Genomic DNA, 60,948 nt, shown 5'->3' on the forward strand with positions numbered 1-60,948 from the left:
TGTGGGATATCATAAATAGTATTGTTTGTAAAAGTACTGAAAGCTACCATTTCCAACGTCATTGCCACTAATAAAGTACATGTAGTTGCTTATATTTGTTTGTGTTGTTATTGTTTACCTTGAAAAGGGCCATTCAACTTGCAACTGAAATAGTTTACCATAGTTATTATTCCACCGTTTTTTCGGGTCATTAGAATAAGCTGAGTAAAACCGCCCCAAAAAGTATATGGGCTGGTTGGAGCGAGAGATTGGCGTAAAAGCTATGAAGTGTGGCCATTTAGGACTGTTTGTTTTTTACTCTATACTTTCGCTGCAACATAGGCTGGGCAACGTCAAAACTACAAAAAAAAAACAAAATTAACTCGTGAAAAAAAACAAAAACTGCTTCCCCAGCGCGGCGAGTGCCATTTATTTCACTTGAGCCTTTATGTGGTAAGTTGGGAAGCGGGGTGGAGTGTGGAGTTCAGGATTTTCCACAGATAAGCAAACATTTTTTTTATTTTAGTGACTTCATAAATGTGCGCCTTTCTAAGGTTATTTATGTGTAAGTAATGCAATGGGACTTTTCAAGCAGTTATTTCCCACTCAGTGATATTTTACTTTTTACCTCTTTCAAAATTTTGATATAGCACCTAATGACATTGACATTTTTATAGAAATGAGCAGGGAGTAGTTAATTTCGGATATTTGTGAGCAGAGGTTTTTTTCCGGGATGATGCCCGTGAAGAGAAAACTTTTATGAGTACTGTTAACTCGGCATAGCAGTATGCACGACTTGTAGCCTCCCAGCTACACCTACGTACTAAACACCTCTCCACTATCTACCATTCTCCACGCGGAACTGCCCAAAAAAGAATTACCTCACGGAGCTGGTTAGTTCATAGGCTGCTGGTTTTTCGACTACGAACCTCTGCGTCTTCAATCATCATTGTGGATATATTTTGTCTGCGCGCAGATTCGCTTCCAGTTATCACCCGATTTTAGCATAAAATCTATAATATTTTCCTCATAGAAAGAATATTTGGTTGCGTTGTCCTTTTCTTCCGTCGGGACGTGGGCGCAAACGAGCGAGATTTTAAGAAACCGTGCTTTTATGCGGATTATTGCGAGACGCTCGTCCACTGGAGTGAACGACAGTACTTGGCGAGGAAGTTTCTCTCCTACCACAAATTCAACACCGAATTTGCGCTCCTTTATAAGGCAGCTGTAGTAGTTGTCGCAAAGTCCTAAGTTTTTCTTGCCTTGCTCCGTCTATCGCACCTGTTGAATGGCAGTGATGTCAGCCATTACTCTCTCGAGGACATCAACTAGCCGGCAGAGGCACCTTCCTCATTAAGCGACCGGACATTCCAGGTGCATGTCATTTGTTTCCTCATTGTGGGGGATTTTTACGTGGCCGGTCCCAAATCCAGCGCACAACCAGTTTCCTGGGGTGCTTCGCCTTCTCACGTTGGCTCCTTCGCGAACGGAAGTTTGGAAGCAATCCTGAAGATACTTGGTCTAGTCCCGGAAGTTGTGAGCTGCTTGAACCATATATAGAAGAATCGTTCTGGCTACACCTAAGTGAATGGTGATTAGTAACTTTCCCCACTTCCGTAGACTTCTTTATGTGTAATCATCCCCCAGTTAGGTTAGATTATATATATAATTGGCGCGTACACCCTTTTTGGGTGTTTGTCCGAGCTCCTCCTCCTATTTGTGGTGTGCGTCTTGATGTTGTTCCACAAATGGTAGGACCCACAGTTTCAAGCCGACTCCGATCGGCAGATATTTTTATGAAGAGCTTTTTCATGGCAGAAATACACTCGGAGGTTTGCCATTGCCTGCCGAGGGGCGACCGCTATTACAAAAATGTTTTTCTTAATTTTGGTGAGAGATTCGTGTTTCACTGTGAATTCCGAATGGTAATCACGCACCATCCTATTCGGCTACGGCGGCCAGTTAGGTTAGATTAGGGAACCTAAAAAAAGAGCACCTTGAGCGAGACTCTGCGAAACAATTCTCAAGATATCTGGGCATTCGTGCAGGGAGTTCAGAGTGAATTCGATCTCGTCCTTACCTCTACAGTTTTTGTAGAAATCGGTACGCGACCAATACCTCAAAAGCCTCGTTAGTATTCCTATACCTAATGAGACAGGTTTACTCAGAATAAGAAAGACCAACGGTTTTGCCTTGCATCTCGTCTTGTGAATACATAGATATGCTAATGTATGTAAAGTTCCTATGGTCACTTAATTGGGAATCTACAGTATAAGAAGTGATTTCTCTGAGAAGTCGGATATTATTTTTTCTACCTTATACTCTAACAGTTTGAAATAAATTATATAAGTTAATTTACCCGGTCACGGTTGTTTTAAAAAAAACAATTTTTATCCGGTGAACGGTCTTTATTTGTTGAAACTTAATTTACAACTGACTTAAAAATTATTCTTAGTTCTAATACTAAAGCTAAGCCCGTGTGCCAGCAACGTGACCCATTCTTTGCTGAATAGGCGTTTCCCACGGAAACGCCAATCGCTGCTCTGGTATCTCTTCAAAAGCGTTGCGCGTGTGGAGTGTTGGGTTACTATCATATTTTGGTTGAGGTGTGTGAACTGTTGCGTTAGCTCCTCCCTCCTCAAGTGCGGACGTCCCTGTTCGCATCTCCGTAGATTCAGGAGTACCAAGGGCGTTTGGTTTATTACAATTCCTTTGAAAGTCCTTCGGCTTTCTTTTTCCGGAAATTTTAAGTGCGATTAGTATGACAGCTATTATTATGGATATTGTGAGTGCTGTATTGGAGGTTAAACCCACTTTATTGATTTTGTTGATCGTCTCCAGCTTCTTCAAATTTTGTATTTGGAGACCTTTCATCATCTGCAAGGATAATATTTCTTCGAATGGCGTCTTCGGGTTTCGTTTTTGTAGAACAGGTGGAAGAGGTTGTAAATTACTCATTTCATGTACGTAGAATTTTTTGTTTTGCACGTTGATAGTGGAGTTGTGGTGTTGGATTATAAATGTTCCATTCAGTTCTATTGATTTGCCATCTATTTCGATTAAACCATTATAATTGTTCAAAAATAGTATTCCGGGTTGTACTTCTTCTAGGTTGCTAATGTGGTCAGCGTTGATAAGCGTGCAATTTGGGCGTCTACTATTTATAAGATTACTAATACAGCTATTATTATTTATTTCTATAAAATCTTTTTCATTACAAATTGTTATTTTATTATATGCTCTACATTCCTTTTTTAGTCCGTATATTTTCGTTTTACATTTTATTATTTTTTCATAATCAATTTTATTAATTTTATTTTCCTTTTTTACTCCTTTGAGTATTATTTTTTCACAAGTTTCTTTATTAGTAGTAGGTAAGCTTAGAATATAAATTATAGAAGAGCCATTTGAGGCTATTCTAATATCGGTAAATTCTAGTTCTTCTTCAATATTAATGTAAGGTATTTCTTCTTTTCCAATAATTTTTTCAATTGTGCTTATTTCTAGATTCGACAATATAAATGAATTAACAATATTTGATTTTGCCCAATGTAAGGCGTATTCAATATTAATAAGCTCTTCCTTAATTAATTGTAATTTATATTTAATTTTAAGACCTAGTTCTAATTTTACATTTTCATTATTTTTTAAGCTTTTAAGTATTTCATTTGTGTTATTACTTGCTTCATTTATTTTATCTAAAAATTTTTTGTTTATTATTACTTGTCTATCGTTATTTTCTAGTAGATTTCCAATATTTTTATTAATTATTTCTAAGTCATGGTGGTCTGGGTTACCAGCAATCCATTTCCATGCTGTGCCTATAAAATCTAATGAACGTTTAGTTTTAATTCGAGGGGTGAGTTTTGAAAGAAGTGTGCGAATTTGGATTATCTCGTGGTTAAGGAAAGGATGTAATGGATGGTTGATTTGGATATTTTGTGCGATAGTATTTTCAAGTTCTTTCGTTAAGTTGTCGTACTGTCTCGTGTCTATTATATGAATAATTTTAAATGTTCCTTCCTGTATTCTTGCTGTTCCGTCCTTCAAGGTTATAAGCTGTGCGTTCGTATAATCTAGGATTTGTGTTTCTGCGTAAGCCATGGCGGCAAGGGTACTGTAAAAAGGTTGTAATTATGGACCTATAGTTATTTATCTAATTTTTAAATTTGTATCGTTGGCCTATGGCATTTATAACGATTTTTCTTATTATCTAATGATCGAACGCCTATGGCATTTTACTCGATTTTTCCTATTATCTAATGATCGAACGCCTATGGCATTTTACTCGATTTTTCCTATTATCTAATGATCGAACGCCTATGGCATTTTACTCGATTTTTCCTATTATCTAATGATCGAACGCCTATGGCATTTTACTCGATTTTTCCTATTATCTAATGATCGAACGCCTATGGCATTTTACTCGATTTTCTTATTCACTAAAGATTACATTAATTATTTTCAAATTGAATCTAATCATATTAAAATTCCTTTGATTTTAATTGTATCAAAATTAATTCAATTTAATAGAACTAAATTTGGTTTCATTTCTTGAAATTAATTTAATTCGATGGATGGGAATTTAAATTAATATGAAGAAATTCAGTTCAAGCTTTAATTTTCTATAATTAAAATATATTTTTTTCTTTGTCCTTTTCTTTTTCTTTTTCTTTTTTTTTTCTGTTTTTTTTTTCTTTTGGTGATTTTTCTTCTTGTTATGAAGCCTGGTGAACCAAGTACGCTTTGGGTGGTAAGGCTAACTTCTAATATTACTTTTGTGAACAGTTCGGCCTGATTGGGTTTTGACTGTAGTCCTATTATTTTCTGCAACTATTTCCTTCTTGTATCTTGATGATAGTTTAGAGCCTAATCTTTTATTTATTTTGACAAATATCTCTTCACCTACGGAGTAATCTTTCGTTTTTTTTCTGTTTTTATTGTGATAGCCAAGGTCCTTTATTTGCTTCTTTGTAAGTAATTCTATATTTTGTTGTCTATGTCTTTCTAACTCTTGGGGGTCTGTGGTAACTCTGGTACCGAAAAATGTTTCTAAGGGTTTTTTCTTGGTGGTTGAATGAATTGTCGAGTTGTATTCTTTAACAGATTTAAAAAGTAGTTCCTCGAAAGTCAGACTATTGTTGTCGGATTTTAAGCATCTCATAATTTCAGAGAGAGTAGAGTGAAATCTCTCCACTTGTCCGTTTGTCGTGCTAGCGTAAGGCGGTGTAACATATACTTCGATGTTCATTTGATCCTTCAATAGGGATGAAATTGAGGCGGAGTTCAGTGATTTCTCATTGTCAATTACAACAAGTTTGGGAATTCCAAATGCAATCATTAGCTCACGTATTGGATCCTTTATGTGCTCTACTGCTCGGGATGGGATTATTTTTACTTGTGCGTATTTGGAATATTTGTCAACAGAAGTGAGAATGAACCTTTTTTCTGTGGAGTAAATGTCTATATGGACGATTTCTCCAGGGTTTTGTGGAATCGGGTTGGCTTGGATTTCTGGCTTTGGGGGGTGTCTATCGTATTTTTGCTGAAGGCAAGTTGAGCACTGTTTGACCTTTTTCTCTATTTTGGAGTTCATGCTAGGGAAATAGTATTTTTTTAGAATTTGAGTTTTATTCTCACGGCTATTTCTATGAGCTCGTTGGTGCTCAGTTAGTATTATTTCTTCTTGTTCGGTTTCGCTTGTGATATCCTGTAATAAAGTTTGTGTAAAACGGATTTTAATGTTTCTGAAATGTAGTGGGTACATTTCTTGAATTTTACCCATAATATTTTCTGTTGTGTAGAGTCCGTTAACAAGAGCTGGGTCCAAACGTTGTTTAAAAATGTCTATTAAGTCCTGGGTGGAATAGTGAGTTTTGGTTATAGTATGTCTGTGAAAACTGGGGAAAGGCAGTTCAAAAGTGTAGTTGTTTTCATGTCCGATTAATAAAAATAACTGATTCTTAAATGCGTTTATTGGGGCTTCTGTAGCAGGTATGAGGATATGAGCAGAGCTTTCGTCACTATGGTCGGTTGTCGTGAGGGTATTTACCTCAGATTTAGGTGGTCTTGAAAGAGCGTCTGCAACGACATTAGTTTTGCCAGGTTTATAGTAGATTTCATAGTTATACTCTTCTAAAATGCATTTCCATCTTTTCATTTTTGCGTTATGATTTTTATTGCTTAAAGCAAACGTAAGGGGTTGGTGGTCGGTGTAAATTATTACTTTGGCTGAACCGTAGAGATAATTCCGTAGCGTGTTCAATGCCCAAATTATCGCCAACATTTCCTTCTCATTGGCGGCGTAATTCTCTTCTGTCTTTGATAAGGATCTAGATATGAACGTAATAGGTTTACCGGATTGTTCTAAAACAGCACCTAACGCGTAGTTTGATGCGTCGGTTGTCAGATGGAATTCCTTTTTGAAATCTGGGTATGTGAGTATAACTTCCTCAGATATTAATGAAGTTTTAATTTGGTGGAAAGCTTGCTTGGCATTATTATTCAGCGTGATTAACTTTTTACTGGAGCTAGTTTTTGAAGCTCGTCCGTCTTCTCCTCTAAGGAGTGAAGTCAGTGGTCTTGCTAATTTAGCGTAGTCTCGTATAAATCGTCGGTAGTAACCTGATAATCCAAGAAATGATCTCAGATCTTTCAACGTCCTGGGGTAAGGGAAATCCTGGATGGCTTTTACTTTATTAGGATTTGTCTTAATACCACTACGTGATATTACTACTCCTAGAAACTCTACTTCGTCCTTAAAAAATTCACACTTATCCAACTGTACTTTCATTCGAGCGTTTTCGAGTGTTCGGAAAATGGTTTCTAAGTTCTCTAAGTGGCTACGTTCGTCCTTACCAAGTACTATTATGTCGTCTATATAGACATAACAGATTTTTCCAATGTGCTCCCTAAGTATGTCATCAAGGGCACGCTGGAAAATGGCTGGTGCATTTTTCAAGCCGAATGGGAGTCTTGTAAATTCATACTTCCCATTATTGACTGAAAAAGCTGTCTTTTCCATGTCGGATTCCTTCAAAGGAATTTGGTGGAAGCCGCTTTTGAGGTCGAGAACAGAGAAAAATTGGCTACTTCCTAGTTGCGAGATTATTTCATTTATTTCAGGTATAGGGTATTTGTCCGCTACTGTCACTGCGTTCAATTTTCGGTAATCGATAACAAGTCTATATTTTTTCTGTCCGGAGGCGTCTAGTTTTTTGGGTACTACCCAAATAGGTGAATTGTATGCAGATCTTGATCGTCTAATGATTCCATCTCTTAGTAAGGTTTCAATCTCTTGGGTTACAAAGTCTCTCATAGCTAAAGGATAGGGATAATATTTGGAATAAATTGGGCTGTCCGAAAGAGTTTTAATTTCCCCAACTACTGTGGTGGTATAGGTAAGCTTTGCATTGGGTTCCGAAAATAATTTGGAATATTTTCTTGTTAAATAATTTATGTCATTTTTCTGCTGCAATGTCATGTGTTCAGTCCTAATATCAATTTTATTAACGTCCGCTGAGAATTTTTGTTTAATTTTAATAACTGTATTGTTACCAATTTTTAGTGTATTATCGTGGATATTTATAATAGCAGACAAGTCTCTTAGACTATCGTTACCAAGAATTCCGTGGAAAGAATTTAATGTTGGGAGTAGGAAGAATTTTAAATTTGTATCATTTTTCCCGAAAAGATTTACCAAGGTGTGATGGGTGATTTCTATTTTTCCGGCTATGGAGTTTGCGAAGAAGGGTTGTTCATTAAGAAGAGGCTTTAAAACAAGATTTGGCTGAATATAATTCTTACTAGAACCAGTATCTAGTAATATCTTAATGATTTTTCCGTTCTTCGTCCGACACTCTATGTACGGTAACGAAGAACACGTCATTCTAAAAAATGTATATCCGTAAAGTCAGCTGAGGTTTCATGTTCCTGAGACAACTGCGGATTATATCCATGATTCAATGCCGTCTCATATTCGTCCATTGTAGGTATACATTCTTGTTCGTATCCTTCCTGTTGGACTTCCTGTTGTTGCCGTTCACTTTCAATATGAAAGTTCCTCTGAAACTTGTATGGTATTTGATGAGAAATGTTGGATGGCCTCTTTTCAGCTGGTTTACTTGGTCCTGGTCTATTCATGTAATTAATTGCCTTAGATTGCATGGAACGATCAATTTCCATGGGTTCCGGTCTCGGTAATGGTTTTGGAGCTATTGGGCGAGGGGGTGTGAATGTATTTCTGACCTGAGGGTAAGGTTGAGAAAGCCATGGTTGAGTTGGCGGTTGAAAGGATGTAGGATACTGTTGAGAAGTTCGTTGTGTATTCCAACCAAATTGAACAGGAGAAGTCCTTTGGTAGTACTGTGACATATTTCTGGGTGCTAGAGGTGGAGGGGTTTGTTGTGGGTAATATGGTCGAGGAACATGGTAGGAAGCTCGCGTATTTAGAGGCATATTCCTTTGTCCATTTAACTTTACAGGTGTTGGAGGTGCCTGTCTGTTTGACCTATTATGAGGGGAAAAGTTTACTTGGTTTTCGAGGATTTCACATAGATGAAGTGAATGTGGGAGGTCCTTTGGTTCCTTTACCGCTAGAAGCCTTGGCATATCGCCGTTGAGTCCATTTATGAAGGCATCTCGAGCTTTTTCTCTATACATGTTCGTTAAGACTCTTATAGCTTCTGGGCTCTCCTCCATACAAGATATTTTGTTCAATATCAAGGACAGGTGGGAATAAACTAGTTGATAAAAATCCCGAATCTGTAAACGTCCCTGAACCAAACTACAAAGTTGGTACTCGAGAGTTTTTAGATCTCGTTTATCAGCATAGTGCCAAGTTAAACAGGAGCGAATAGCCGTCCAATTTAATGGAATATTGTAAGATTCCAAAACTTCGTCTGCATGACCTACAATTTTGTTCCTTATTGTCATAAGTATCCCGAAATATCTCGGAGTCCCCTGATACTGACCATAGTATTCTTAAAGTCTCTCTATACTTTTTTTCCAGGAGCTAAACTCACTTGGATTTCCTGAAAATTCTCTTATTGTCCTAGCTATTTCTGGGACACGGTCCGAATCTGTGGTTCCTTGTGCAACTACGGGTTCGTCCCTCAAATTAAGGAATTCATAGTTAGGGTTCACTATATTGTTCACTAGCTTCTGTCCTTCACTTTCAAAAATATTTTTTACTACCCTACGGATTGTCTCTTCTAATCCTGTCATTGCACTGCTGCTGGCCGCGGTGCCAGTGTTCAGCACGGAAGGTCGGAGTATCGAAGATATGTTGTCGTCAGGCATTTTGGATTTCTTTTTTTTAAATAAAATTTCTCTTGATTTTTTTTTCTTTTTGTTTAGTTGCGTTAATTTTCTTACAAAATTTCTCTTTTTAGAATTTTTTCCTTATATAAAGTTTCTCTTGATTTTTTCTTCACTTTTGTTGCGTTAATTTTCTTACAAAATTTCTCTTTTTGGAATTTTTTTCTTATATAAAATTTCTCTTGATTTTTTCTTCACTTTTTGTTTAACTAATATACATTGATTTTCTTAAAAAATTTCTCTTTTTGGAATTTTTTTTTCCTTATATGAAATTTCTCTTGATTTTTCTTCACTTGTTGTTTAACTACATTGATTTTCTTAAAAAATTTCTCTTTTTGGAATTTTTTTTCTTATATGAAATTTCTCTTGATTTTTCTTCACTTGTTGTTTAACTACATTGATTTTCTTAAACTTACAAACTATATTAAACTTAAAGACTTACACAAATAAATAGATCTCCATCCTGTGAGGTGACGGGCAGGACTTATCCGTTTTGTTCTGAGGGTTCTTCCCGCGATGACTCCGGGTCCTGTATCCGCACACGCTTTGTGTCCACCGACTGAAGCGTTCCTCCAGGTTGTGGCTGCCCAGTCGCCTACTGCTATTTTTGGTGCTGAAGTGTTGAAGATTGTTCCGCCACTGCTTGAGGGGCCTTTAGAACTGTATTCTTTTTTTTTCACTCGCGTCGAAGGATATTCCGCCACTACTTAGGGGCCTTGGAAATTTTCCTTCGTTTTAGCACTTGCGACTGGGCCCCACGTTGGGCGCCAGTTAATTTACCCGGTCACGGTTGTTTTAAAAAAAACAATTTTTATCCGGTGAACGGTCTTTATTTGTTGAAACTTAATTTACAACTGACTTAAAAATTATTCTTAGTTCTAATACTAAAGCTAAGCCCGTGTGCCAGCAACGTGACCCATTCTTTGCTGAATAGGCGTTTCCCACGGAAACGCCAATCGCTGCTCTGGTATCTCTTCAAAAGCGTTGCGCGTGTGGAGTGTTGGGTTACCGTCATACTTTGGTTGAGGTGTGTGAACTGTTGCATTAGTTAAAACGTTGCGCATGTGGGGTGTTGGGTTACTATCATATTTTGGTTGAGGTGTGTGAACTGTTGCGTTAGCTTATATTAATTAAATGTTCATTTTCTGAGAAAACTTCCTATTAGGCCTAGTAAAACCTCGTAAAGCCTTTTATATTTTGGGCCTTTGCAACACTACGTGTGATGAGCAGTAATTTAGTATTTTTATCGAAAAGTTGATATTAAATAATGAAAATTTTCGTGGCAGGACATGCACGGACACATCAATTGATAACACAAAATCGTCATGTGACATATCGCGAGATTTAGACATTATTGGCCATTAGTGGGTGTTGGGTACCGCATGATTTGACAATTGCCCAAAAAAATACTCGAATCGATTGATGTAAAGAAATGCTGAAGAAATTCAGCTGCGTTGGTTCAAAGCACGTCAATGACATCGTATCGAAGGTAAATCTTGGATCTATGCATATGAGCCAGGTACACAACCATTTGTTTACCAGAAGTTTTCGGAGAATAAAAGAAAATCAACCGCCAAAGACGAATCATACTTCACCAAAACAATGCGAGATCTCACGTATCGGCTCACGCAAGAGAGTTTTTGAGCACTCAAAAGAACGAATTAATGGGTCATCCGAATTACCCCTAGTGATTTATTTTTGTTCCCGAACAACAAAAATAAAATGCGAGGTTAACCTTTTCCATCGCCTAAAGAAGCTGTTGAAACCTTTAAACAATTTGTTTTGGAAGTATCTACTTCTGATTCAATTTTTTTAAATTTCAGTTAGAAAATAATAATTTATTAGTGATTAAATAAACAATTACCTTATTTTGAAAATATGTATTAAATTATAAATTTTGAGATTTTAATAGGATAATCTCAAACGCAAAAAAAGGTGGAAATTTCAAAACACAGTATAAAATCCACTTTTACCTACGCTTTCGTTTTGAGCCAATATTCCTCAGCAATACATTTTTCCTCACCTTTAATAAACCAACAGCGCAACATTCAACACATTGTTAGGCGCCACAGGGAGCTACAATAGAAAAATAACTGTTGCTAAACTTGCTGTCCATGAGGGATGTGTATCACACACGAAGGTAAAGAAAGTGACAAAAATAAAAAGAGGCAAAACAAGGAGCATCAGCAAACACAAGTGCACGCATCGTCACGTGAAATGGTTCTAAAAGTGAAGAAGCGACTTGAGCGAAATTCCCCGACGAAGTTCCAATCAAATGGCGAAAGAACTGAAAATATTTGACCGTGGCATCCGCCGCATTTTGGAAAATGATCTCAAAGTTAAGCCTTACAAGATCCAAAAGGCGCATGATCTCACACTAAAGCAGCAACAAGTCAGACTTGAGAGAGCGAAGAAGTTGCTTCGAAGTTGCTTGGCCGAAATCGGTCAATTTCCGAACAATGTGTTGTCTGACGAGAAAATTTTTCAAATTGAGCAATTCGTAAACTCCCAAAATGATAGGGTTCATTTGAGTCATCGATTAGCCACCAGGAGGCAGCACCCGCCACAGGTAATGGTTTGGGCCGCTGTAACTGCAGATGAGCGCTCTCCAATCGTTTGCCATATGCCTGGTGTCAAGGTAAATGCGAAATATTATTGGGAAAGTATTCTGGTGATTGCCTTGAAGCCGTGGGCAGACAAACATTTCGGTGGCAGATCATGAACTTTTCAACAGGACTCAGCACCGTCTCACAAAGCCCGAGTGAACCAAATATGGCTAAAAAACAACGTTTCGAACTTCATAATGTCCACACAATGGCTTTCAAATTCACCAGACGCGAATCCGATGGATTATTCTCTTGTGGGTCATTTTGAGAGCAAGGTCCGAACTAAAAGATTCACCAACCTTGAGGCGCTGAAAAAAGTTATTGTTCGCGAGTGGGCCAAAATACCTGCAACTCACATTCGGGCAACTGAAAAAAATTCGGAGCACTCAAAATTCACTTTCTGCGCGTTAAAATACTCGTCAGTTTATAATATCGCAATTTTGATTTTTAATTTCTTCCATTTTTTAATTGAAAGGGTTTTCGTATTTTTATCTCACACGCTATTGAGAGAAGCCACCAGCTCCTTTAGAACTGAGAGAAACCGAAGCATTTCAATACAAACGAGGTTGTAGACAGTAAAATATTAAGCAAGTAAAATATTAACTCAGTCGAAAGCCTTTGCTGCTATCGCGGCGTTTGCCTCAGTTTACTTAATGTTTATTATCATATAAGCTTTTTAAAATAAAAGCAACATATTCTGAAGTTTATATATTTTTATTTCATATAACTCTCATAAGTATGCACATATGTACAAATATCGGAAACAGAACTCAAAAGTGATATTTACAAAAGTCTTAAATTTCCCATTTAATACATTCGAATGCATGACAAACATGAATACATGAATACACCGACTGAAAAATGAGGTTAAATTACTTACATTACCATCTTCCTATTGCGACATGGATTTGACCTTCTTTAACCTTCCAATTTAACAATTAATGTGGAGTCGTTTTTCGTTATCGAGAGATTATAATTAAGTACAAAATAATTTTGAGAAAACTAAATGAGTGATTTACAATACTATGCTGTAAGGGGGGTTAGAGGGTGTTTCTCTCTCTTGGGAATATATATAAAGAAGCAGGCATAAAGAAAAAAATGGTTATCAAATCCGCAACTACTCACGTCATGGTTTTTATAGTCATGCTACCCGATAAAAATCACACTTCATGCAAAAAATACATAGACCTATGGCCCTGGTTGAGTATAAGGTAAATTTCCAAGGCATTCAAGCATTAATAGCGTTCAATCTCGACAATTTCGTAGCGAATGTTAGCTTTCGAAGTTTCAATTGTTTCTGTTTTTTTATTGTACATAAATTTCATTGTTTAGATGAGCGCACAGCAAATAGTTGAAAGGGGCTAAGACAGGAAATTGTTCTTCCCGGAAACTACGTTTTCCTTTTAAGCCGTATTTGCAAAGGAAAATGGCCCAATGACACGTTTGGAGTACAACAGCCAGAACGAAACTGCGCAAGTATTTTTATGAATTGCTCTCGGCTACGATTTTTCGAATAAGTTTTTGTTCCGGGCTCTGTTGGGCGTTTATAATGATCGAAAATATTCACAATTTTGATCCATAATTTTTTTTAGAGACTTTTTGTTTAAGGTTCAGGAGCTACATAAATCGAACTCATTTTAGGAAATTGCAGATTTTATAATATATTTTATGCTTATCGAACTATGACAGCTGTTAAAGCAAAATATTAGTAAAAAGAAACTCGAACTCGAAAGACTTTCTACTATTCTATACTACCGCCAACATTAGCGATGCCAATCCCGGAGTTCCAGATTTCTTTCTTAGCCATACTTTGTCTTGACATCTATTATAGTTCGATCGCATCTCCCGGGATAACGCAATATCGATATTAGTTGACGAGAGTTTCGAAATAATTTATTATTTATTTCAAATTAAAGTGTAACAAAAAGAGTCTAGAATACAATTTTTATGAAACAAAGAAAAAAAAGTACAATCTTATTGAAAAGAAATTACGAAATTTTCTCTTTAATCAACATCGCCGTTCTCGAAATGATAATAATAATAAGAAACTTTGTGAACCGACTAAAAATTACGGCAATTCCCAGTGAATGAGATACTAAAACAAAAACATGCATTCGGCTGGACAACAGATGACAAGACAAAACAAGGCGAGACTGAAGTCGTTAGAACATACGACTCAAGGCGGATCTATTAAAGGTGGTGTTGGTAAATCAGCTGATTTGTTTTTTTCTTTCGCTGTGTTCAAGTGGCTGTCAGGACAGAATAAAATAAGGTGAATTAATTTTTTGTTAATTTCTTTTCGATTCAACACTTTATTTGTGATGCTTGTGCTCTGTCAACACCCTTTGTGTTCTCGTTTTTCTTGATGTTGTTGTCGACTTTAGACCAAAAACTACACAATTCCAAGCAACTGCTAAGAGAATTCGCCAAGTTGAAGCAACGGAACTGCCTCTGTACGGACGCGGTCTAACGAAACTTGCCTAATATCTGAAGAGAAATTTGGACGCATTGAAAGTAGTGAGTTATACCAGTTTTATGAAACTCACTAGTGGCAACTCACAGGGGTTGATGTTTTGTCATATGCTTTTAAAATTGTTATTTGTATTGCAATTAATTTAAATGGTTTTTTATTATTTATCATAAATATATAGTAATTTTCATGTGACCGTTCTTATAGCTAAATTTAGTTAAATATAATTCAATAGAAGTACTTATATTGAATTATAAACTAGTTCCTACTTCAAGAAATCTGTGCCTCTATGTATATATTTTTAATTAAAAACACTAGCATTATTGTTATAATATAAAGTTATAAATCAGGATCACGGAATTACATTAAAAATATCCCGAAATTTCGTAATCAACAATTAACGCTAATTTTGACATCCCTTGACTACACCTCATAGGAGGTATGTAATCCTTACAAGGTTTCGGACAAATCTTATTTCTAGCGAAATTAACTTACAATACATACAAGTAGCTAATTAAAATAAACAAATGGTTTTCCATATAACGCGCTTATGACCTCATCAAGAGGTAAATTTTCCCACTTTGCACGTGCCACTCGACGCTTGCAAATTTATTACATTGCATACGAGTACATATTTTGTTTGTGTGCTTAGCTTATGAGGGGCTTAGTTGCGCTCAAACCGTAGCAAACTAATTGCCAATCAAGCTATTCCAAGCAAAATAACTAACTACCAGCTAACTAACAAAACTTACCAGCCAACCGAACAATCGACTGGTCTTATACAAAGTGTGCTCCTAATCCCTTTCGCCGCACCAATTTCCACACTCATTCCTTATCCAACTCCTTTTTTCGAATGAGGCCTGTGCTCGTTGTTGGTTGGTCAGCAGCAGTGACCACCTAATTGTTCGCATGCTCAGAATGCGCAATTTAGTCGATTTCGTGACCACCTGAAGGAATCAACGTGAAACGTTGTATTGTCGTTCGAAACGCGGCGATATTAAACATTATAAGCATTTGAATTATATTTTTCAAATATTCCGTGAATCGACTTAAAAGAAATAATTCTAAACTGTGATTTAATATATTTTAAGAGCTAATTCTAAAAGCTATTGTATTATAATAAAATGGGTTGCGCCAGCAGTACACCTATGATTGCGACGGCTGGCAGTGATATGTTGAAAGCAGCGACACATGTTGCCTCAGATGCAGCAAAAGGTGCTGAGAATGCAGTGGAAGGTAGTTTTTGTTGAAGTGATGTTTTTTGTAATGAGTGCAAGAAAATTCTTAATTTATTTGAAGAAAAGCAGTTAATGCCTATGCAGTTGATAAAAGTAATATTCTACATTTTCTTGAAATAAAATTATTAAAATTAACGACCGAGAAAATTTAATGAAATAAAAATTCTAAAATACTTTCTAAAGTTTGAAAAACCCCTTTGTTGACGATTTTTCTATAATACATAGTTACGGTCAAATTCATGTGTCTGGAAGGAAAAAGTGTTGTTAAAATGCCAAACTTTGTTAACAATTCATTAAAAGATAGTGATATCGTGGATTTTAAAAATCCACTTGCAAAAAAAGAAATAAAAATAAAAAAATGTTTATTGATCCAATCATATTGAAATGGTACTTTTCCATTAAATTTCGCGGGTATTTGGTTTATGTTGAAAGCACGGTTGTTGTTATCTGCGTAACATTTTCCATCATCAGCACCATTGATATATTGCGAAGTGGGCGATCTTTTAAAACTGTCTGATTCTATTTCGCAAATGAAATTACATTGAATGACAAAATTCAATTTCAAAGCTTTTTTAAAGTAGTTCAAATTGTTTCAAGAATGCAGAGAAAGGTTGAAAAAGTGTTATTTGTAATTAGAAAAAATAAATAAATCGAAATTATCACCCGATGAACTAAATCACAAGACAATCAACAGTTTAATGCTCAAAAATTGCGGAATTGGGCAATTTTCAAACGAGATCCAGTGCTATCCACTTTCTGCTCAACTAACCTAAAATGAAATTATACATTTTTTTCTTTGTTCACTGCTCTTGGGAGCAAAAGGCCTCGACAAGACTCTTCCATCGTACATGGTTCTGTGCTGTTGTTTTTGCACCGTCACATGAGATCTCGCATCTGCCAGTTCGCCCAGCATCGACCTTCTCCAAGTTGTTTTTGGTCGACCGCAACCTCTATTCTCTTGCGGGTTTCAGTCCAGTGCTATCCTCGAGATGCTATCTGGTGGTTTTCTCAATGTATTCCTGCATTTGATTTGCCTAATGCGAAGGCATTTGTTGATGAAGAAATTATAAATATCTACCATATCGAAAAATATTTACAAAAAGTTTTATATAATGTTTTCTTAATGACGAAAAGTAAGTTAGACACATCGAAATATTTATAATGCTTACTGAAACGCTGCCCGAAGTATCTGAAGGCGTCATGACCCTCAGTGCTAGTTTCACAAATAGTTAGTGTATAAAGCCTTAGCGTATTTATATTAATAAACTGTATGGCTATTGTGTGAAGAAAGCTGCGATATGCCAGTCTGCAACAATTCAAACAATTTTGAAAAACCAATTGGGCCACAGAAATACCAATTGAGCTCAAAAAAAATATTGAATTAAAAAAACCATACGACGGTCATCGAACGTATAATAACTGGAAATGAGTATAGGATCTATGTTTACAACCTGGAAGCAACGAGTGAATATCGATTCAAATACCCAAAAAATCTAACCAAATTAGCTTCAATATTAAGTCAAGTTAATAATTTTCTCCCATTTCCTGGGAATTCTTTACACCTGACCGAACTTTTAATAAGAAACCTCAAATAGGTTTTATGCTCCGTTTGAGAGAAGCTGCAAAACGGGTTTTGCACAACGCATTCATTGTTTGTTAATTTTCGGCTGAAAGTTCGACCTATAAATACGCATAAGTATGTATATTACCACAACCAACATATTCACATTCTGGCTATCCAATAAATTAAAAATATAATTTCGGTTAGACTATTTCCAAACCTTGTCCGGCAGGCAAGAGAGTAGACAATACTCAAAGCTTCCTGAACTTCCTTGATGAGTCAGTTTTCGTCAGGATACTTTTGTTCAGGTGCAACGTGCATTTGATTACTAAGCGTTTTTTCCTTTAATCACATTTTGCCACCGTAAAATATGACTGAATTTTTCATTACAATACGTCGATTCTATGACAAATAAACAGTCGAAAACGATGAAAGCTCTAACGGCTATGTCAAAAAATGAATTACAGAACTGCTTCCAAAAGTGAAATAGGCGCGGGAAGCACATTACTCAATCAATTGGGGGCTACTTCGATGAATGTATTGTATAATAATGCCAACGAGGAAATTTGAAGTAAGGTCGGATGCTTTTAGGACAGACCCTCTTATTTTAGGGATTACTTTGAAGGGCTTAAAATGGATAAGACCTATACAAAGAACCTATCAGGATTAATAGGAGGATTTATAAGGATTTATAAACAAAGTACCTATCAATTTGATCATGGTACCAATCCTGCTTCTGTACTTGTATAAAGTCAATGCAGAAAGGAGTGATTCTATAGATGATGTACAATAATTGGATCAGGATCATTTGAAAAACTTTCCCAGTACAACCCTTGCAAGTACATATCGTCAATTCACAGGGAAATAGTTTTGATGCTCGACGGCTATTCTATCACCTCCTATTAATCACATTTCTTATTTTTAGTTCTGTAAATAGAAATTTATGCACACAAATGCACGCATTCTATTCCGAATTTGAATTCTGATGCGACTGGTGAAATTCTACTTACTAACAGGTATATTCTTATATATGTACTTATGTATATATTGTATATATATATAATTGGCGCTTACATTTCTTATGAGTGTTTGGCTGAGCAAAAGGTCCCTCCCACAAGACCCGTGAAGTTTTTACAACTGAAAGACACTCGCCATTGTATTCCGAGAAGAAACCCTTTTCTATTAATTGGTGTCGTGCCGGTCGCTTCGGACCTGTGGTCTTCCGAATGGTAGTCAGGCATGAACTCAATTGGCTACGGCAGCCGCTAGTAACAAGTAAGGATGTGCCAAACTCGATTCGGTCCGAGCTTTATATACTCGCGCATATTTTAGTAAAACTTAATTTGTGCTGGCTGTTGGCTTCTTGGAATCATATACCTATATAGTAAATCAACCTTATAAATCAGTCTAAAATAAAGGAAATGCATTAGAGCCCTAACAAAGTGTACACTCAAAATATTTCAATATCAACTTTTATTGAAAGTCATAAATATATACAAGTTACGTTGGATACTGAATAAATTGTAAAGAAACATTTTTGGGGAATTGAATATGATACGAAATAGGACAATCTGGAAAAAACGAAAAAATGTAAACAAATATTTTTCATGATAGCTTAAAAAAAACTGCAGAAAAATGAGGCACCTTATTATCATTGAGCACATCTGCTGCGTTTAGTAACTATCTAATTTGGGTGATGTTTTTTAATGTGAGCTTTTTTTTAATTGCACTATTTAGGCGGTAGATGTTCGTCTACTACATAAAGCATATTGTAAATCCATGAGCACGTCTGTGGTAACCTCTCAATTATGCTTGCCCCAAGTTCATCGATGTCATTGTTATCCGCCTCTAGCCCAAGTTTGGTTAGCCAAATATATGATTTATTTTGGTTAATGACGCCGTGGAAATTGCGGGGAGTCTTCAGTCACGCAATTGGTCAAGCCTTCGTGCTAAAGTTTCTTTGATAAAGATTCAAAAGTTCTCTAGGCTACAGAGTTTCTCCTATCTTTTCAAATATTTAGAGGCAAACAACGATGTGATCTTTCCAAAACTTTTTTAAAGTGAGACTGATTTTGGTAGTAAGGAGTGTCCTTGATCAACAGCGCCAACACTTTGCTTGTGTTTTTCAAAGATTTTATGCTATATTTATATTTGCTATTTCATTATTTTCTGCCTCAGTAAGAGAAGTTTTACGCGCAATTCGATACTTCCTTTTTTTCTTTTTTTCCGCTGGTTGCTATACGAAGCTTCGTTCATAAAGCGATTTTTTTTAATTTTGTTCATTAAGCGTTCATTAATCGAGGGTCCACTGCTTTTTTTTTTGGGTTTGGTTAAATTTTTACAAAATTTAAGTAATTTTTTTTTCTTACAATATAAATTTATCTCAATTTTTATTTTTTTTTATTATTTAAGATTAACATTGGATGTAGTTATTAATCTATCTCAGTACCAACCTATCTTAGACAAAGAGTAATATGTGTATCCATTTTTTTTATTATGAGCACTTTGGTATATGTACCATGTGTCCATATCTATCTTCATTCCTTTATGCTCTTACCTACAACCGTTATGTAAGCAATATTATAATACCCTTCTGCACAAGTGCGCTTGGGTATAAAAATGACCGTGGCGAAGATTAGTTATTATTGAGCATGTATGTATTACATATTAACATATGAAGCAGATACCCATTAAGGTGTGTCTCGAACGTCCAAAATTCTTATATTAGAGTTTCACAAAACATTTACTTTTACCTTATCTATTCTTATTCTTAATCGGCAAAATATCTGCCTTAGCGACTGCGACCTGCTGTAACAAAGTCCGTTAGTCCTATTATTTCGTGCTATCAATCGCATGTTGCAGATATCTGGTAAAGCTCCTTAGGGGGGTTTCCAACGCGGAGGAGGTCTTTGGCATTTTTCCATTAAGAAATACAATTTTATATCAGTAAAGCTACACGTGCTAAGACAGCAGCGATATTTTTATTAAGAAAAAACTTTTTTGTACGACTAATGAGGGTCCTCATAAATGATTTAGTCATTCAGCATAATTAGCATTACGGGGCGATTCCATGTCTAGAGATATAAGTGCTTTGGACATTGTAGAGGCTTTAGTACAATAGGAAGTTAATTGAAAAAGAAAAAAAAGATTTTTGTTGATAATTTCGGGAGTGAAATGTCTTAGGTAACTACAATTTTTTTTTGTGGTTTTATAAAAAATATGCTTTTTAAATAAAAATATTGGAGAACTATTTTCTTAAAATTTTTCTAAAATTTTTAAAATTTTTTGTTTTCAAAATTTTTAAGAGGAAAAAATACTTTTTAAATAAATATATTCATGGGATTATCCTTAAGGCACCTTTCTGGTCTAGAGATGTGAAAACTGAAGGCGTTGAAAATTGAAGGAAAACCATCGGTATCAGTTGAAAATTATTTTTATTCATTAGATCAATTATTTATTTACAAAAACAAAAAATTTTTTTTGAATGACAATAATAAAAAAAATTGCTTGCCCTGACGTAACACATGCCACTGGCGTAACTGATCGGGTTGCTCAGGTACGTCTGAAAAAAAAATTCGGTCGATTATTCATCAGTAGATATGGCGCTATGGTGGGTAGCAGATTTACAAAAAAAAAATGTTTTCTAAATATTGTATCTGTTTATTGGAAAAACTAAAAAAATGGATTTTTTTCACATTCTCGGCGAAATTGAGCAAAACATAGGGCAGATTCCTGGGCAGAATATCGTGCAAACATACAATAGAACTGGTTCAATTGTGTCAAAGCCGGGTTCTGGTTGACCCAGCAAGCTGACCGTACGTGAAAAATGAACCATATTGCAATCAGTGAAAAATAATCCTCGAATTACGGCTTCCCAAATATGTAAAAACATTTCAAATTCCTTTGGCAAGCATGTACACGACGATACTGTAAGGAGTTGGCAAACTTTATTTTTATTGAGTCAACAATGGATCAATTTTCTACTTTAAATATTTTAAAGACTAGCATGATGAAAAAATATCTGCCGTTCGGAGACGACTTAAAACTGAAGGTCCAGCCATTTGTGAAACAACATCAAGACGTACGCCATAAATAGGAGGAGCAGCTCGGCCAAATATACCAGAGTTGCATACCACAGATTGGAGGAGGAGCTCGGCCAAATACACCGGTGTGTGGCGTGCATCTCCGAAAGTCAGATAATTTTTATGAGGTGCTTTTTCATGGCAGAAATACATTCGGAGTTTGCTATGAGGGGCCATTGTGATTAGAAAAAAAAACCGTTTCTGTCATTTGGCGGCGGCCGCCAATGCAGTTTGTTATTATATTATTGAATCAGTTATATGTATGATCTTTTCGGTATTCTTTTCTACCCTTCGAACTGTTCGTAAATGATGAAGAGGCGGCATTAACTGAAAACCCGTGCTGTATATAGAAATATTGAAACATTCCTCTGTTCTAACATTCATTTTTGATTAATTCACGAAGGTTCGCAACTCGCGGTCACAAAAAGCGGTATTAGATATTCAGCCGTTTCTGATGGGAGGCCCTCCTCTTTCTCTGCTACCACCAGCTGGTACCGCATCGAAAACTTTCAAAGCCGGAGCGTTTGTATCCATTCGGACGACATGACCCAGCCAAAGTTGCCGCTCGATCTTTATTCGCTGCGCTATGTCTATGTCGTCGTAAAGCTCATACAGCTCATCGTTCCATCGTCTGCGATATTTGCCGTTGCCAACGTGCAAAGGTCCAAAAATCTTACGCAGAATCTTTCTCTCAAACACTCCAAGCGTCGCTTCATCGGATGTTGTCATCGTCCAAGCTTCTGCGCCATTCGTTAGGACGGGCATGATGAGAGCCTTGTAGAATGTTGGTTTTGTTAGTCGAGAGAGGACTTTACTGCTCAGTTGCCTACTTAGTCCAAAGTAGCACTTGTTGGCCAGAGAGATTCTACGGTGGATTTCAAGGCTAGCATTGTTATCGGTGTTAATGCTGGTTCCTAAATAAACGAAGTCTTTTACAACCTCGAAATTATAACTGTCTACAGTGGGGGCCGATACGCGAGTGCGCCGATTGTTTGTTTGAAGACAGGAGGTACTTCGTTTTGTTCTCGTTCACCACCAAACCCATTCGCTTTGCCTCTTTATCCAGTTTGGAGAAGGCAGAACTAACAGCGCGGTTGTTAAGGCCGATGATATCGATATCATCGGCATACGCCAACAATTGTACGCTCTATAAAATATAATTCAATTACCGAACGCAATAATGTCTTCAAATCAAAATCTGCAATAAATTATATCGAAAGTTAGTCGTTCGCTAATTGTCAATCACGTGCGGATTTTCCATTCTCCTGGTATATTTCTTTACATCACTATAATTCTCTGTACCATGGATTGGGATAAAAAAGTAACTCGTATTAATTCCACGTCCAGTTCGAGTGTTCTAAGACTCAATTTATGGCTCCAACCGAAACTAGTCTGTAAAAAACAAATTAAAGGGCCTAAAATATAGGATGCGCAAGACTTTTCTATCGGTGAAGTTTCGTTGAAATGATCGCGGGACTTATGGGATTATAACACAACGTAGAACAGATTGGACACAATAAAAATTGAAGACTCATTTATTGCATAGTAATGAATAAATCAAATAAAAATAATTTTAAATAAATTAACATTTAGTCTGGATAAAAAAACTTCAAAACTTCAAAATAAATAGCACCCTTATACTCGTATGAGCTTCAATGCGTACTAATACGAGTATGAATTTGTATAAATACACACAAGGGGGCGGCTAAATAGCCATGTGCAGGTCAATGGTAATTTCATGGAATAATAACACAAGTGCTAGACACATTAAATAAGTATTGTTATCGTATGAACTTGTATTAAAATATAAATTGATTAAAAAAATAATTTGACCAGCGTTAGTTGGCTAAAGTCGCATGCGATAGGTCGCGTACGACAACCATTCGTCTGGATAGTATGCTAATTCGGAATGTGGCGCTTGCGTGACTGGCTGTCGGAAAACTGCTCGTAAATGGTAAATAGTTGTGATGAAGAAAAGGCCAATATTATGGAGGTATTGTTGGAGTGATGTACGCGTATATAGAGTAGTAAGGCCGTCAAAGGGTACTTCAGCCGGTTCATATAAAAGTCTGCTGTGACGATGATGGTGGCAATAACGCTCTTTGCGGCGTGATATAATCGCTGACTATTCCACTCATATATGTATAATTGATTACTATATGCGTGTGACGCTAACAAAGCGGGTCGTATAATTTATTTGCGAAAAACAACAAAACAATAATATAATAAAAACATTCTTGCACTCATTCCACAAAAATAGCAAAAGCACACATGCACATACTCGTACATACATATATGCACATTTACTGCTATTTACATTTTTAACACCTCTCTCTTTCTCCCTTCAAAACTAAAGAGGTGGCCGATAGCGTTGGCAAAACACTTGACAGCGCCAAAGAGACGGTTGGCACTGCTGTAACAGGTATCGCACACGATTTGAGTAATGTCTTTACTGAGAAGTCGGGGGAATTAGATACAGCGAAAAAACAGCTTTTGGAGCATTTGCATTTGGGTGGTGCGGCCGAGACACTGGAACACACAAGTGAAACAACTGGAAATCAATTGGACACAAAAGCTTTGGAAGCGGCTGCACGCGCTCCAACACCACCACCTGATTTGGACAGCTTGAAAACATCAACACCCGAACCAGAAATCGAACGAGCAATGGCCAATTCGCATGAGGATACGCCGCCTACACCTAAACCGACAATCGCAGAGTTGGAAAAGTTAACGGCGGAAGTCAAGCAGACATCACAGACAACAGCAGCTGCGGCAGCTACAGCGACAGCAGTCGCGGAGGGCATTGGCGAGGCAAAACATGCGCCAGCGGAGGCGTCAGCTGCGGCCACTGAACCGGCCGTAGAGTGAGTAGGCGTTCCTTTATTACTATCTACTCCTAGAATTTTGTGTTTAAGCTCATTAGTTGTTGTGTTAGTTTTGTTGTAAGTTGGTTGTCATTTGGTTGATTCGATTGATTTTATTTATTGGGTGTAAACGTCTTTCTGTTTTAAGTTTTCACTAAAGTGTATATTAGTGTGAAATTGCTTACATATTTGTATGTAATAGGAAATATTTATTATTTTCGAATTCTCATGAAATATGAAACTAATTTATGAGCCTTTTGAAGCATGCATTGTCTAAGTGGCTGCATATGGAAATTTAATTAATTTTGTGTCCTTTCGTACTCATGAAGACACCTCTTGAATAGTCTAACTCTGTATAACTAATAAAATAGCATAGCGATTAAAAATTTGGGCAGCGTTGAGCCAGCGACCTTTTGACAATACATTCTTCATTGTCTCATGCTCACCGGCGCCTGTTGGACACGCCAAGTGCTTCAAAGCTGATCTTTTCTTCGAACGCAAGGATAATTTCATCTTCCTCTGCTACCACCAACTGGTGCCGCTTCGAAAACTTTCAGAGTCGGAGGGTTTATATATTCATTCGGATGACATGACCTAGCCAACAGAGTTGCTGGATCTTTATTTGCTCATGCAGGTACGCATGAATATTTTTCTCGAATATTCCAAAATACACCTCATTGGATGTTGTATTCGTCCAAGCTTCTGCGATATACGAAAATATGGGCATGATGAGAGCCTTGTAGAGTGTTAGTTTTGTTCGTCGGGAGAAGACTTTACTACTCATGTACCTACTTAGTCCAAAGTAGCACTTGCTGGCAACAAAGATTCTTCGTTGGATTTCAGGGCTGACATTATCATCGCGCTATTGGTGGTTCCTAAATAAATAAGTCTCGTACTACTTCATAATCATAGCTTGCAACAGTCATGTGGGTGCCGAGACGCTGGTGCGCCGACTGTTTGTTTGATTACAGCAAGTACCTCGCCTTCCTCGTTCACCACTCGCTTCGCTTTTTTATCCAGCGTTTTTTTATTTTTAAAGTGAACCCAACAGTGCGTTTGTTAAGGCCGAAGTTATCAATATTTTATAAAAAACGGTAACTAAGCGATTATATTCTGCGGCTCGCACAATCTCTTGCAGTATAGGATTAAAGAAGTCATACGATAGAGAGTGACCCTGTCTGAAACTTCGTTTGGTATCAAATGGCTCAGTGAGGTCTTTTCCGATTCTGACGTCATTTTGTACAGCCGTATTAGTTTTGCGTGGACATCAAATTCAGACATCGCGGCATATAGGCAATTGCTTTTCGTGCTGTCGAAAGTGGGTTTAAAATCGACAAAAAAGTGGTCTGTGTCGATTCTCCTTTCATGGGTCTTTTCCAAGACTTGCCGTAGTGTGAATATATAGTCAGTTGTGGATCTTCCAGGTCTAAAGCATGGATAAGGTCCAATCAGTTGGTTGATGGTGGGCTTCGGTCTTTCGCACAATGCGCTCGATCGAACCGTGCACGTGATATTTAGAAGACTAATTATGCGGTAGTAGACACAGATTGCAGAATCACTCTACTTGTGTATTGGGAGGAGCATAGTTAGTTACAGTTACTCGTAAATTATTTTCATATTGTTCAATATACATATTTTTATATTATTGTACTTGAGTTATGAGTTTTGTAAAATTAAGTAATTTGTAAATATCCAACAAATTGTAAAACATTTGGAAAATTCATGCACCAGTTGTTTTTTTAGTACTTAATAATCACATAACTTCAAATCAAGTTTTTAATTCATGCGAATAGAATTGTAGTAGTATACTTAGATATCTTTTATACACAAAAATGTAGTTAAACTTTTACATAAAATTAAAATACGTGTACTTACCTCTCTGATATACTCCAATACATATGTAACAATAAAGCGTTATTTTTCAATACTATCTCAATTTTAAATGTAAATATTTGCCTTTTTATTTAATTTTCGATGGTTTTCTTTTCTGACTTACCTACTATTTAACGTATACTTCAAAAATGTGCTTGCGATCCATAAACGAGCAACGCAAAGTCTTGTAAAACTGCAAAATCTGCAACAAAACCTGTAAAAAGTACGTAGTGATTTTCAAATACACACACATCTGCACTTATTCTGGTCTGCAATCAAATCGATTATCATACTTTTCTTCTTCTTCTTCTTGTTCTTGTTTTCCCTCCTTCTTGTACATTCCTAGTATGGTTGCTTGGCTGGCTGCAGAGAAACGTCCTGGCACCACCGAATGGGAAAAACATGCCGATAATTTATCGAAAAAACATAGAGTGAATGAATTTAAAGGTGGTGGTAAATTTCGCCGCTTTGGACCACCTATGCCCCCGCTTAACTATATCAAACCCACCGAAAACATGAAACGTGCACTTCTTGAGGATGATAGCTGCAACAGTGATGCCTATTACACCAGCCATAGCAGTCCAACAAATTCTGATAGTCCAAAGTTGAGGCGTGCACGTCTACCAATTAATGGCGTACTTGCAACCAACGTTAGGCGTATGCAGCGAGAATTTGCGACATTTGTAAGTAATCGTCGCTCTAAAGCAAGTGCACTACGCTCGCTTACGGTTTCTCCAACTTTCGGTGGCCGATTCGATTACAATTCGCAACGGACTCGTATTATTTCGCCAACACCTTCGTTAATGGGCTACTATCGCTCTGGCTACTCTTCTCCAGTCGTTGTAAATCCGGAATTACTGAACTCCCGTACTCTTAAGATGAAAATAGGTTTAGCAAGTCCGCCTTTAACGTCTCCTCCATCTAATACGGGACGGACGTCGAGTGTCACTGCACTTTCGAAATCACCACTAGCAAATAATGTAATAACACAACCCAAATTGAAATCGACAAAAGCATTTGCGCCATTAAGAGGTGAAACCGTTGGTCATTCCAGGATATTTGGGCAAACGCGGACTGGGTCACCCGTTAATAGAAGAGTATTTGCAAAAAAATCGGGTGTGCTGCCGCATGTAGAAAAGGCGCGTGGTTTATATGCACGTTCTGGATCACCGTTGAGAACGCGAACGCTTATACAAGGAAAGGTGGAGGCGGCTACGAAAGCAAAACCAGCGACGCAAAAGGCTGCAACAATTAAATTGGAGCGAGAGGCTAGTGTCAAGAAGCGTAAAGAGTCTATCACGGAAGGAGTTCCAGCAAATGGATTCTCATTGTCAAAGGCATTGTCGCCAATTAAAATGGCAGCTGAAATGCATTCATTACCTCATTCAAAGAGTGAAGAGCAAAAATCAGCAACTATTGCACATTCTTTGTTGGAAGTTGTGGAACAAGCTGTGGATCTTAATGCGAGGGAGAAAGAGGTAGCAAAAATAGCGTCTGAGAAACATGTAAGAGACGACATAACACTTAAAGAATCAAAAAAGGTAGAAACGATGAATGATGAAGGGGAGAATGAGAAAAAAGAGTATAATGAAAGTAAAAAAAGTAATAAATTGCAGAAGTCACCCCACAAAGAACATCTTAAAGGAAATCAATCTATTAAAAAGTCTAATAAACGGGCTGTGGGTACAAGTGGAACGAAAAAAATAACTGAGAATAATGATGCGAATTCAAATACAGGTTCTAGTCACAGCAAAAAAGGCACGCCAAGCCCGGGACGAAACTCTAAAAACCGTGACGAAACTTTAAGCTCCCAGAAGGATGTGTGGCCTGTAGCGACAAGTAACACGCAAGCGAGTAATGAGAATAATATCTTGACTTCGAGTGTTAGTTCTAGTCACAGTAGCACACAGACTCTGAGCTTGAGACGAAACTCCAAAAACCTAGACGAAACTCTAACCTCCAAATATGAATTTAATAAAAAGTCCAGTGTTTGGGCTGGGGGTACACGTAATGAGAATAGTACAGCATATTCAAGTGCAAGTTCTGATCGCAGTAAAAAACAGACTTCCAGCTCAAAGCGAAACCCCAAGGTCTTAAAAAGTGCTGAAAGTAAAGAAACTGGTGATTCGAAGAAACACACAACTAATGAAGAAGGTGTAAGCCAAAAAATTATCAGTCCTCGCAGTATTACAAGTCTTAATAAAACTCGAAACTTAGCAATCGAGGGACGTTTTAGTATGAGCCCAACCAAAAGAGAAACTCCAAATTACGCGAACAATTCAGGACAACACAACCATTGGACGCATTCGAGTCAAGAGAACACGGAGCAATCTAGAAAAAATAGCCCGATGAATATAAATATTAGGCAGGATAATTCTAAAAATTTGGAAAACCTTAGTCCAATTCCAAAACAAAAACATAATCTTAAAAACGAGCATTATAAAGATGAGGTTCAAAGCATGAGAAATAATAGTACGCTTCAGAATGATACGAAAGCAAAGCAAAAGAGTAACAGTAATAATAGAAGCCATTCGAGTTTGTCGCAAAATAACTGGATTAGTTCAAGCAGAAGGAATAGTAAAGTTGAACTTTCAAATGTTGGTAACCGTTCAGAAAATCATGAAGACATAAGCACCATAAAGCGAAAAAGCCCCAGTCCCAGAAAACATAATAAATCAAGTACTTACCTTGTGAAGGATATTACTGCTGCAACGATGAAAAATGATGAAAATAAGTTAGACGTTGGGAAAACAAAAAAGTTGAACACCCATATAAATTGTGGCAAAAATCACAGTTCAAATAACACTGGAGACAATAATGGGCCTCATGTAAATAGCGAGTATGGAAATGAAACTACTTCAAAAGCAGGCAACAATATATTGAGTAGTGGAACTATAAGTGACTCCAAACAAGAAAGATTGAACCATGCAGGGCAAGGAAAAGTTAATAGAAATATCAGTGATGATATCAAAATGATTCAATGTCAAAATCAGGAGCAGAATGTCACCGAACATAAATTACAACGTTCCACAAATTCAGCTAATAATCAAGCAGATAATGACAATGAAAGAAATAATCATGTGATTAATGGTCAAGGTGAATCAAACGCTAATAATTTAACACACCAGCAAATCGTTACTCCCACCAACAAATCAACAAAGACCACTGACCAGACGAATTCTCCAAGTCATAACTCTCTCAATAGTTCACCATCGAAATCATCAAAGTCTTCCACAAGTATTGTCATAGGTACAAATTTATCAACACCCGTAACTGAAGATAACTGTGAAGAGCCACTGAGTGATCAACTATCGGCAGCACTAGCACAACTCGAGCAATTCAACGAATCAATAGATGAGAACATTTTTTCCCGCAACAGTTGCAGTGTGGAAGAAAAGTCTCAAGCCGATTTATACGAATCATCATGCACCGATCCCGAAAATAGATCTCGAACCGATTGGGAAGACACAATGAACACCGACATGAATACGAGTTCTCTTTCGATTGGGGATACCTATTCTTCTACCTCCTCTGTAGAAGACTTACTCAATGCGCTATCACCGCAAACTGCCTACCTCAATCTGGGACGAAGCACAACAATGATGACGCTACGTTCCACTACGCCGATATTCAGTGCTTCCTGCTCCTTTCGTAGCACGCCGCGTGGTTCGCCAAATAGACGATCTCACAAGAATTATTCGACATGTAGCGGTTATCAGATGGATAAAGTGCCTTTCGTTGACGAATTCAGTTCGGTTGCGCGAAGTCGGTTGCCCCAACTGCCAGTTAGCCCTTATAAAGTCCGCGCACGCTGTGCTGTGTGCTACAATAAATATGTGATAAAGTAACGAACTTCTAAGAGAAATATAAGAATAAATGAAGAAAAACAGTTTAGCTGTCTATTTTGGCTCTTTTTTCATACTATCCGTGGGACTAAATTGAGTGACACTTAGGCGTGGAGGGATATTTGACTTGAATATTTTAAAATTCTGGATGATATTTCTTTAAACACTGTTGCTATGAAAAAACTTGTGCTAAAGAATGCCGATAGGCAGTAACTGGTAGAGTTTTAGATGCCTAAATCCAAGGTTAAGTTTTTGAGTTTCAAGCAACGGCATTTCGAATATTGAAGTGTATTTCATGCTAAACTAACACCAATAAGAAATGTTGGCTCTAGTCACAATCTCCTTTGATAACCCACCTGCTTTTAAATCCTTAAAAGGTGCACGTAATACCACCTCCGCGAAAGTAGGAATGGAATGCCGGTGGTCCATTTGAGAGAAGATTTATACATAAATAAATAAATAGCCCAAACTTAGGAGTTATAATGAACCGTTTAGTCTTTAGAAGCGAGTTTTAAAGTTATTGTTGGTCTGACTGGGAGTTATTTCTGATGGTCCTAATTTATTTTTATATCTCATATTCATATGGATTTGAGGTAAGTAGTTCATTTTTTATATTTGTTGTGATTCCTCGCTAATTTCAACAGGTAATTAATAGCAGGAATATATGATATTGGAAACCCATTTACGATGAAATAAGAATACACACCAACTTAAGTCCATTAAAACCAATTTTGTTGGCTGTGTGGCATCTCGACCAGCCTTGCTGTAAGACACATCATCAATATCCATACCATCAAGAACATTTTAGTAAAAAAGAGTTTGAGCTTGCTGTTAAATTTTAGAATCAAATCTTCTTGATGGCATCGCTAAAAAATAAGGTGAAAAAAAGATAATACTCACTTGCAATTTATAGTACTTGAACTTTTGTAAACCAAAAAGAAAAAATCGTTAAGCTTAACAAACAACCGCTCACTGCATAATCATGGTGAGGGAAATATTAGACCGTTAACCGGCTCTCAGCGAATTTGACAGGATGAGCTGAAGTACTATGAATCGGTTTGTTTACGAAAAAAAACTGAGATTACTGGTGATATACAAAAAAATCAACTTCGGTAGCAACGTCACCGTGTACCCGACAACAGAATTCTGTCCGCTCTATTCACGTGTATTCGAGGACGAGTGTGGGTTCAGTAATGATAAAATACAAGATTGTGCCTTCCGAATTCGCTGTGACGTCATGTCCCGAGGATATACAAATAAAAATAGATTCAAGAAAAAATGCTTGCGAGGAGGATAGATTACCAAGTTTGGCGAATGGTGAAAAACAAAATTGTGCCAGCAACTTCGGCTGCCACGTCACCGGCTACTCGGCACCCGAACTCTGCCAAGAATGATAGAATAAGCGATAGTGCTTTCCGAATTCGCTGTGGGGAATTACTTATTTGTGAAGAGAAAGAGTAGACGAAAGCAATAGGAACCAGCAAATGTAAAAAAATTATAGTCACATACACACACTTTCTTGCCACGCTATCATTGGTATGAAAATGCAAAAAAATTGCATTTGAAGATCTTTTTATAATGTTTTCACAATTTAACACGCGGAACTTCGTTTTAATTAGCTTATTTAGTTTAAATGTCACACATTATAATATCGCCAAACCATTTACTGAATTTTCGCAAACATGTAATTTCTCCTCTTTTGATTGTTTTGTATTATTATGGTGACTGACGTCAGATTTGTCAAAATTGCGAAAAATATATTAACTGTTTTGGGAAGACGCCACCTGCTGTATTCAATTCGCCCTGGGTTACGTCAGCCAATTAGCGGATTTTTCATATTCGCTGAGAGCCGGTTAACGGCCTGATATTGGCTACATCTTCTGAATTTTCTTCACCATAGGTGTGTACTTACTTAAGTGACTAACTGTATAAGAAAAAAAAACACAAGCTCGTTTCAATCTCATTTATTGTAATAGATTTTTCAATTTATCATTTGATTACACAAATTGTAGTTTTTGTATTGCTTTCCCAATAATACTAATTATGCCTTATACGAAATGTACACATTTATAAAATACACACATATACACACATACAATCATTAATATTATTTTTATAACATATTATTGTGAGGGTTCTGTTTTGGTTCTTCTTTTATTGTTTCCTTTCTATAATGAATACAAAGTAGTTCTTCATAAGTACATTGCTTGTGTTTTGCTTTGATGTGTAGTATTTCATTATTATTTTTGTTTCTGCTTACAAGTTATTCGTGTATTTAAGCAATAATACACATGAACAAGAAACACCGTTAAACTACGTGTTCCGGAAACTCTAGTTGCGCAAAAAACATACACACATTTACAAATGTATGTATGTATGTGTAAATGACTAAAAATATAAATTATTTGTAGGAAACTATTCCATTTTGATTTTCTTTTAATTTGGTTTTGTTGTTTTTTTTTGTTCATAATAACATTGAGATATACCTTTTATATATATGTAGAAATCTCATTCGATCCATTTATAAATTTCCAAATGAATACAATACACTAATATTCAGGTCATAACACCCTATTTCGATATCTAAAAAACAGTTTTGCAATTTCAAAGTACTGGTGGTATAGTTCGTGCTTTTGAATGTTTTCTTTTTTTGCTTTGATTCAGTGGAAGTAGTAGTTACTAGTAGGTAGGTAAGTAGTAGTTACTAGTTACTATTTTTTTTTTTTACAAAGTTACGTTACTTTGTCAAGATTGCAGAAATTTAGATGTACAAAGGCTGACTTCGGATAGGTGCCTGCAGTCATAAGGATAGTAGAAATAGACAGATCTAAAATATTACACAGTGAGAATGGAGTGGAGTGCTTCTTTCCATGGTCAAAGATAACTGATTTGTGGCAAATTTTCATCATTTGGGAAAATTTTGATTTTCTGTTTCCATCCGAAAAAATAAACGCGGCTGAGGCATGCCGTGAGTTGTATGAACATTTCAAATTTCGAGGTCCGGAATAGCGGTGAAAGATAGAAATTTTTCGAATATTCGTAATTGGAGGATTCATATTTGGAGGCACTTCTTGTTGAACACGCGCGCTAAATACCTCACTAGCGCAATTAATGTGTTGAAGCTGAGCACTAAAAGAAAAAAACGCCTACAGTACCAGGAGGAACACAACAAAGTTATCCTCCATTATAATAACACTCGACCTAATATCGCAAAAGGGATGAAGACATACTCAGAAACATAATTAATGAGAGATCATAGCTCATCTGCAGTACGCTCAAGGCGTTACTTCTTCCAGCTATCATTTACTTCTAACGATGGTATATAGTACGCTTTGGCTGATCAGCATTTTTACTCTTATGAAGAAATGGATCGATTGATACATCACCTCAAAAGACGACGAGCTGCTTTTTGTGTGCGGAATTGATGAGCTACCAAAGGGCTCGAAAAAATTAATGGCAAACGACAGATAATATTTCCAACGGCGAACATGGGCCACCGCCGTAGCCGAATGGATTGGTGCGTGACTACCATTCGGAAGTGCATAGGTTCGAATCACTGTGCATGAAATACGAATATGAAGCAAATTTGTGCACGGAATAATAATTATTCATACAGAAATTTATTCATATTATATAAAGTTGCGATAGATTTAACTACACTGGTTCACAAATAATTAAATTTGATTGTGCACAAGAACGCCACCATACATTTTTGAAGGGTATCACTTATAATTGAGAAGGTGTGGCCAACATCAGACCGTTAATCGGTTTTTAGCGATTTAGAAGGAATCAGCAGATTTGTTCACTTGTTCATTTAAAAGAGGATGTGACGGCAGTTCGTTTATGACCAAACTGAGATTGTGTCGGTGATATACCCGCGGGGGCAGCTCAAATCTGTTAGGTTGCCACATCTGCGATTAATATTCCTACTTAAATTGTATCGCTATTGCTTGACATTTGTAAAAGTTACGCCATTTTGGGTAAAAATACCTCTGCACCATCGAGGATTACGAATGTAGGCGGCCGTCAACATCGAAACCTGATGAAAAAAAGGTTTATCAATAACCGCAAATTAAATATCAGAGAGCTGGCACAGGATTTAGACATTGCTTATGTATCGGTTCAGGACATTGTAGTTATTGATTTGCGTTTGCGCCGCGTTGCTGTAAAGTTTGTCTCAAAGGACGTGAATTTAATACAAAGAAGGGATCGCGCTGATATCGTCAAAGGCATTATTTCCAAAACGGTCATCAGGCGAATGAGTAAAGATATTGAAGACCAAAAAGCCATGTCGTGTTCTGTCAAAAAAGAAAGGGATGCTTACGGAGTTACAACGCTTGCGGATTACAACAGTACACCACGAATTTTCACCAGAAGCTCAGACAGTTAATAAGGACTATTATTTGAGCGCACGACGAGCAATTCGCCAAAAAAGAAAGGGTTTGTGGGAAAACAACTCATGGATCGTATATGTACCAATATTCGAATGAATTTTTTCACGACCGATAGACCAATAACGAAACGAATACCATCCAACAGTTCTCGGATTCACCTGATATGACTCCTTACGATTTTTTTCTGATCGAGTGAAAAAATCTGTACGGGAAACACATTTCAACAGCCTAAAGGTAGTAATGGGAAAATCGGAAACAGGTCTGGTGACTACACCGAAAATACGGTTCCAGAAACGTTTCAAGAGCTGGATCAAACGCTAGCATAAGAGCGTTGCAGTTGATGGGGAATACTTTGATGGCGATAATATCACTTTTGAGGAACAAACTTTTATTTTGAAATTTCTAAATATACATACATATTCCGAGAACCTTTTGATCAAGGTGGTATGTGTATATACTATATGTAAGTACATACATTGGGACTCGAAAATATTAAAATTCTTGTTGTGTAAGTATTATGTGAATACATGATTTCTTTTTGATATCTTCTTTTGTTGAGGGTCTCCTCCAGTCTTATAGACTGATTAAGCTGTGCATAATTCCCTGATTATCATCTCATTAAGTCTTAGAGCAATACAACTAATCAGAATTCTGAGCGCATATACAGTTTGTAAGTGCACACCGTGTCTACTATTCGTTTCATAAGCTCGATATGAATTGCAGAGTAATGCAGCCAAGTTAAGTTCAAGCAAAAAATGTGTCTAATTGATCGTTTATGTGAACTTGTTTGGTCCTGTAATACTAGCAGACTTAATCACTGATTCGAGTTCCATTAAAGAACAAGAGGTTATCATTAATTTCAAAAGCTCGATGAGCATTGTAGGCTAATGCAACTACTAAAGCTCGAACTGTGTTTAATTCATAATTTCTCAAACATTTTTGGCCGAATGGTACTGGCCTCCGAGTCACTCTATCTGCTGATCACAATTAAGCATAATTGAACTCGAATGAATCACTGATATTAAGAAGAAAATTTTGATTTTTTTTCGGTGGTAATAAAACTTTTTAGTACCTCCTCTTGGTTTTACGTACATATAATATTAAAGACTCATAACAATTGTATTATTTGGAAATATTGCATATAGTATGCGCTTAGAACCCAGTAGGTAGCTACTTACAACAAATAATTCGCTTTAATAAGTAACGGTATAATTTAACAGTATATAAATATTAAACAATATCATACATATGTACGTTTGTACAAAGTTATGCATAATTAGGTAACAAATTTTCTAAAGTGTATAAGTGTAAACAGTATATTTACGTATATAAGTAGTTGATAGTTGTAGAAAAGTCATATTTTTCTTTAATTTGGTATTTTATGCAAAAGTAACATGCGAGATGTCTGCATACGCAGATGTTTTATTTATTTACTTTTGTTTATGGTTTTTCTCAGATATTTTCTTTTGCGTCAATTATGTGATTTCACAAATATTCCAATACTTCAGTCTTGATGGATATTTTTAAATATGAAACAAAAATTGAGTAAAAAGCTGATGCTAATGGAAAAATATACTTGGATTAAAAATGTTAGTTTAATTATATACATAGTTGCATACATACAACTGCGGTCAATTAATTAGCAATGTAACGGTATATGCCGTTACTTTAATAAATTCTTATCTAAGCTTTCGCTGCCCATCCTTTTTTTATTTTCTAAAACTTTCGATGCTGTTTCGCATACTGCATTGTTTCCACTCAAATTTCCGTCTTTTGTTAAGGTCTTACTGAATCTCATATGGCGAAAATGGTGATATCAAATCACACCGCTTCGTTGTCAGCTCTGGTGTGCCTCAGGGTAGCATTCATGGTCCGTTATTATTTTATATAGATTCGTGTCTGTAACATCACCGCGAAATTTCGGATATTTCGTTATTACAAAGTGATTTAAACTATCTATCCGAATGTAGTAACATACATACGCTAATATCAGTAAATAATTCTACATGAACTTTGCTAAAGTCATAAATCCAAAGGCGTCTAATTATACCATTTCTAATCCTCATCTTTCACAGTTGTGGGCATTAAAACACGAGCGGATAGTAGAAGACCAAAGCAAATGTGCAGCGCGCGGAATAAAGGACGAAACGATAAAGCTACGACGGCCAAGCTAATAAAAGACGTCACTACATGGTAAAGCATTTGATCTCCTGAAGTCAAGTTTTATACAACCCAAACGCTTTCAGGGAACGGGTATTTCCAGAAATATCTGTTCAAAATAGTGAAACGCGAAGACCCCACATGCATATACCATAACGTAACCTGAGCACACCTTTTCCCAATGCATGCGTTGGGAACAAGACGCTAAGCAGCGAGGATAGGAGCGAAATCATCTGTGGTTTCGCGGAAAAAATTCTCCTTATAATGAGGAAGATGGTACGCCTCTCTGACGTAATGCGAAAGCGGTTCCAGAGTGGGCGACGGTTCCAAAGGAAGGGGAGTTTTTTAGTCTCCGGACATATTAGTCTCTGCGACGATATTTTAAACTCCCGCATCCGCAAAAAAATGCTCATATTTCCGCAGTAAATAAATCTAGGATCCATGCGTCGTTTTCGACAAAGGATTCTCATTTATTAATCACATTCGTTGCATTATTTCTAAGGTCTACTATATTCCAACTTGGGCTTTGTGCGACGTTTTGCGCAAGATTTAACGATCTTTAAACTAGGAAAACCTTGTATTCTCTAGTAAGCTCAAAGTTGCAATATGTCTCAGTAATTTGGAATACAATTTATATTGTTTATTCCCAAAGAGTCGAAAGAGTTCAGCTGTGTCAGATGTGCACTGCAATCTTCCGTTTTATGTTAATAAATTTAAAATCACTTTATATTTAAATCATTTTGTACCTCTTGCAAACACTCAGACCATTCCCTGGCCTGGAGCGACTGCTCTAAGAAACAACTTTTTCCTTTGCACATAATTTGATTTTTCAAACTCGCAGAGTGTATTTTGAACAGTGGGTTCTACCGAATGGTAGTCACGCACAAATCCATTTGGTTACGCCGATCGCTATTCCGCTTTAATTGTTTATTCCTTATGCAACGAATTCCATCTTAATTGACAGCAAATTCAGAAATACACAAAGTGTAAATATTTCCTGAATGAATTGGCAATTTCGCTGGCAAACCCCTAAGAAATTAATTAACTGTGACACTGCTTACGAGACTCCCAATCCAGAATATCGCCTAATAATCGTAATGATGTTGAACCACCAAAACAAAAAAACAACAAGTAACCGGTAAGTTCCCGAAGAAAACAAGCAGAGGGCGTTGAAAATCCTTCCATTCTGAAAACGGTGCTCAGTCCCTTGTCATACGATTTTGTCAAACATTTTCGGTGGTTCATATTATATAGGGTGGTCGAGAGAGAGAGTTAAGAAAAGAAAGGTTAAGAAAACTTGTTGCCGACAGTTGCTTGAAGGCCTTGGGAATGGGAGCCTCATAATTAGCCCGCAAACTATTGTTTTTGTAGCTTCTGCCACCAAGGTTGTTGTTACTATTATAATATTGTTTTATGATAAAAAACAGAAACCACTACCAAAAGTTTCTTTGGTATTGATGCAAAAGTTACAATCCTTCGGCGGATGTAAATCCGGGTCGTTCCGTTAAAACTGAACCAACAGTCGTGAGAACGCTGCCAGTTATGTTAGGTCACCACATGCATTTTGGCAGTAAATTTATTTGCCCAAAAAAGTCATCGGTCATCAACAGTCACTTCATATAATTTGGCACAAACGTGCCGATTAGCCTGGAATTTCGCTACAAAATTCTTCGAATGGTGAAATAGAACAAGTCCATGCTCAACTCTATTTTTATGTCAGGCAAAACTAGTTTCGAATTAAGTGACAAAGTGAATATTTATTGCCAAAAATTGTAGAGGAAATTGCATCTAGTTCAGATTGAAAACGCTGCATGGTCGGACCATCACTCTTTTAGCGTTATGTAAAAGTTAAGGAAAATTGTCTTCTTCTTTCTTATCGAGGGGCAATGCCCCACGTTCACACATAACCAGAGCCGTTTTGGCAGCGTTGAAGTGATATTTTCACATAACCTGACTGTATCTGATTTATTATAGTTGAGTTATTGCGCAAAATCAACCAAACCGAATTTTATAAAATATTGGCTCCGATCAATAAATGCGGTAAGTTCCACTTCGGTTCTGCAGGCGGTGATAAATAATTTTCTGGTGTACCTAATGCCGCACATACTCCAAACTTACTAGATACAATTAGAGACCATTCAAATTGTTAAAAATTAAAAAAAGAAATTAAAAAAAATTAACTGAATTAAAATATCTTTTAAATGGAATAAAAAGCATAAATTATATGAACTACAAAAGAAGTTATTTCTTAGTGCACCAATATCCACCCTGTATAATGATTAAATTGCGCTTTTCTAATAACATTACGTATTGATTTTGGAACTAATTTCCAATAGTTAAAACATTTTGCGAATTAAGGATCATTTTGAACTTAAAACCGCATGGATATCTATTCCATAATCGGATCTCTTTGAAATTCGTTAGGTACTAATTAGTTGTAATAGTGGATCTGTGCCGTATTGGTAATTATTTGACCGTAGATGTTTGTATTTTATTATAAATCCATATATACTCGTATATGTACGTCCTTTTGCGCATGAAGACTAATTCGTTAAGTTATATATTTATTTGTAATACAGTAGTAAATATAATATAAACTTATATATATGCATATTTCGATAGATTCGTTACTACTTTGAGTTGATTACATGAATTGACAGAAAGTATTTTATATCTACGAAAGATATGTATGCAGCCATAATTTTGTAGTTACTACAGATCACTTTCACATCCATTTTTATAGATATGGATGTAAGTGAGTTAAATTTTGGAAATACTGTGAGGTTAAGGATATGCATATGAAGGTGCATACATTTTCTATTGTGCTACTCGAATTTGTATGTTTGTTGGTGTATTAGTTTTTGATACTTCTTTGCGTTATGTACTCAAAATTAAGATCACATAAGATATGAAGTGCCCCGAGACTAGTAAGGGAATGCCAGAACTCCATTAGGATCTCATCGGTATACTGATATTATGCTCATATGAGTTCCCAGCCACAGAAACTCGGCAGGAAACTGCTTGGCAGATTAGCTGGTTAAGCAAATTGTCCGTTTTCGCTTGGTCTGCTACACGTCGACTCGGTAAGCGCTGAGCAGGAACCCAAACTTGTAAGACTGCGAGATTTTTCTAACTACGCGTGGATGGCAGGTGCTCGAGGGTACTCCCAAGGCTAACAAGGCCTGAGCTTTTGGTAGATGTAGTTATAGTATATTTTTGCTTTGAAAAAGTTCTTCATAAAAAACATCTGCCGTTCTGAGGCGACATAAAACTGTAGGTCTCTCCATTTGAGGAATAACATCAATTTGTGAACACTACAAATGGGAAAGGGAGCTCGGCCAAACAACCAACAAAGAATGTACATATGCGCCAATTATATTATAAATCTACTATGGTAACAATATTCGCCGTGACTCTCATAAGAAGAGGATGGACACATCTCAAAAGGAACATTTGAATATTTATTGGTTGGAACTATTCCTAGCGCAGCCGAAACCGTCTAAATCATGTGATTTATTTATGTAGATGCTGGCGGATATGGTTTGAGTTGTGTACTTGAATCGCCTGAGTTAACCATCCTACTGTACAAGATATTGCTGGCATACCTATAGTAGTTAACTTTGCTATGTCTCGCTTACGAGGCGAAGTATCTGTTGTTATCAATCAAGCAATCAACTTATCTGTGCACTCGAGGTTCACTTTACACAGTTTAGACAAAATTTCGTATATCTACTTTCTTAGGCATATACTTGGCTGAGCGTCTTCTTCAGTTTACAGATTTGTGAGTTTGACTTATGTATAGGTGAAGAATCTTACAGTTTTTATGCCATTTTCAAATAGCAGACGACTTCTATATGTAGTCTTTTTGTGGCAGAAATAAACTCAAAAGTTTGCCATTGCCTGCCGAGAGACTAACGCTGTAAGAACACACTGTTGCCATGTTTTCATGTTGCATGTTCCGAGTGAACATCGAAAATTTAAGTTATCGGCATCGCAATTGTCTTCCGCAGCCTTCATAGTACGAGTAGTATAGTTGGCATGACATTGACTTAGTCAGTGAATTACGATGCATGGGTGGAGGTGGTGGGATCATATTATAAAATGGTATTTGATCTGGTATCTGCTTGTGATAAATAGGGGGGCGTGTCTTTAGTGTTGAAATAACCTAGTAGAGTAAGATTTGGTCCCCTCGGAGTTTATAGTCGGTGTCAGCCAATACCGGAAAGGCGTCATTTAAAAATAAAAGTATAGCTTTAAGAAATGTGGAAATGAGATGGCGTGTGACTGGTGTACGGATTTTGGTACAATGTCTAATGTGTTTATGCGTGTTTTAGTTTATATGAAACCAAATTAGATTCCCTGAAGGCGTTGAAAATGACAAAGTTTTTTGGTTTGTTTAAGATTAATTTTGAAAAAATTCAAGGCGCAACACATACAAAAGTGAATATTTGCAACTCTATATATGTGCATTCATCATGCCTGTTATATATGTATGTATGTTCAGATGTGAAGGCGATTATTATTTGTTTAATCTATGTTTAGTTATTGACTTTGATTTTCGTTTCGTTTCAAAAACTTCTAGTATTCTCTAACTTAACTACGAATTAGACAGCCATTCAACAACAACACTAACAACAAGTTTCTAAATAATTATTTTGAAACAAGACAGGAATTTTAATGTTCATCATGAGCCAGTTAAAGTGTCCGATTCTTCATTTTTACAATTGTGAACGAGCAATTAATGCTAGCGAATTGAACAGTTTAGATAATCCTGTAATCTCTTAAATAAAAGTTTACTGTATAGTAAATATTTGAATAAATTATTTAACTTTCGAATCCTGAACTGGAAGAAAACAGAGTTCAGGCATAAATTTTCTATTTCACCTGTTCCAAATTTCATCTCAAACTCGCTAAATATAAGCTACTAACTTATTCAACCATTTCCTTATCTTATGCCATAATTATCTAAATCTACTAATACCGGTACTTGGCTACAGTTTCTGAACTTTTGGTAAAAAATGTTCCTATTTCTAAGGGCTTCTACGGTACATACACATAAGATTCCTGCTTGGATCAACTACTTTTGATTTATGAACTCCTTTATTCATTTCACCCTTCGTTTTGGCTTATAGGAGGTAGTTCCTCTTCCGGCTCAATTTCCACGGTGGTCTCTTTTTTTGGCGTCGTCTTCGTATCCTCACTCGATGTATTCTCGTCCACATCTATTGAATTGTTTTGCGCACGCTCTGGTATCTCGGCTAGCAACGAGAAACTGCTTGCTTTTTGCATATTGCTAAGCGCTGCTTCGCTTTCTGTTCGCAAGAGCGTTGTGCGTCTTTCGTTTATTACCTTCACAGAATCGTAAAGATCATTACTCTCGATACTTTGCCGTTCACTTGAGGAACGTATAAAGAAGATACTATCGTCCGATACATTGGGCAGTTGTGCTTTAGGTCGATAGAATGTACGTGAAGAATTACTGCGATACAAGGATTTATTGCACTCATTCACCACAACAGGTTTCGCATTGGAGTCAAGGCAAAGCGTGTCGGGTCGTGCCTTTTTGAGGATGCTATTCAACTTCTTGGGAAGCGGTGGCGGCAACTCTTCTACTTGGTGCACAGTTGTCATAGAAACAGTTTGAATGGCCACATTTAGCGCAACCGGTGATAACGCCACGCCGTTGATGCTGTTGGATAATTTATCCTCTACATTATCGATATTCTCTTCAGGGAAGCAAGGCTCCAAGCTCGATTGACCGGAAAGATGGTGTATGGCTGCAGGTGGCTCAGAACAAACGCTTGCTTGGCTCCTGGAAATAAAAAAAAAAATAAATGTGGAAAGTCATATGCTCAAAATATAATATTATGCTCACAAAAATTCGAAATTTTTTTGTGCAAAAAGTCTGGGTGCGTGCCAACGCAAACATTAGTTAGTCTATCAGGACTTTCTTTTCAGTACACTTGAAGCAGCTGCGCTATTCAAACAAATTGCCCTATCGCTAATCCAGCCCTATCATTTAGATGCTTAAAAGTTTCTGAACCAATAAATTTCCATCTCCTTCTCAGGAGATGCGTTACAGTTTCCGGCAGTTGCTTTATATTATATATTCTTATTCCTTATGATGCGGCTTGTCAGCGGTCCTTTCTGCTCAGCGTGATGAACTGCTGCGACCATCTGAGGTTTCATTCTATTCACACGTGTCGAGTTATACAGTATACTTGCCTTGAGATATGCATACTTGCCTGGTAATGAACTGACAGAGTATGACTAAACCTTTCAAGGCCGATAAAGGGCCACTAGTTTAAAGCAGTGTAGTTTTGGAACTTTTTCAAAGTCGATAAAGTTTTTTAAAGATTTTGTCTTAGGAATGGCTATCAGATCACCACACAGTATATCAGTATTGTTTAAATATGTGCCACTCTCCTAAGCCCTGATAGATGATAACCAAATGCCTAAACTAAACTACATTAAATTTTCTATTTAATAACTTAACTCCTGAGTTCTGAAAAACAAATTATCAAATGAATTAAGTATACCTGAACTCCTTCTCCACTGACGGAGTGGCGGATGGTCCAGAACTGTACCGCTTCGGTGAGCGCAATATAGATTTTGGCATTACTTCAGGGCTATGCAAATCAACTTGTATGCGTCGCGAATCGATGCTTGAGGCGCGACTAGCCATGGAGGCGCAGCGTGCCGTCCAGCGGCCGCTATATGAAGAGTCTGACATTGTAGAACTTCTGGCAAATGGAAGAAAAGAAACAGTTGTTAGTACTTGTACATCCATTAACATTTAAGTTAACAAGGCAAAAAAAAAATATAGTTGAAAAAAAGTGAAGTCGAAAATATATACAGTACAATCGTGATAGTCCGACACATACGGGACCGACTCGTTGTCGGATTATCAAATATTCCGGACTACCGAAGGTACCATTTAATCAATGTTAATTCGAAATTTATGATCAAAATGCATAACGCAAAAATCATCTTTTTATTAATATCTCTTTTAATGGGGGAACAAAAACGTAACTGCTAAACTTAAAGAAATTAATTACACGCGAAATTTTTAGTTTTTTAATTCATACATATGCAGTTAATATAAAACATGAACGTAAGTATAAACATTATTGTAAATACATATGTAAAAACCAGCTTACGTTGAAACACAAAATATGAATTACGAAAGCGAAATGAGCTACTTAACATATGTAATCGAGAATACTTTTTTGTTTTTTTCTTTTATAAGACTCGGCAATCACTTTTTCTTGGACCTTCTTAAGCTGGAGTACAGTTTCCATATCAACACCACGTTCTTGTGACCAGCGTAGCAGTGTCGTAGCAGCCAAAGTGGCCTCGTCACGTTATGAAGTTGTCGGATTACCGAACGTGTCGGATTAAGAAATGTCGGACTATCACGATTGTACTGTAATTCGTCAGCAAGCGCGCTTGAGCGTAATCGAGATGAACTAATGAAAATGAAGAGAAACATGAAAAGGCTACAATCATCATCAAAATCAAAGATTATGTTGCTCTAACGGATTTTTTGACACCACCCCAAGTTTGTACGGTTCTCTGTACTCTGAACTTAATCAGAGAATGTGCGGTACTCCTTTTACCTACTGGGGGTTATACCCCTTCACATTCACATGCAGGCCAAAGCGAAAAGAGTTAAACAAATTTATGATAACTTGGTGCACGATTGAGTCAGTTACCGAAGAAGGTATTGAAATTGGTGTCTTTGGATCAAAGTTAAGATACTCTGAAACCAGATTTTCAATTCTTAGGCGGAAATATAAAGATGTGCAGACTACAATATCGGATTACCACAGTTACTGGGACTGATAAATTGCAACCTTGTCAGACAGTGAAGCAGATATTAGGGTACCCAGATCCAACAAGGTAGTCTCTAAGCTGGTGATGTAATGCTTCAGTGCACCAAAATTTGTTGAGAAGCGGGTCACAATAGTATTAAAGAGAAAAGATTCCAAACAAACTCGCCAAGAAGTGACATCAACTGCCTTTATAGGTCTAGAATTCTTTTGCGGTTCGGACAGGCGGCATCCCGACAAACAAGAGGAAGAAGCTCATAGGGAACTATACTACGACAAACTACCAGGTTTGCGCACTCCAGACCACGTTTTGGTTCTTATAACCGAAAACCCTTTAAAGATTGCATGAGCTTATCCAAATATAACATAAGAATTTTAATTCATTTCATTTTCACAGAACAATGCAGACCTATGAAATTCGCGGACTTTACAGAATAGCAAGGAACAAAACTGCAAGGTATATACTTGAACGTGACAGAGTCCTGTGTAACCACCTAATAGTGGACGGCATGAAGGAAGGGGGGTGGATCCTAAGGTTGCGGGGCTCTGTACCAAACATCAATAGGAAAAATTATACTGCTTAATTATACCAAGTAGGTGTATGCCACACAAAGAAATTGCTTACGTAGAGACTAACGGTCGTACATTGCTTTCAGTAACATTTATCAATACAACCGCCCACACTCATAACCATGTTTGCGACTCTTATTGATTAGATCCTTGTCGGTACTCACCTCCGATTGCCTAGCGGACTACTTTTGTCCTCCTCCTGTTCGATCGGCTTCTGTCGTGCCAGCACATGACGCTTAGCCGTGTCGGAGCGACGGGACATATCAGCCACTGTAGCCCTTGATAGCTGCTTTTCTACACGGGCACCATCATCGAAGGAGGCTGCGTGCCAGTAGAGCTTATTTGTAGAAGGCGGCTGGAGTAGCGCACAAGGTCCACCATTTTCACGAGTATTGCGTTGCACCAAACTATTGCTAATGCGCGACCCGCGCGACTTTACCTGACGTCCACTGCTGTTGGTGTGCAGATGGCGGTGATGATGGTGGTGGTGTCGATGATGGTGTCGGTGACGTTTTTGTTCCAGCAATAAAAGTGGTTTGTGATGCGGCGAAAGCAAATGTGAGAGGTTAGTGGAGTAAGCGATGGGATGGGGGACATGTGTGGAGAGATTTGGCACAGAACCAGTGTGGGTGAGGCGTCGTAGTTGTGGAGAAAAGCGAGCGGATGCGCTAATGAAATGAAAGCGAAAGCGATTTTTTTGTTTTAACTCTAGAGTTGAGCTGAACTGAATTGCGGTTGGGTTTAAATGTATTGCTTGCGGGAAACGTGTGAATATTATGCGATATTTACAAAGTGATTGCATGAAGATAATTGTGGCGAAGTGAAAATGGTTAGATAAACCAAACTGATTTACCTGAGGGACTTTGAAAATTTGATAAGCTCGGCTGTAAGTGCCTCTCGATCGAAAGGCTGTGGTGTGGCTTGCGGTGGCGGCTCAGCTGGTGACGTGCGAAATACACCAAATTGTTGATCCCAACGCGTTGTTTGCAATTGAATACCTATAAGTATAAGATAGTTTAGTGGTTTATTTCCCACTTCTATTTAATAACTACTTACCAATGGCGCGCCTTTGCGAAGTGGCGCTGCTCTGATTACTGCGTACGGTCGATTTGCTGCCGCCCGCACCAGGACGAAAACGCGCTGGCACCACTTTTGCGGCTGAGTCACGCGCCTCAAATGTCATAACACAAGAAGCCACCACAATGAAACCACCGAAGCCCATCACAATAGGTCCGACGTAGGAGAGGTTGTTGAGGTGAAAACCCTTTAGGTCATTTTTGACCCGCACCGTCGCATTGCCGCGCAACTCAGAACCCGTCGAGAGGTAGTCCGCATAATAGCCTGTTTCAAAAATAAACAAAAGAATACAGAAATCAGTCACAGTACGCCTGCGTGTTTAATTTGTAAATTTTATGCTGTTGCGTTCGTAAATTACCTATCGTAGCCATACTGCCACCGAGCAGCATCAGCGTTAAGCCCAGCACGAGTGCGCGACAAGCATGCCAGAGGCATTTGGATGACATTTTCCCACGCACCACCTGAACATTCCATGTGGCCCCCGAGGCGGGATGGGCACGACGCAAATTACCAATTGAGTGCTTACGCCGCACTGTGCCACCACCCGCCCGTCGCGATGGCATCACATCGACTACAACTATGTATTCAGGTTACACAGCCTTCTGTAATTGCAATTCCTGGAATTGTGGTAGCTCTTTTCGTAGTTACCTTTCACTAGGGTATTCCCTGCAGCTCCAATTCGTATTCAATTAGAGCTCTTTGCAATGCGGTTGATATGTTTGCTCTTGTATGTATATTTGTGAAAAAATTGTTTGCTGTTAAAAAAGTTAACTGAAAATAATGTGGTATAAACAGAATTATAGTGGGATTCCATTGAAGGTTACACTGGTTTCGGTTAAATTAAAATAACTGCCAATGGGCGCGCTACTGCCTGAAACTGCGTAGCCGAAACATTATCAAGACTTGCCATTATATACAATAATAAACAAGGCTTTGTGAAAGCTAGCAGCAGTTTTCAAAACCTATTGTGAATTTTAGAAAGTAGTTGGTAAATGAGAGCTTTGATGAGAAATATATCAAATGAAAACAATTTGAATGTTATACTAGGTCGGATTATAGATTAGGTCGGGTTAATATGGTGCGAAGAGCTTCACGGCGAAGTAACAATTAAGTGCCGTTACGGCTACGGATCTCAGGTGGAGAGGAAAGCCTGGTATGTATTGAGCCCCTACAAGATCGATTCAGCGCAACGTACACCAACAGGTTCGTGCCCACCACGACAGGCAGTCAGCGAAATTCATCGAAATACAATTAACACCTTCACAAACTTTTGCTCCATGAATGTCTTAAGCGCACTACAAATACTACCTAGAGCAGGCAAATAGCTCGAATGGTCTAGTGATAACCGAGTAGGGCTGACATAGTTTTGTTCTGAATATTTCCTTATATTAAACAACTATTTTATGCATGATAGATCCGGACATGACAAAGATATACCAAATATGCGAATAACCTCTTCAAAAGCTCAGTTGAATCACTTGACTAATACCCCTCCTCTTCTGCTCCGACGCAGTCCAGTACGAGTAGATGCCATTCGATTGCTCGCAGTTAGTGGAGCAGCGACGCAGGCAGGTATTATTGAGGATATTATAAGAACAATGCATGAATCTCTAGAGTAATCCCTCGCTAAACACAGAAAGTGCTCAAACTATTTAATATCTGAAAACGACGACATTCACCGCGTCGCGCTGGGGCTTCGATAATATAGCAAATAACCTCTTAAGATAATAGGACTATGAATAAGTTCGTTTCGGTTTTACAACAGATGGCGTAACTTGATTATTATTCCATCGATCCACATTTCCAAACATTCATTGGAGAGCTACTGTCGTAAGGCACAAACGTCAGTATAAGTTTTTTATTTGAAGCGTAAACAACAATATTTTTACCACACTTGAAAATGTCGAATTTCGTGCCAAATAATGTGTTTTTGCGGGGAATTCTTCTTCATTATTTTAATATGAAGAAAAAAGCAGCCGAAAGTCATCGTATCTTGGTGGAAGTTTATGGTGAGCATGCTCTATCTGAGCGAACGTGCCAGAAGTGGTTTGCACGCTTTAAAAGTGGTGATTTTGGCTTGGAAGACGAAGAACGCGAGGGTGCGCCGCCAAAGTTCATGGATACCGAATTGGAGGAATTGCTCGATCAAGATCCGGCTCAAACGCAAGAAGAGGTTGCAAAAACTTTGGGAGTTGATCAATCAACCATTTCCAAACGTTTAAAAGCCATGGGAATGATCCGAAAGGTAGGCCATTGGGTGCCGTATGAATTGAAGCCAAGAGACGTTGAACGCCGTTTTATGGCATGCGAACAACTGCTTCAACGGCACAAAAGAAAGGGTTTTTTGCATCGAATTGTGACTGGCGATGAAAAGTGGGTCCATTACGACAATCCAAAACGTCGGGCAACGTATGGATACCCTGGCCATGCTTCAACATCGACGTCGGCGCAGAATATTCATGGCCTGAAGGTTATGCTGTGTATCTGGTGGGACCAGCTGGGTGTTGTGTATTATGAGCTACTGAAACCGAATGAAACGATTACGGGGGATGTCTACCGACGACAATTGATGCGTTTGAGCCGAGCACTGCGAGAAAAACGGCCGCAATACGCCGATAGACACGACAAAGTTATTTTGCAACATGACAATGCTCGGCCACATGTTGCACAAGTGGTCAAAACATACTTAGAAACGCTCAAATGGGATGTCCTACCCCACCCGCCGTATAGTCCAGACCTTGCGCCATCCGATTACTATCTCTTCCGATCGATGCAACATGGCCTGGCTGACCAGCACTTCCGTAATTACGATGAAGTCAAAAAATGGATCGATTCGTGGATTGCGGCAAAACCGACCGAATTTTTCACAAAGGGAATCCGTGAATTGCCAGAAAGATGGGAAAAAGTAGTAGTAAGCGATGGACAATATTTTGAATATTAAATTTGTAACCATTTTACGTCAATAAAGTTTAAAATTTCGAAAAAAAACCGCACGAACTTATTCATAGTCCTATTAATAAAGCAAATAACCAAGTAAGTTTGGCTATTCTGCAGCTCGAAATTGTAAGTCACCCAACCCCGGATTAATAAGAGTTAAGAAGCGATAATCAATCCTGTAGAAGCTGGCATCCTGTCGTTGCTTGAAGCCATATGCAGCCTTGTTTCCCGAACTGTTTCTAACGAACAGATTTCCAAATAAGGCCTTGAAAACGCTATTCAATAGTGCTCTGACTTGCATAACCATTCTCTATTTGGCTGTGAAAGGCATTAGAGGTACGCACTCAGTTTAGAGATGGACTAAGCTGAAAAAGCTCATAAAATCCCTGAAACACTCACAAAAACAGGTAAAAGGAAATATTCTTACAACTACTGGAGTACCAGCAGTCTTACAAGTACTAGGAGTCTGCGAATAATGTTTATACATATGAACATTTAGGTTACTGGGGTGGTTTACTACACTAAAGAACCATAACATAATATTGATCGGTTGTATATCTCTGGGACTATTTCTGGGTGAAAACCCAACACTTCCCAAAAAGCCGACTACAGTTTCAAAAACCAATGCTCACATTTTGTACCCTTCTTTCGTTGATTATTTTCCAAAAGAGATTGGGATTTACTATAACTTCTAGCACAATATACAGTGCATACCTGTATTTTCATCAAAACATTAATTTGTTTTATTTTGGTTAGCAGTGAGCAAACCCTTCACATTTCATCGAACTTGGGTTCCTTTTTCGATTTTGGTTCTCCTGAGCGATGCTTATCGATAGTTGTTAGGTCAAAATTGCTATTTAATACTCGTATGCAAGGTAAAATGATTGAGCTTTGACGGTAAGTCAAAATTCAACAAGTTCTACTTTCCAGAAGATGAAACGAGAACTGTTTGAGTGTTGTATGTAGCAAGATAGACATAAAGCAGCGAACTACGTGCTGAAGGCTTTCCTGGCCAGCTGTGTTGTGCAAATGGATACCCGCTACCTGAGTGAAGCATGACTTGGCGTTTGTACTTGGTATCAAGTATCACGAGCGAGCTTTGTTACGTTACGCTGACATCACTTAGGCGTTCCCAACGTACATCAAGATGTACAGAAAGGAAACGCAATAAAGAAAAATTGAAAATAATCATGCCGGTAGGGTGGAATAAATGGGACACCAATTTAGCTCATTATACATACAATATATGAGTAGTTTTACCGCCCTTTATTTAATTTATGATTCTATGAATGTTACATATGAATTTATATCAATACACAAGGTGACAAACCAGATTCTATTAAATTGAATTCAATGGCTCTATTTATGACCTTACGAACACGATGTGCTTCTAAGATTTTCCAGAGATGTGAAATTTCTCAGCCCAATAGGGGAATAAACGGTTTTTAACACTTTTGATCTTATCGATAGTGAGCTGCTTATGTGGCTAGAAAAACAAATTGCGACCGAACAAATGATGTAACGGGTGTTTTTTAAGAGGATCAGAACAATTTGTTTCTAATGACTGGTGTTTCGACTGAGTTATAGTTAGGGATTATTATTCAGATGGATGTAAGATGGAAAGCTCGTTTAAGAAACTTGGACATACAACTGAACAACAATGACAAAAGACACGCAGAAAATCATATGAAATGAAAATGAACATTTGTTTAATGGTCGGTTCGATAAACGAAATCAGTTAAAGAACTTTATTATAACCACATTATATGATTTATATATAAATACAATATATAAAGAGTTTTTCAATAAGTGCATTCGAACTCTATATACGCCATACACTGACATACTTGAAACGTTAAAATTTATTGTCATTCCCTTCGCTGACTTCGGGTAGGAAATCATCTTCAGTGATTGAGGTCCACTTTTTGTGAAATGGATTCGTGAAGAAACAAAATCGACAGATTTTGAGCGATAGGCACCAGTCACTACTTGCTTTAACTACAGCGGCTTTGACTTCAGCGGTCTCAACATCTCATATTTCTATATAGAGGCGCAAAATCTGCGCTCACTGTGAATGCCTCTCATCCAATATCAGCAGAGTTGCGACGGTCACTTGAAACACATAATACAATTGACCACGTAAGAAAACAAGTGTGACATTGTTATTTAAATTATTTATTGTAAGTAACGGGTGATTTTTTAGCTATTATCTTTTTAAACAGTTGGTTTAAACAGCTGACGCACGTTTCGTGTTTTGTTTCACTGTCAAACATCTTCAGTTTGGTCTATAATTTAACCATGAATCGTCTTAGAAACGAAAAACGCTTACAAATCATTGAATTTTATTATATGTAAAAATCGGTGTTCTGTTAAGAAAGTTTATCGCGCGCTTCTTCCATTATATGGTTAGTTTAATCGACCCACTGAAGCGGCTATTCGAGCTATTATGACTAAATTTAAAACCAAATTTATATTATTGGGCATCAAACCACCAACACGCTTACGTAGAGTGCGAACTGAAGAAAATATCGCAGCTGTATCTGCCAGTGTTAATGATGACCATCAATTATCGATTCGTCGCCGTTCGCAGCAATTGGGCCTCTGTTACTCAACAACGTGGAATATTTTGCGAAAGGATTTAGGTGTGAAGCCTTTCAAAATACAGCTGGTGCAAGGATTGAAGCCGAGCGCAGAATTTTTGGTGAATGGGCTTTGGGAAAGTTAGCTGAAGATCCACTTTTTTATCGAAAAATTGTGTTCAGCAACGAAATTCATTTTTGGATCAACGGGTACGTAAATAAGCAGAATTGTCGATTTTGGAGTGAAGATCAGCCAGAAGAATTGCAAGAGCTACCAATGTATCCAGAACAGGTCACAGTTTGGTGCGGTTTATGGGCTGGAGGTATCATTGGACCGTACTTTTTCAAAGATGCTGCGAGTCGTAACGTAACTGCGAATGGTGAGCGCTACCGTGAAATGATATCCAACTTTTTTTTGCCCAAAATACAAGAGCTTGATTTGCATGACATGTGGTATCAGCAAGACGGTGCCACAGGCCACACGACACGCGTAACAATGGACTTGTTGAGAGGCGAGTACGGTGAACATTTTATTTCACGTTCAGGACCTGTCAATTGGCCACCCAGATCGTGCGATATAACGCCTTTAGATTATTTTTTGTGGGGCTATGATAAAGCTCATGTCTATTCAGACAGTCCTGCTTCAATTAACGTATTAAAGCATTTATATGTGAGATACCGGCCGAAACATTGGAAAGAGTATGCCCAAATTTGACTAAGCGGATGGACCATTTGAAGCACAGTCACGGTCAACATTTGCATGAAATAATCTTCAAACATTAAATTATATGCACTGTACTATCAATTTAAATAAAAATTCCATGCATTTTTCTGAATTTTACGTGTGTTTTTTGAAAAATTTTCCTATAGCTCTTAAAAAATCACCTTTTATTTAAATTCAAAGTTCGAGCACTTAATAAAAAAGCCCTGTATCTACATTTATTGCTACTCAAATACTGAAATTTATGGCTGGTTATCTATTTAAGCTACGCACTCTAAATTTGACTTAATTTAGTTCTGAACGAAGGTAAAAATTAAATTGCCATTAGCCTTGATTAGTTTACCAGTGAGTTGGTAATTGGGTCATATGTTACTGTTGCCCGCAAATGCAACCCACATTGCTTACAAATGCAAGCTAGCGTGACATACATTTCCAAGAATACGTTGCTTGAATCGAATCTCACTTAGAATACTTAGAAGTAGAAAATGAGTGATGAGCTTATTGAGCAGTTGTTGGTAATTTGATACATTTGAAAAATTTAATTAAAGTCAACAGCATTTGCTTTCCGATATTATGCCATAATTGTTTGAAAAGTCATCTCACATGCAAAGCTTAAATGAATACTAACATTTGCAATTATTCTCTAAAATGAAACGGTAGAAAACACTTGAACTGGCTATGTTAAGTGCATATACTGGCGTATTTTTCTCTCAAATATGTGTAACTGTGCATTTATTTATTCAGTGTGCGTACTATTTTTACAAAGAAAGATAATGAGAATACTTATGTTGAAATTATTTAAACAACTCGTTTTGTAACATTTTCCAAAACTATTTTGTGGACGAAAAAATAAGGCCAACAAGATTTGAAAGCGAATTCAAATCTCTCAAACTTCTAGAAATCGGAGCATTGGAAGTTCAAACCATCGATTGCCATAAAATATCATGGTCCCGTAAGCTTCGCTGAGGGGAGTTAACCACCCCACTTATTAAATCGAAAACGAAAGTCCTTTACTATCTAGCGATCTTAGGTTAACGAACAAGTACCGACTCCTTTATGAGGGAATGGTAAAACACAAAGAACGCCAAGCATAGCGGACAAACACTTTCTGGACACATTCAAGCCTACTAATTTGACATGCGTATGACGGTCTCTAGAAAAGTAGGAGAACGCTAGCTGGCTTAGAACGTTCAAATGACGTATAAAGAAACTTTAGATATACGGCTGACCCATATAGGCTGAACGCTAATGTCAAATAAAAGCAAGTACAGAATATGACTTTATAATGGTGCAATTTCAACGTTTTTGAAAAGAGAATCAAAAGTCAAAAACTCAATATTACTTTATTATTTACTTGGATTGGGTAATCTAGAACCATAAATTTGGTAAGAAATAGACATAGGAGAATGAGATTTAGAATAAGAGACATACAAATATTTAGTAATAATAAGTGGAGCTTACACCCTTTGCTGCCCCCCTTACGGGATAGCACGTGTCCATGCAACTTCATGCAGTCGGAGGGAACGGACCCACCTCAGTGAGTCACCGTGGGCTTACTGTACTACTAAGGGCTATGGAACAACGAGCCTTCTTTCCTTCGAACTCGTGGGATCAATTATGGAAATGCAAACATAAGAAAAGCAATAACTTCTAAACGGAGAGCAGCAATACTGTTGGAGAGAAAAGCTACTAAAGTACCTGTAGCAGAAATTACGACCCGTTGAGTGACAAACACAAGAAAGCGCAAAGCATTTTTGTTGGCTGTTTGGCCCAGCTCCTCCTTCTATTTGTCGTGTGCGAATTGATGTTTTCCCACAATTGGGTAATCAGGTCCTGCTTTCTATAAAATCCATCATGAATCATTGGCATGCTATGTATAAAAGGTCATCGTTGCAAATAAGGGATTTCTAAGTTTAACTGTCCTGGTCCATATTTGACTCACGAACATCTTTAACATACCATAAAGGCCCAGATATGAGAACATGCATATTTGTCTAGAGAGAACGCTGGTTCGAATCTCGGTGAAACCAAAATTAAGAAAAACATTTTTCTAATAGCGGTCGCTCTCGGCAGGCAATGGCAAACCTCCGAGTGTATTTCTGCCATGAAAAAGCTCCTCAAAAAAATATCTGCCGTTCGGAGTCGGCTTGAAACTGTAGGTCCCTCCATTTGTGGAACAACATCAAGACGCACACCACGAATAGGAGGAAGAGCTCGGCCAAACACCCAAAAAAGGTGTACGCGCCAATTATATATATATATATATAATATTCTCATAATAAAGAGAAATGACGTTTAATTTCCTAAAAAAATTGTATTTTATTCAAAATCAACACCGGCCCTTGAAACTTAACTACCCTTTATATTACATATAATATATAAGATACGTATAGATATAAGATTTGCTCTTATCGAGCTCTTCCTCCTTGTTATTGTCGTGTAGATCTTTTCCACAAATGGAATGACTTGCAGTTTTATGAGCAGACAGTTTTTTTGAGGAGCTTTTTCCAAAGCAGAAATACATTCGATGGCTTGCCATTGTCTACAGAGGAGCGATCGTCATTTGAAAAAATTTCCTATCATTTGCTGTTTCGTGTCTGGTGTATCGAGCGCAAGCGCTACGGTACGGTAATCACACACCTATTAATTTTGCTACAGCGGCCGTGTAATAGTAAAATAGTTGCCTTAAATGTGTGGCCTTTTGTAAGTTTCATTGCTCTAAGGAAATGGAAAGGAAACATGATACTTTGGAATTGGCAGTTTTCCTGCAACTTGTGTGCAAACTGGAATAAGCTTCGTCGAGGAATAAAACTCGCCGAAAAAACCCACGCACTCCTTATGATAATTTTGACATTTAGTTTTTTTTTATTTAATTTGAATTAATTTTTAATAAAATATAGTTAATTTTTTATCAAAACCCATATGAATTAGTATTACATAATCTGTAGGAAATTTAGTAAAATTCATCAAATTTATGACTTTTAAATTAGAATTAAAAAAAAAATTGAGTATGTAAGGCTATACAAATTAAGCGTAATAAAGTGAAAGTTTAAAGAGCCTCGCTTTCTCGCTTTGATTTTTAGTAATTTTTTGTTGATGCTATTTTGCATTTTCTTCAATATAAATTACAGGCCTGTTCTGATTTCCCATTCCCCAAAATCTGCATATTCGATTCCGTAGTGGGCCATGTGCGCTAAAAATTCTTACGATGAAAAATCGCTTGTGATGGTAAAATAGAATTTAAAACATTTTCCACTTTTAACTTACAAAGTATTAACCCTTTAAGGACGAGTGTCGGCATATAGCCGCTCAAACCGTTTTACCGTTGCGGACGCGTGTTGGCATTTAGCCGCCCAAATTAGTTCGTAGCGCGTAACGTCTGTCGTTCTGAGCGATGAGATACGCATAGGTATAGTAGAAGACTCACGTTTTCATTCAAAGACATTAGGGACTATTAGCGATGAAGTCTTATTTTCCTTATAATGTAAACTTCCGATGTGAGACGACGGTAGAGTCAGAACGAATTTCAGTTCTTCGATTCAGTCTCTCAGGGTCACTGCCAGAGGAACCGGCAGGCTTTTTATATATTTTATATTTTACCCTACGCACGATGGCTAAGCGATCTAGAGATGATACGTTCTGACGAGTGTTACTTTGAATCTGATAAGACGATACAATTTGAACGATACCACACAATGTCGGAATATAAAACTTATACATAAATACAGCCAAACTTCTTTTTGTTGTTTTTTTTTTTTCAATTTGTTTATAATTAGTTTTTGATTTTATCAAAATTTTGTCTTGTGTTAAATAAAGCCTTTGTTTTTACAATGTTCAACGTATTTATTTTCTTTATTGGTCACTCCAATATCTCTCGTCCTCAGCGACGCTCACCCGTCGAGCACCTCCGTCCTCAAAGGGTTAACTCACCATTACGGTAATATGCATAACCATTCCTTTCATATTTTTAGCTCTACATAAAATCGATTTACAAAAAATGAAGGTAAAGCATAAATACAACACTAATTGGAAGACGGAACTAGCAGCAGGTAGTCCTTCACACTCGAAATGTGATTGCCACCAGTTTTGTCAAGGTGCGTGTCGACAGCACTGGCACAATTACTAATTACTGTGTCAAACATATATCGGGAGTTTGTTTTTGAGAGAACTTTTTGAGAAATAACGATATCGATAAGTATGGTTTGACATATGGTATTGACATTTCTGTTCAGTAAGGTTTGGCAAGTCATCATGAATCGTTTAACGCCTGAACCACGCTCCCAAATTGTGGAAAAAAATAATATTAAATCTGTTCGCGAAGTTGATAGAGCACTGGCGGCATCATCGGCCTGAGGAAGGAGCTGCCGAAATGAGGAAGGACCTGAATTTTTGTCTCCAAAAATTAATCAGCTCAACATTGACGACATTTGGTCCCAAGAAGACGACGCAACTTGCAATACAGCGCGCATAAGAATTGATTTATTGCAATATTCAAGCCACCATTGACGCCATACGGTCAAATTTATTGGTTATCTTAAAAACACCTCATACATAACATTCGCACATTAACATTAATGGAAAAATAGGCACGTTTACAGTAATACATAAAATAATTCTTTAAACTTATCTCCCAATTCTAAAGTATTATATTTTTTGTTCTGAAACTCTATAAAATGTTAGGTGCCAACCAATTAGTAAGAAGTAATCAAAAAGCAATATCGGCTGTCAGTCGGAAAGTATTGAAATATTTTTCAACCTCAATTTAATCAATTTAGGTGCAAAATCGATTTTTTCAATATTTAGCGGCAATTGAAATATATGCAAAGTGGCGCAAAAGTAATCATCCTATCGCAAGATTTATAATTTTTGCACATGTCATCTGTACGCCAATCATGTTCGGCTCTTGGGAACACGACAGCTGCGATATACAAATATGGAGGGCGTAAAAGTGAAAATAAAGATGTTCATCACTCGAGATCATTTTAGTTTATTTATATTAGTAAAAAGGATTAGTTTTGTGGCTCTTTGTACAATGGAGAGAACCGAATATCGCACAGTAACAATATCTGTTGTTTTGGAAGGCTCATCAGCAACAGAAAAAAGAAATGGTGAACGCGTTAGAGGAATCTGCTACTTCATTTCCATTTAAAAGTTGTTATCCAAGGTTTGAGCCATGTAGTGATCGTCCAAGTGCACATCAACACCAGAATTCATTGAGCAAGTGTTTGACATTGTTAGTGAAGGTTCATACCTGATGCATCTCTGATAAGTGAGTACTCCATAATTTACATGAAAAATTGCAAATCAAAAATACCCAAGGAAAGTTAGAAAGAAACCATATTCCTTTAAGACAACGCCAGGCCTTAAAATATTATATCTTAAAAATATTGTGTGAAAATGTATGCTATGTTTTTCTTTTGTAAAATAAAGCAATTGGCTAGCAAATAAAAAATTATTAAAAATCATAATTTTTTCGGGCCTCTGATTACCCCTAATCCCTTGAAAAACCCCATAAATTTTGTTTGGAAACTTACTTTTATTCAAAGTAAAAAATGTGTGGAAATAATACAAAATTAAAAATCAATTTACTTTTGCTCGATATGAGCATCTTTTGCTTTGACTATGCCCTTGAGATGGTCCATAAATTAACCCCAAATTGCCCGAATGTTACTTGCAGGCGGACAATGGCTTTTTCAGCGCTTTGAGATTGGTGAATCTTTCAGTTTGGACCTTGCCCTCCAAAATGGCCCAAAGAGAATAATCCATCGGATTCGCGTTCGGTGAATTGGGCAGTCATTGTGTGGACGTTATGAAGTTCGGAACATTGTTTTTAGCCATTCTTGCTTCACTCGAGCTTTGTGAGACGATGCCGAGTCCTGTTGAAACGTCCGTGGTCTGCCACCGAAATGTTTGTTTGCCCATGGCTTCAAAGCAACCTCCAGAATACTTTCCCGATCATATTTCACATTTATCTGGACGCCAGGCTCGATTAAAACGATTGGAGAGCTCCTATCTGTGGTTATAACGGCCCAAACCATCACCTGCTGGGGACTCAAATTCTATGTAGTATGAACGGTGGGTCAAATAAACCCCATCGTTTTGGGTGTCTACGAATTGCTCAATTTGAAAAAATTTTCTCGTCAGAGAACTGTTCGGAAATTGACCGCTTTCGTACCTGGAACAATTTAAACAATCAATTAAGGTCTCGTGAAAATAGTTTGCGGTTCAGAGAGACTCTCTATGTGGCATGCTTCACTGTTTTTAATCGTTTTTTGTTTCCTGTTTTTCATATAATCTGAGATTTGTCCCTGACAGATATGCTGTAATGTGCCTGTTTCTTCTTCTGCCTATGTAACTTGGTTTGGGAGCTGTATTTTGATCTTTGCTTGTGGAGCTGGCAAGGTATAAAAATGAGGAATACGCTGAAGCCCTAATTATCTAAATTATAATGCATATTTATACGCAATTGGTGCGGGCACCCTTTGTTCGGTGTTTGGCCGAGCTTGATGTTGTTCCACAAATGGAGTAGCCTACAGTTTTATGACACCTCCGTAGCAAATGGATTTTTGTGAGAAGCTTTATCACGGCAGAAATACACTCGGGGCTTGCCATTGCTGCTATTAGAAAATTCCTTTTCTTTCATTTGCTGTTTTAGACCCACAATAGGTGTCGACCGGGGCCCTATAAAAAGCTAGTCACGCACAAACGTATTCGGCTATTTGAATTATTCAAGTCCCATTTAGATAATTCGACTTGCACGTCAAGTTTCAAAGGGTTTGTTATATAGGATGTCGTAATTTTTGTAAGGGTTCAACCAAGTCACAATACTGAAGAAAACGATAAATCTCTGCTACTGGTTGGCTTATTTTCATGTAGAACCCCACTCAGCCAGCTATTCTTTCAATAAATACTTTAAAATGCCAATGAGTTTGGTTGCGAGCATTTTGTGGTCAACTGTATGAATGTGGCACTTAAAATATTTGCCCAAGTCGCCCGGCTGTAGCTATTTTTGGAGCGTTAACTGTTGACAAGCAATTGAAAAAGTCCTTACGTGTAGCATTTCAGCAAAAAGTTTATATGTGACAGCGACACTGACACTACTGAGGGTCCAGCAGTTTGAAGTGGCTTCGGCGAACCCTCTACAAGCACTTGCGTATAAATGAGAATTGCAAAATATACTCATATATATGCATATATTTGAGTGCACACATACTCATGTACTCGTACATATTTTCTTAAGTAGCATAAATGTGGAAAAACAAAAACGCACATTGTGTCACTCTTCTCAAACTTGTTTCTAAAATACTAAAGCACCGACTTTTAACTGTCGCGCAACCGCTACTAACACACTCACCTTTTCAACAGCCATCCGCTTAACTTAAGTGCCGTGAGACTATTTTCAAAAAATTGCTGCTAATGCAAGTGGCTGGAAGAATTTGTGCTTACGTTTATAGTTTTAAGTGTTTATGCTAAAATACATTTTAAGCAAATTTAGCAAAGGAGGAGAAACAAAATCCGGTCGTGTACGCTATGGAACAATTTGTTATATTTCAACTTTTAATAGGCACAAAGCGAAAACAACAAAAAGTAGCTAACTGCTAAACGGCACGAATGGCATACTAAAACAACTTGCGTAGGCAGTAGGAATTTTATAATGGCAATGCACGGTAATATGAAATTCTGAGTGAAGCTAAAAAATATATGCAGCTACATATTACAAACTAGGTAAACAAACAAAATTTTATTCTTATTGAATAGTTATGGGATAAATATAAGCTCACAAGCGACATGCATAGGCCAGTTCTGCCAATTATAAGGCACAGCAAAATTAATCACTCTATCGGACGATTTATAATTTTTGCAAATGGCGTCGTACACCAATCATGTGAACTAGGCAGCTGTAGTATACAAATAGACAAACATCAATTAAAAGCATTTTTTATTTAGTTAAAAAGTTATTCAAAAATAAATTTACACGAATAATTTTGAGCCACCTTGTATAACTAGGAATAGTTCTTTTCACTACTCAAACCGAGGCGTTCAAATTATTTTGCATACTTTCAGGCGGTATGCTTTGAGAAACAATGGAAATAAAATTATAAGTATTTTCTTACCAAGTTTTAACATTAATTTGTATATTTTTAGATGTATTTGCCTCGTTTCCTTTTCTTTGATCTCAACGAATTGGCTTGAACTTTGTTTTGTATGACATTTTTCACAGAAGTCCTGTCTTGTTCTGCAGAGTCTGAATGGATTGGTGTTTCAGAGATTATCTTTCAAAGATACGTCTATATTTAATGCTAGAAGATTGGATTTGAAAAAATTTCTCATCAGAAAACACAATGTTGGGAAATAGACCGTTTTCGGACAAGCGAAGCAACTCCTTCGCTCTTTCAAATCTGCGGTACACTAAAACTTTATTTACTTTGAGGTGCTCGAGCTCACGAACAGTCGCTGGTTGTGATTTTCCAGCCAAATATAATGCAATCTCACTATTATGTTTGAAATTCATTACTAATTTTCTTCTTCGCGTTTACTCTTGGCAAAATGCTTTCACGCGCTTGTAAACAATACTTTGGGCTGTCATTTACCCAACTAATAGGCAGCTGATGCCCGTGCATCAGCAACGCGGGCGGTTTTAAGTTGGTTACACTTCGAGTGTCGAAACCTGTACTGTACGCAATCTCGAAAAAAGTTGTTAACCTTAAAACTATCACTTGCAAATTGTTTCACTCAACACCGAGTAATTTATACGTCGTCTTGATTTACCTCAGTATTGCGGGACTTACACATGAAAATATGATATATTAGAGGACATTGCCACCTACAATAAAATCCAACAT

At 37.3% G+C, this 60,948-nt stretch overlaps 2 protein-coding genes across 2 annotated transcripts; one reads left to right on the forward strand and one right to left on the reverse strand.

The window, feature by feature from the left end:
* Positions 1 to 15,328: 15,328 nt before the first annotated feature.
* LOC128862500 (uncharacterized) lies at positions 15,329 to 29,844 on the forward strand. The gene is made up of 3 exons (XM_054101160.1): positions 15,329 to 15,609; positions 23,611 to 24,118; positions 26,337 to 29,844. The coding sequence occupies exons 1-3, from the start codon at positions 15,498 to 15,500 to the stop codon at positions 29,836 to 29,838; spliced, it is 4,122 nt and encodes a 1,373-aa protein (XP_053957135.1). The 5' UTR covers positions 15,329 to 15,497; the 3' UTR covers positions 29,839 to 29,844.
* Positions 29,845 to 41,097: 11,253 nt separating this feature from the next.
* On the reverse strand, positions 41,098 to 46,431 carry LOC128861519 (uncharacterized). Its single transcript, XM_054099711.1, has 6 exons — positions 46,227 to 46,431; positions 45,848 to 46,132; positions 45,645 to 45,789; positions 44,956 to 45,459; positions 42,929 to 43,132; positions 41,098 to 42,201 (listed from the first exon to the last, which is right to left on the reverse strand). The coding sequence occupies exons 1-6, from the start codon at positions 46,429 to 46,431 to the stop codon at positions 41,499 to 41,501; spliced, it is 2,046 nt and encodes a 681-aa protein (XP_053955686.1). The 3' UTR covers positions 41,098 to 41,498.
* Between the last annotated feature and the right edge of the window lie 14,517 nt (positions 46,432 to 60,948).

This window comes from Anastrepha ludens, chromosome 4, assembly GCF_028408465.1.
Source record: "Anastrepha ludens isolate Willacy chromosome 4, idAnaLude1.1, whole genome shotgun sequence".
In the NCBI taxonomy this organism is placed as follows: Eukaryota; Metazoa; Arthropoda; class Insecta; order Diptera; family Tephritidae; genus Anastrepha; species Anastrepha ludens.

What these genes read in the sequence shown, in the direction of transcription:
- LOC128862500 (XM_054101160.1), top strand. Translation starts at nt 15,498, where the DNA reads ATGGGTTGCGCCAGCAGTACACCTATGATTGCGACGGCTGGCAGTGAT. An exon ending in TGCTGAGAATGCAGTGGAAG is followed by an intron (nt 15,610 to 23,610) that starts GTAGTTTTTGTT and finishes TCAAAACTAAAG; the next exon opens with AGGTGGCCGATAGCGTTGGC. An exon ending in GCCACTGAACCGGCCGTAGA is followed by an intron (nt 24,119 to 26,336) that starts GTGAGTAGGCGT and finishes GTACATTCCTAG; the next exon opens with TATGGTTGCTTGGCTGGCTG.
- LOC128861519 (XM_054099711.1), bottom strand. Translation starts at nt 46,431, where the DNA reads ATGCCATCGCGACGGGCGGGTGGTGGCACAGTGCGGCGTAAGCACTCA. An exon ending in AGTCCGCTAGGCAATCGGAG is followed by an intron (nt 43,133 to 44,955) that starts GTGAGTACCGAC and finishes TCCATTTGCCAG; the next exon opens with AAGTTCTACAATGTCAGACT. An exon ending in TCAGTGGAGAAGGAGTTCAG is followed by an intron (nt 42,202 to 42,928) that starts GTATACTTAATT and finishes TTTTATTTCCAG; the next exon opens with GAGCCAAGCAAGCGTTTGTT.